Below are 71,262 nucleotides of genomic sequence, written 5' to 3' on the forward strand. Positions count from 1 at the left end.
ATTGCTATAACAAAGGTATGGCAGTCCATGTCCTGAAATAGTACAAAAGATTATTAAATATTTTAACATAATGATAATATAAATTAAAGTCACAATATGTGACAGTTAATAAAAGGAAGATATTTAAGTATTTTATTTAATTACAATTATATATAAAAGTAAAGCAGTTGATTTCTGCCAGGAAAAAAAAAGATTAAAGATTAAAAAAAAATGTTTGTGTCAATTTTTTAATTTAGTAAATTTTTGAAATAATAGTAAAATATGATGAAATATTTAATCAGAATTATGATATTATGCAATTGAAAAGTCAGTTTTTTTGTAATGTAGAAAATTCTGTATTTTAATTGAAGTATTGTTTATTTATCTATTTATTCTTTTACAGTTTTTCTAAGTTTTGCTTATAATTTCATAATTTTTACTTACCGTGAGCATTTTTGCTTTAAAATCATGAATAGCTTTTCCTCAATTATTTTTCTTTTCTTTTTATTTTTTCTGGTTGAAATGAACTGCCAAAAGTGACAGTAGATGGCTGGCATCCACAAAGTTGTCAAAAGACACAGGAATCTATCAACTGTCAATTTGTCTACATTAACAAACTAGATGGGATGTAGACCTTTTCAGTGTCTAAAATGTTTCACATCACAGTATTATTTATCTACCACGTCTTCATTCCCCATTAATGTCAGAGGACTTCAGCAGAGGGCAGAAACCCTGCAGCCTCCTTCCACCACTCAGAGTTAATGGAAGTTAACAGACAATAATGGGATGACAAACCATATATTTTACTCTGGGTGGCAGTCGGGGCTTTAAGGGAACACCAATACAATTGAATTTTCGTTCTCACATGTGATCTATTTCTCGCCGGCCCTTTACTGCTGTTATTTCCTGAACAAAATTCACAATTCTTTCTCTGTGCTAGAAGTGACAGGAGTGTTTGTGTTGCTGCCAAAAAAGGTTTGGGAGGGGGGAGTATGCCTGTTTACTGTATGTGAGGGATGAAAGAAGCAAAAAAAAAAATGTTGATGTGTGTGATCAACTTGCATAGTGGCTGAGGCCAAGTTATCTAAATATAACAGCAAAAATTAACTGAGCCATTAATAAGGAAAGATAAGGATGGGTTTATTATTATTATTATTAATTATTTAGTCTGCCTGTTTATTATATTATTTATAAATTGCCTCTGTGCCTATTATTTGATTTAATACCCAAATTAATTAAATGCTACATGCACAAAATATAAAAATGAATCTTGAATGCACAAGTGAAATGTACAATAACATTTTTTGGGGAAAAAATGAGCTGCAAACAGGAGCTTTATTTCCATTCTAACAAGACAGAAATATATTGTTCACTTCTTTAACATTTCATTAACCCACAGTGGCATTGCTATCATAAAGCAACACATTAGGAATCTCTCACTTCAAAGTAATTATGTTTTGACTATGTTTAGGGGAGTCCTGTGGCGGTGAGTCTAGTGGAAGCTGTTTCTTGCAATAAAGCAGTCATATAAAAGATGTAAAAGTGGGGAGAGTTTATCTCTCCTCAGACTACAGTACAACACACAGATAGAGTAGCTCCCGGAGCAAATAAAATGCACATCCTCATTTTTCAGCCCCCACTGGGAGAAGAAAATAAAACCCTCACCAGCCATTTTAGCAAACACTACTGGCCGAGCTGCCACAGACCTCATGTATCCAGAAAAGCTGAGGCCCTTTGAAGTAGGATTTTGTGTTTACTCGGACAAACTGCATTTTGACTAACAGTGCTGACAGCCTGAGCGAGAGACTTTTTCTATTTACAGCGTTTAACAGGAAAATAACTGAGCCACGAGAGAAAAGTACCACTAAAAGCTTTCAGTCAACTCTCGTCGCCGAGCAGATGTATAACCCCGTTGCTCTTCCATCATATATTGCCTTTATTAACACAAACAGTTTTTCACTCCAGGATGAAAGTGGTCTCCTACTGAACGGTGACACACATAAAGGAGCGCTTGGGTTTAAAGGGACATGAACAGAAGAATAAACTGAGCAATATCGCATCAGTATCAGATTAAGGCTGTGAAACCCAGGAGGTTATCCAGTGGAAATAGGCTGAGGCAGCAGATAGATACAAAACCTGAGAATCTGAGCGAGTAGACACACACACAGCTCAGCAGAGAGACAGCAAGCCAGCAACGGTGGAGCTCTCAGTCAGTACAGGTGAAATGTGCAGAGTATACATAATGAACTGTCTTTTTGTCATTACACTTGACACGATGCACAATTAATATGTTGACTTTTTTCTTTATTAGTAATTGTCCCGATTTAGGGATGGGATTTTAATCCACATCTGCAGCATTTCAGCCAAGCAGAGTTCTCTGAGTGTCTAAAAGAGCTGCTAAATCTCCATCCAGCTGAACTTTGGACATGTTTTGGGTAAACTCACGATACCTCTTCACATCCACCAGGGGGCTCAACCTCATCTTGCTCCTCTCCACATCCCGCTGAAACACGTCCCTGCACCTCTGGAGCCCCTCTGCAGACCCTGGCTCAGGGGTTTCCTCATGTCCAATTATCTTCCTCTCCTCCACTTCCTCCTCTCCTTCACAAAGTAGCGATGACACACATCCTCTGAGAGACACGACCTCTTTCTCCAGAGCCAAAGAAAATATTTGTGCTGCACGCTGTCCGTGCGTACCTTTGACAGGCTGGATGGAGCAGGATACAGGGAGGTAGGCCAAGAGAGAGTCCAGGAATTGTAGCATCTGTAACTGGCTGCAACAACAGAGCCACAATTTGCATGTTTTTATTTTTTTTTTTATATATTTTGTAATACACGAAAACATGTCATGTTGAAGTTTCTTCATGCCTCTTAGAAAAAAAACCCTCTGTTGTCCATCATCTGCTTCCCACCCACCTACCTGTTCCGAGTTTATTTGCAGAATTTGTACTTTTAAGCGCTCTGCTCACCAGAGAATCCTAATCACTTTGATATTCAGTGGACTATCACACTGACGTGCCTCCTAGTAAACTTCAAAGCCTTGTCAACTTTGAATCCATTAATATAAATTGAGCAGTGCCCACTTCTACCACCTTTCTTACTTCTTTTAAATAAAACTGAATAATTCAACAGAGTCCCTAGTTGCAGTGTTTGAACAAGCACACAGAGCGGCGATATCATATTTTGCAAATGAAAAGAAAATCTCTCTATTGGACAAAGTATTCTGTGTTTTTCCCACTTTGAGTAACAAGTCACGAATTAAATTAGCAGCATGTAACATTTCAAATTATGCCAAAGAAAGTTCCTTGTGAAAAACAAAAAATAAGAAAACGGCATTCAGACAACAGAATTTAAATGTCAAATCAAGACTTATTAAAAAGGTACTCTGTGGAGTTTTTGACCTCTACAGAATATATGTATTTTTTAAGTGGGTGCCTCATTGTTTGTTCTCGTGCACAAGGACGCACATGTGTGTGAGTGATTCAAAACATACTTCTGATGATGGCTCTACAATTCAGTCCCTTTACAATACTCTACAGGTGGCTTTATTCCACTCAGATTTACATGCAGTTCATTCTGGTCTTTGTCATTACTCATACTAAACTGTTTACATGGCGAATGGCATTGAATATTCCACAAATATTCCTGTTTGCTTTCAGCCGTGCATACTCCGATGAACGGGCCCTGACATGTTTATCACATCAAAACGTGAAAACTGAGTTTGCCATCACTTCTGCCTCCACTGCTTCTTTGTGAAATTTTTTCAAAGTTTTCCATCAATGCGGCTGACTCTGCGAGCCTCCCTCTTTCCTCCCTCATAAACAAGCAAGAGGTCGTGTGTCACAGACTGTGGTAAAAAAAAAAGCTTCAATCTGAAAAGGGCTAATCTGTAATATTTAAGGTGAAATATGCCTTTTACATGACCCCTATTAAATTCTGAATATTGTCATATTCTTAATAATATTGGAATATTAGAGTGTATGTAAACATAGTCAATGCTGGTTTTAGAAAATTCCAACAGGTTTACAATTATTTTCTAAGAAAATAAATGGATTTAATATCTTGTGATAGACATTAAGGACACACACATTTTGGTGAGTAACACTGTACAAGAAACTCCACAGGGCACCTTTAAATTAAAGATAAAAAATACATCCTTTCACTTCATGAACTGATCAGAACTCAAAACAAGCCAAACCATCAACACCTCTAACTCTGAGGTCAGTAATTAAGCCATCTTTCTGCTATCTGTAAATAAAAATGATTTACCTGGAGTGGACAGACAGCTCCCCCTGGAAAGGGGTTATCTGCTGCCAGTGCAGCAGCATGAGAGCAGATGGTCCTGAAGATTTTAGGAGTAGATACTGAGGCATCACTTCTATCCTCTTACAACCCACTCTTCTCTGAATCCAGCCTTCTATATCACCTAAGCTGTGATCCGGAGAGTCTATGTGGATCACCCAGTGATCCATCACCGCCATCAGACTCAGCAAGTCCTCCATGACCTCATCTGGGCACAAAAAGAAGACAATAATGAACATCCATGTGTCAGGATTTAAATCTCAAGTCGTATGGATTTCAGTTTTTACCTGTTTTGATTTCGGGATTTTTTAACAGTTGGGTCTGGAAATCACTGTGGATGTCTAAAGGAACTTGACCACAATGCAAGACAGCCGGTGTTGGGTTGCTCATGAGGGCAAGTGCGTCTTGTCTCTGGACGTAATGGAGCACGACACGGCACTTGACACTGCCAGAGTTCAACAGAGGTGTCAGCCTGGTCACAGCAGTCACAGCCAGTCTGCATGTGTTGAGATCATTGCGTCTGCCGACATTGTGCTGCTTGCTTCTTTTGGCTGCGGGCTCTGAGAACGTGGCGGCAGAGGAGGATGATGAGGAGCAGGGCGCAGGGAGCCAGAACACTTGGCTCTGGGTCTGGATGACTGCAGGCGTTGAGCTCTGACCCGTCTCTGTCAGGATGGATAAGCTCACACCGGCCACTGGTCTGGAGCAAAAAATAACACATCACTAACAATCGGATATCACATAGACAGTAGACAATCAGGTTAAAAAAACAAAAACAAAATGTGTGTGAATGACTGCCTGTGAGCTGATAAACAGCACCGATATCTCCAGGTGGCGAAATGACATCAGCCACACAAGTGCACCAATCAAACCAGCAATATATGGGCTCTTGAGGCAATCATGCCAGAAGTGGTTTTCTTCCACATGTTCTCAAATTAAAAAAAAAAAACAAGAACAGGTGGATGGAGGAAAGTGATAACATCTTGCTCCTACAAAAGGAGCTTGGAGAGTTATTAAATATTTGTTGCCATGGTGACCACCCAGCCTCTCTGCATCTGCCTTAAAAAATCATATAAAATTAGGGGCAACTAAAGAGTCAAAAACCCCAATCTTCATTAGAGCAATTTGTTTACAGAAATTGAGAGATGGAGATTGATTTGAGTCTGCAGAAATACTTTAAAGGGATAGTTCAGATATTTGCAATGAGGTTGTATGAGGTGCATATCTATAGATATTGTATTGCATACAGTACATGTCAGTCAGTATGGCCTCAATTTAAAGAAGCAGACAGGATTACTGACAGAGAAGCTAAGCAATCTACTGTTTTGGATGGGGTGTGCACCAAAATGTATTTTTAGTCTCCTAAAATAAAAATCAATATCAGCCTAAGTGTACAATATATTTTTCCCTCGCCGCCTGACAGAGATTTTTTTAACTGGAAGCTGAAGCTGGTATATTTCTCTCTTCAAAGCCAGACTCCTTTGAGAAAAACAGTGATTTAACATCGCTGAACACAGGAGCCGCTGGTCTACCACAGTCTCTAGTAGTTGCTTTGTCAGAGTAATTGTGTGACTTTGGCGTGTAAATGTTGAGTTTGGATTCACACAATATCACAAACTACGAAACGTCAAAAAGGACTGTCTGCAATAAAGATAAAAAGGTGAAATTATTCTCAATATAGCGTACAATTCAAATGATTCTTTTTTAAGGTGGGGATTTTTTAGGGGTTAAAACATGTTTTTCAATTTGCCCCCATCCACAGCAGTACATACTCCTGCCTGCTTCTCCAAACTGGGATCATATTGACTGACTTCTACTGTATGTAACACACTGACTATGGATTAGCACCTCATACAAGCCCACTTCAAAAGATCAGAACTATCCCTTTAAGGTATTTTAAGCAGAAACTGTACTTCCCAGATGTGATTTAGTCGATGTGATCTGACCACCTAAACAAATGGCCCCATAATCTTTTAGTTCTGATGACTCTAATCAGGCAGCAATGATTCGGTCTGACAGCTGGACAGTAGTACATCTCACTTGACTTGAACACAGAGTGCCATATTAACATTCCCCCGAATCTTTATCTGTACCATACACACATGGATCCACTCAACCAGATGAGCTCATTATGCCCAACAAGACCATCAAGTGGATGAGCATTTTCGGAGAATCACTCTCAAGTGTTTAGATAATGTCATGTTCAATGGGCCATATTTACGAAGGCTGATGCCTCGCTCCATAAAGCTTGCGCATCCCTCACACAGACAAACATATACGATCAGCTTCAATTAGGAAACAAATCATGTTTACACTGAGCTGTCAGTAGTTAGTATCACTCCCACAACCATTCGCTCCGCAGCGAAGCGATGCCACAGCTTGTCAACGTGAGGTTTTGAAGACACTGCTGGCATGTCTTCCATCTTGTCATCATCCAAGGCCTCGTCCTTTGACTCATCCTCATCAAAGTCCCACAGAGCAATAAGGCCTTCCTGGACAGAAAGTGCAAAGACTATAATCAGCGATGACAAGTGTGACAGCACTGATAGCAACAGCACTTTCTGTCAAACATTTCAATTTGCCTATTAGATACACATGTAGTGGACTTTTAAAATACTATTTAAAAAACGTAACGGTGATACTTTCTGTAAAAACATACAAAATATTGCTAGAATTTGAAGTTTCCTTTTCAAAAAAGTTTGTTTGGGGCCACATACACCATTTGTTGTTGATGTTTGTTGCATCAGAAAGGCCACCAGTCAGATGGGCTGAGGCTTTGAAAGAAAGTCTTGTGACCACAGCACAGGGAAACTGTAGCAGCTGCAACAAAGACTATAAAAACATGAAACGCCATCTAGGGTTACAAAGTAGAAGACAACAAAACCTTTGTGGCATTTGTTTTCATTGCTTGCATTTGCTTCCTCGATGCCTGTGGCAGCATTAGGAACGCTGGCTGCGTCAGCCTCATGTGAGATGCCATTTCAAATATGACAACTTATCAACATGAGTGACAAGCGCTGGAGCGAAACCTTAGAAGCTGAGGGGGAGGAGGGCGGGACCATCAGTAATAAACCTGGCTGTTTTAACTTAATATACTGTTTAAACTTACATTACATTACATTAAAGATATAGTACAATATATAATTTTGAAGTTGTAAACTGAGTTTGAATGCATGTCAGTGTTACAGACATTTTTGAAAAGTAAAACAGCTAATATCAGAGTGCTGTCAATATCATGTCAAAAGACCTCATGTTATCCTGTCTCAGTGCCAGAGCGAAAGTATCATCTCTGGTACTAGAATTGGAAGAGTTACTGGTATGATTCCTGTTACCGCTACTTCCAAGGCCTCTGAAAAATTGGGTTAATACTGTGCAGAAAGTCAAAGTTTATATTTCTGTGCATGTGCTGTACCTGCTCATGCTTTGTAAGAATAGTCTCTCTTTCTGAGACCGCATCTGTGAGGGCTTGGACCGACTGCTGCAGAACTCTGTCCTTCACTCTCACCTCTTGTTGAAGCTCCTGAAGCACAGTCAATCCTCTCTACATAACAGATTCAAGTTAATGATATTAAATATCACAATTTCATGTGCAGCATGTAAAATAGTTTAACTGATGTGCAATTAAATAGAAAAAAAAGTTCATATAACAAAACAATAACATATAATTTTGTCAGTTTTTGCTTGGATTTTTAATATTATCTTGGATTTCTAATTAATATTTTGTAAAATAATAATAGCATGTGATAATCAGGATACCGCTGATTATGTTAACACTGGTATACTGCAGAGCCAAAGTGCTGCCGATCCAGAAATAGTTGACAAAAGCTCACCTGTAGTCTAGACTCTAAAGCTCGAAGAGTGAGGAGATTGTTCTCTGGCGGAGGAGGTAGTGTGTTTGGTGTTTCACTGTCCTGACCATGCTGAAATGTATTTTTTAAATGAGCCATGTCAATCACCTTCATATGTTTACTTAAGCAAGGGAAATTCATGTAGTATTGTACATGTGAAGTAAAATGTATGCCTTACAGAATGTGAAATGCCACAAAGGTCAGTGAGGAGGAATTTTTCCAAAGGCTTTCCTGTTTTGCCTTCGTGCTTAAAAACCAACAGTATCTGGTCTGTTCCACATCCCAGGAAGTCATCCACATGAACAGAGCTGACACCTGACCAGCAGGAGGCTACCTGGGGAAGAGAGTTTAACAGACTCAAAAAAAATCTGCAAACTGAAAGTAGGGCTGTGCAATACAATGAAATATATCGATGATAAAAAAAAAAGTCATTTCATATCATGTTATATCATTTATTTCGTTTGCATCATCTGATAACACTTTGCACTTTGATTTATTTAATTATAACAAAACTTAACTTTCTCTAACAGTATTATTTATTTTATACTTTACTTTATTTAACATTATAACAGTATTTTTTTAAACTTTATTTTAAAAAGTAGTAGAAACTTATTTTATGGCAGTAATTACTTTATTTGTAACTGTAGTTAATTTAATAATTAAGTATTTTAGTGATTTAAAGGAGATCTCAAAATATCGTTTATCATTACAGCCAAGAAATATTGTGATATTATTTTAAAGCCATATCGCTCAGCCCTAACTGAAAATAAAGCTATAAAAACAGATATTGAATCATCACTTTACCTGAAATGTTTCCTTCCACACAGCACATACATGCCCCTGGTGAAAGGACACGACAAACAGGCAGCCATTTCTTCCTGTGTCGACCACCTGAATATTTTCAGGCTGTTCAAAAGGGAGCTGACACACATCTTTCACAATGCCATTCTCAAAATAAACCAGCTGCTGATTAGAAGTTGCTGAAACCAAAACAGATCTCAGCATGTTATCCACTTTTTCTGCTGACAGCACCAGGATGCACCTTGTGATGCAAATGTAGGGATTGGGAAGAATCAAAGTGCCATCAAACACATGTCCACTCTCGACAAAATATCCCAGGGTTTGGCTTGTGGACTGAGTATCCGAGCACTGTTCTGTTTTCAGTCCAAGGACAAAAACTTGCTCTTTGTGGAAGGGAAGCTCTCCAATAACAATGTTGGACAAGTGAATGGGTACCTTTCTCACCTCTCCTGCTTGCAGAGATGCATAGAAGACATTACCAGCATGGCTCCACAACACTGTGGGGCCATGCAGGATGGACACACTCTCCCTCATTTGATATGGGAGCTTAAACTCAATGCATGGCTCCAATCTGTTTAAGCTGCTCAGTGTGAGGAGACTATACTGAAAGCTTTCTCCTGTCTCACTCTTCTTTGTCACCAAAACACACGCGGCGGTGACTCTCCTCTGAACATTTATGGCACATTTACATTTCACAATATCCACATGCGCTGATGTTTTCCTGCCGATGACAGCTGCTCCGTCAGCTGCCTTCACAAACGTGCTGCCCTCCCGTTCAAATGAGAGGCTGCGGAATATTAACTCACTTCTTTCGCTGTCACTCGTGGCTGAAGCTCGTTTGCAGTTAAATAAGATTATCTTTCCACACAGGGAAAGCCGATGGGGATTTAGATACAAATCTTCAGACAGCAATCTCTCCATTATGCAACAGCTTCGTGTGCCTACCAGGTCCGATCCCAGCTTCTCTTCACGTTAGTTTTCGTGACAAAAGTCTCACAAAAGTGTACAAATGCACGACTTGTTGCTAAATTTACCAGTAAGAGAGACATTTATCGGCGTTCAACGTCTGGTCTCATAGCAACCGCTCGTAAACGCGCGCCAACTGAGATTGAACGCTTCCTGTCAGCCCAAGTGCATTCTGGGAAGGGGTTTGTAAACAGTAGCGATACAAGCTAAAAGCGTTTCGCTCACTCGCTTTATTTGAACGAATCAACCATGTAAACGATTAGATAAACGCTTTACTTGTGATCTCGAATATAGTTGAACACCCCCTCTGTCCTTTCGGTTCAAACTAACAGCGTAAAGAAGAGGAGTGGCCACGGCCGGAGCCAAAATGGCAACGACAGTGCGTCAGTTGCACACTTCGCACTGATTCACCAAACTATACGTTAGCTGCACTTTAGCTAGCTCAACAAGGAACTACCACAGAGACGGAAACCCGGGGACCATTGAATATGGCTGAAATTGAACAACACGAAGGAGAGCAGGTATAGTCAACTACAATTAGAGCACTTTTTTTAGCTGTTTGAAGAGTCAGTGTGTTGAAGGCGAAGACGTGTCTAACATGAAGGAACTCTGTTTTGACAGGACATTGAGAAGAAAATTGAGGAGACGAGACAGAGATTCAAGAATGAGCTCCTCCAAGGTAACACTGTTAGTTACGAAGAAGCTGACATTAACCTTGGTCACTACACGAATTTAGGGCTTCCGGCAGCTTCATAAACTCGGATATTGTAGGTTAACTTCCCACAAGTAAGCTTTTACCCCACTTTGTCATGTTGATAACATCATGACCTAAATGCTCAGAGCCCAGATAAGCTCCAACAAATAACTAACTACGCTAACATTAGCTCTGTATTGCCACATGTAGTTTGTTGTTTTGACAAATAAAGTCTGTGCTTGTAAGAATATGACCTGAGTTTAAAGCACAGTTTATAATTTAAGACTTTATCCGGGAATCAGTGAGGTTGAGAGTAAAACCTTGAGCTTGACTTCTTAAAATTTGGATCAAAATGTGACTGAGCCTTTGTGTTGTGTTTACAGATTCAACAGACAAATATGACTCCAGAGATGTTGAAAGGCTTGAAAAAGATGATGCTCTGGTGGAGGGCTACCTGACGTGGAGACTTTATGTTGTTGATGATGCCTTGAAAATGATTGATGAAAGTCTCCAGTGGAGAAAAGAATATGGTGTGAATGGTAAGATATCACACAGAACAGTTTGACATATGATATGAGCAATTTTTTACCTGATAGTAGGGCTGCGCATTATTTCAGAAACTAGTGTCAGTGATTCCTTAATTTTTAAATCAATAAAAAAAAGTCCCCTTTCTTACAATATAAAATGCAATATATTTTTATTTACAAAATCCTCTTTTCGTTTGACAAAAGACACTAAAGTTCTCAAATGTTAAAACAGAAGCAGTTGGACAAGAATGTTACTAACTAAAGTTGTCTAAAGTTTGCAAATTGTTTATTTTAAATCTGGAACCACGTGATCAGATTAAACAATATTTTGAATCAAATATCTTTTGGTAAATGACTGCTCTCAATAGCTGGTGCTGCAGGCAGAGTGAGGTCATTACCAAAAAAAGTATTGAAGTTCGATATCCAGTCCCATCTAAAACTAGAAATATTGACATTGCCTTATTTAGATGTTTACAAGCTTGCAACACATCAGTGGTTGTCTCTGTGCTTGCCCTGGGATGAATCCAGACAGAGTGCCATTGTGTGTTAAACACCCATAAAGCCATGCATAGGCTACCCCCGAGAACAATCCCCACTCTTTCTGTTTGCTGTGGAATTTCTCAGAGTTGTTATTTGTTGGCCTTTAATCCAGCAAATTCAATTTGTCAAGCAGCTGTTTCTGGGAAATTTGATTTATTCATGCCATTAGTATCAAGGGGCATCATGGGCTATATCAATAAGGAGAGACATTTTCAGTTCTTTTCGGAATCTGTTGAAAAGGGATGATAACAAGTATGTTATTTTTTTGTCAAATCAAGCAGTTACAGTTTATAGGGAAGCTGAGATCTTAAACAGGTTCTGTAAAACTATTTAAACTCCCACTCTGGTTCACCTACATAAATGTTTTATACAATTTCACATAGATTTGAGAACCAATTTTAGTTAGAGTTTGTGCTTGTGATGAATGATCTTTAGAAATACAACAAGATGGCTTTGTTGTGTATTGCCTGGACATGATCACAATGATAAAATTGTGAAAGGAAAAAAAATCTAATTAAAACATTTTGTGCCTTTTAAAGTGGTTAAGTTAAGGATTCAAATAGTCTGTAAAATCTGTAAGAAGACTACGAGCCACCTTTGCGTACAATTAAACTCTTACACCAGCTGACAGTAAAACTTGCCTGTGTGTTTCAGATCTCAGTGAAAGCACCATACCCAAATGGATGTTCGAGACTGGTGCTGTCTACCTCCATGGCTATGACAAAGAGGGCAACAAGCTTTGTATGTATATGTTCTATTACAGACCTTCTTACAGTTAACACTTACCTAGCCCTTATTTAAGACAAGATATATCTGTTCTGATGAAAAGTGTGCTCCCATTATTGATATTGCAGACAACTGCAAATCTACCAAAATACTAGTAAAAATATAAAACCTTAACTCATGATATATATTTTTATTTCTGTTTACTGTGTTAAGTCTGGTTCAAAGTAAAACTACATGTCAAGGATGCAAAAACACTCATGGACAAGAAGAAGTACGTTGCCTTCTGGCTGGAGCGCTATGCGAAGAAAGAACCTGGGATGCCACTCACTGTTGTGTTTGACATGACAGAGTCTGGCCTCAGCAACATAGTAAGTCGATGATGATGTTATTTTATTTTGAGGTTTTTGTAATAATATCAGCACCTTCTTTTTTTTTCTTTGTCATACTGTTTCATTTTGCTTTTTTCTAGTAGTAATATCCACATTTCCAAGGTGAAATATTTATTGCATTTTCACTCCCTCTCTATTAAATGAGATTCTTTTCTGTGACTGTCATTGAAATGCTGTAGACTATCCTCATTTTTCTTGCTGTTTGAGCTGTGGTCTTGCAGGGACTGATGCTCTTTAATGGTTTTACACTTCGGAGATTAAAGTAACCTTTAAATCCCGTTGGTCAATTCGAGTGGACTGTCTAATCCGTTGACTCACTGTGTCGCAGGCGTGAGCTCCTTGATGGAGCTCTCTGTCAGCGGGCATATTTCATTGGCTAGGCTCTCTTGTGGAGAGATGGCTCAATTAAATACCAATAAACCAGGAAGGATAAATAGCTATGCAACCCAAATATGAAATGAGTAGATTAGAAGATCAGTTTGGAAAGCAGCCTTATTCAGTGTTGTTGAACCACAGTAGGTGCTGGAGCAAGGGTAGCCAGTTTGATCTCATTAAGGCTCGGGAGTGAGTCTCCTGCATAGCAATGAGGCTTCTAGCCAATTATGGAGCCCAGCCAGATAAAGGCTGTATATATTGACATATTGGTTGTTTGCCTGATGATCGGCATAAAATAGTGACATGAACATTTATCATGTTCACTTAAAGAATGATTTAAAATGTGGCAGAACCTTTCATCTGGATGTATTTGTTGCATTTAAATTGTTAGCCGTGATTAGATTTTCTAGCACTATCCAAAGCATAGGTAAGATTATCTGTTTGAATCAGAAGCCCGTTATTGTGAAAGTGCAGGGAATACGTTTAAGTCAAAGCCATGTACCTTGAACTCTTATCTCTTTACTCGTTTTTAGGAAGACTGTCTTCTTGAAATAATCAAAGTTGTTAGGTCTAGGTAATACAATCAGATGGTGGCAAAACAGTATGTAACAGCAAGTTATATAGTTTGCAAATGTTTAATCATGAAGTTAAAGTTAAATATAATTATAAAACCTTAATGTAACATCTTTAAGTCTTATGCATAGCATTGGAGAGGAATTGAGCAGGTCATCAGAGGAGCTTAATTCATTTTCTCATAAGTGGGCCACTATAGATCTAGAGGCAGTTAAGAGCGAAAAGTTCTCTCTATCGAAAAAACATAAAGCATCTTTTGTAGTTGAAGCCCTGTATGTGGTTATGCTTTTTAAATGCTTGTTCTTTTCCACTTTGTGTTTCAGGACATGGAGTTCGTGAAGTACATTATTAATTGCTTCAAAGTGTACTATCCAAAGTTTTTATGTAAGTGACAAAAGTTGTTATAAAAGCACAACAAATGTTTACATTCACCAATATACAGGAAATTACAGCTATGTTCAGGTCAAAGCATGTTCATAATGGTCAAGCTTTGTCTATCATTTCAGCCAAAATGATCATCGTGGATATGCCTTGGATCATGAATGGTGAGCCTCATTCTCTTGTACAAAAACTCGTTATTTTTGTGTCCGTCATGATTATCAAAATAATAATCTGATGATATCTTGAGCATAAACATGTCACTTTTCAGCTGCCTGGAAGATTGTGAAGTCGTGGTTGGGTCCCGAGGCAATCAGCAAGCTCAAGTTTGCATCCAAATCTGAGATCCACGGATTCATAGACTTAGAGTACCTGCCATCTCACATGGGTGGAACGGTATGTTAATTAGGACTTTCTCTATGTGTTAAATTCAACATTTCCATTTAGGTTAGGCAATAAATTAACATAAGAATATCATATCATGAGACTAGCTATTTTGTGAAATTTTGAATATTCTAAGTGTTGTCTTTTCCTGTTTTTAAAGGCTGCGTTACAGTGAAGTGATGTAATTTTCTGAAATTATCAGACTGTTTTGGTATTTTCCTTTACCCATTTAGTCATTATATCCACATGATTAAATAACAAAAACTCATTGTGGAAATATTTTTTGAAAGCACCAATAGTCAGGTAATGTCAATGGCGATATCAGGCTATCTGGTTAAACATATTGTGATGTTTGATTTTTTTTCCCCCCCACATCACCCAGCTGTGCCTTACATTGTGCATTCTTAATGTGAAACAGTTACAAAAGATGTAGTAGTTACTAGAGCTGATCTGAAATATTAGCTATCTTTCAGTGGTATAATATTGTGATGATGCTGTGATGCTAAAGCTTGTTTTGTAAGCTTTAGTCATATTAAACAAATTCTATATAGAAACATTTTTGATAAATACTTTGTTACATTGAATAGTGTTTGTGCGACACTGAAATCTTGTATATTTTTATTAGTAATGTACATTTTTGTAGTTGTAGACACTCTCCTTACTGTGAAAGATTGTTAAGGAGGTTTTTCAGGTCACAACTGTTGACAGTGAAATCTTACTTAAGTGAATAATAATCTTTCGGTCATGAACAGAATTTCCCTTCCAGAATTCCCACTCATTCATATGCAAGTCATGGGACTTTCTGAACTTATAAAGGACATTCAGCATGACTACATTCATTGAAATTGACAGTGTAAACACTTTGATTGCCATGCATGTAGTGATATAAAATATCTGGCTACATTCCAGGACCCCTTCAAGTACAGCTACCCGCCTCTCCCTGATGACGACTTCCAAACGCCCATCTGTGAAAACGGACCAATTGTTAGTGAGGACGAGACAGAGAGCAAAGAGGGTGAAATGGAGGGCAAAGATACCCTTGAGTCCAGCTTCAACTCTGAGGTTGCGGTCAAGCCGAAAAAGGTACATATTCTTTTAAGTTTTAATCAGAATGCAGGAGTGTTTAAAAAAAACTTAAATTAAAAGATATCCTCAACCTTGTTCGCCATTTAATTTCACTACAAAATGAGGCAAGACTGCTCCTTGAGTGTTGCGTAAGTCTCCACTTTGGCAGGACACACTTAAGTCAGTGGGCACTGTTTAATTGATCTCATTGTCAGAATGGGGATGATTAAGTGTTACATAGCTGATACAGTTGGTAAATGAATGTTGAAACTAATATACCAGGGTCAGTGTTTCTGTTGTTATCAGTGTAGCTGCTCTCATGTGTGATTGAGTCATGACAAATTTGGATTCTGGCATTTCAGGCAGTAGTGTCCATCTCCTTATAAGTGTGACATCCTGCTTCTAGTCAGATTAGATGCCCTATGTTCAGAGTATCCTCCTGTTTCTTTTACTCACTTCCTATAATTTGAGCCCAAGATTACAGCATGTAATCAGACCGCTCTGTGGAGACAGCTGTGAATTAAGTGGCAAGTAATGCCCTGATTTGGAAGACGTTAAGCTCTTGCTCATTGTCTGCGTGAAGGTGACTCCTAATGTCTCTGGCTGCAATTAAATCCTGCCAACAAAGCCCATGAATCACAGCCAGCGCTCTGCTTCTCTCGTCCTCTCCGCCCCTCGTATGGTCCACAGAGGATGTCAAGTCAGCTACTTAAGCTCTTCCCCTGCCGCTGCTAGATTCCTATTCTTGCCCAACAGCAGCATGCAGCCTCAGCGTGTCCCACCGTCACTGTAACACCCCACAGGCTTTATCTTGAATATGTCTGCAGCCACTGTCAACCTCCCTCTCACTCTAGTGTCACCAAATTTCATCCACTTACAGTCGAGGCTGCAGCTTATGTTACATGTTCTTCTCACTCCCTACAGGACAATCCAGCCCTCATAATCTATTTAGCTTCCTTTTTGGGTATGCAAAAAAAAGCTTGCATGGAAATAGATGGAGGGCATTAAGGGGGTCAACTCAGGAAATGTTCGGCCTCATGAAATGCCCATTGAAGACTTGTAGAAGGGTGTACATTTACAATATGTTTGTGCATGTTGTTTTCTAACATATTCTTTTTGCTTTGTTGTTATGCAGTGTTGCAGCTGTTGTTTACAGATATTTTTGCTGTTTTGCTGTCACAGTCAGGGAGCAACAGATTTGGGGTTAACCCACATTTGATGTGAGAAGTAGGAAGTAACTGTGCTGTAATTTATAGCAGCTGTTTAGGGTTTTTGTTGCCGGTTGCCTATAGGACACAAACTGTATCTGCTGGAGAGGTACCGCGTCACCCAGTGCTACTCCCATGAGCCTCCTAAGCCCCAACAAACAAACAGTTCTCCCATTGTTGATAAAAACCACATTGGTCATGCACAACAGATTTAGATTTACAGAGCAGCAATATGCAAATCAGTCTACTGTTGGCTTCAACAATAATCTACAGGCACAAGTTTAAAGTTTGTTAATAAACACATGGAATTACCTCACACTCTGGCATGTCTGTGGTGCAAGCGGCATGATCATACTCTGCATAATCCCAGAGAAAAGGAGCACAGCTCCCTGTTAGCGTTTTGTCTTAATTTAATCTTCAAATACAAAACCCTATAACAGTTTTAACAAGCACTACAGTCATGTGAAGTAAAAGGCAAGAAATGAAAACATTTGAGTCAGCTCTATAGGAAAGGGGAAGATATTTCTCAGGTTAGCCTGAGAAACGAGTTACACAACCACTCTGCAGTGACAATGCACAGACAGTGAGTATGTTATAATATAAGTAAATGTTTGAATACGCCTGACTGCAGTCAAATGGTGTCGAGGGGTCGATGAGGAGAATCCATTTGTTAATGATAGGTGAGAGAACTGTAGTTTTATAGCCTAGTTTCCTTTGAAGGGTGAATTGTAGCAATTAAATTTAACATGGATGGTTACTCATGTCATTCATGAATATACATACAAGTTCTACCATGAGCACTGGCTGAAGGTTACATAATATATGTTGTAAAAGAAGCCTGGAAACTGAAATAACCTCAACCTTTGGCCAGAGGCTCACTCATTCAAGGCATTTGTGATTTTTAGTTAATAACACCCACTGTACATACCTTATAAACCCATAGCATTGTATGAAAATTTGTCATTGTTGCATGTTTACCACAAATGAATCAGTATTTTAATCACACTCGATATACAGAGAAAGGCAAGGTTAGGTACTTGAAGTGACATGAAAGGAAAGGGTTGATGAGAAATTAATATGAGAGCTTAGGATACATTTGTGATTGTTAAAACAGGTTAATTAGCAATGTCTGCCGTCTTCTCAGCTGGCACAGGGTCGTTTTATCAGGCATTATGAATTCGACTTTATTTCTGGTGGCCTTTGCTTCGACTACACCTGTAGCACTGTGTTTATATACTCGCCTGTTGGCTCTTCAAGCCCGTCTGAATGCATTCCACAGAACTGTCTCTGATCCATCTTGTCTAAACAAGCAAGAAACTCTCCCACTCAACTTTCACCACCCATCAAGAAACTCTCCCACTCAACTTTCACCACCCATCCCAATCTGAATTCTTCTGGGTTCCAGGCAGCACTGCGCTGATGACTTGAACGGCATCAGAAAGCTAATTGTCCCTCTCTCTGTTTTGAAACAAGGGCTGGAGGTGGTAAGGCAGTGTAGGATCACACCCACACAAGAAGCTCAGAGTCCGGACGATTTCAACCGACTGGAAAGGCAGGTGTACTCACGTGACTCGTATTATTGTGAGTGCACCTCCCTCACAGTCGACCGATGTCATCTCAACTCCCCCCTGGACATGTCCACCCCTTGACCCATCTCGGACCTCACATTTTGATCTGACCCCCTAAATTGTATTGCACTGTTTGGAAAAACACAAAATTTCTGACTTTGTTATGAAGGGATGTAGGCTATATGATGGGTAGTCTACCTTTTGCAACCAAGCAAAACACTCATATTTTTTACTGTGTAATCGGCTGAAAGGGAATGAAAAGCACAGTCACTACTTCCCATTAACAACATGCCTTAATCTCAGGAGATAACTACTAAGATAATTACTGCTATATTAATGTAGACCAAATTATTAACACTCAGCACTAAATATTTAACCATGCTTGCCTTTGAGGCAACTTTTTAGCCAAAGCCGTGTGTGCCTTGTCCTCTAACATTATCCTTTAACAGGTCTGAGACTCTGGAGAGTGCTAATCATCTTTTTTTTTTTCCTTAACATGTACTGTATAACCAGTAGACTCACTCCTCATTCAGAGCATTTCACTAATCTTTCATTTTAGCATAATGTCTTTGCATTTCGTATCTTACACACAATGTGTAGAAATCATGAATTTCTCTAATTTTAGATGTCTTTTAATATGGTCAATTTTATGTCTTTGTACGGGATTATTATAGAATAAGTGTTTGATTTTTTTTAATTAATTTGTTTCTCAAAATAAATTGCCATTTATTTTGTTCTTTGTTAATCTGTAATGGAATGGTGTTTCCATGAGCCTTACGGATATGGTCAAAGCTGCGCCAAAACACTGTTATTTAAACGCTAATATATGTAAGAAACACTCTGCTATTTAAATGTTTCATTTTTAATTAAAAATTGTAGCATGTTTTGGGTTTTTATTCTAGCTGCATTATTATCTAATTGTGTTAAGCTTGCTCTTTAAATGACGAATAAATAGAGACATTTCATCAGCAGCTGATTATCTCCTGATGTCTTCATTGTGGCAGTTGCATGACAGTCAGCCATTAAATTAAGATGACATGTTGTGTTGCTTATCACAGCAAATAACACACTTCCCCTCTGAGTCACAAATGTTCCCATCACATGCAGAGTCCGCTCACCTTTGCCCCCCCCCCATAATACGCTCCCTCTCCCATCTGTTTTGCACAATATTCGGTGCCAACAACACTGTGAAAGCATCTATTTCCCCAACCCACTTATTTAATCTATAGTGCTTATGCAAACGTTTCACATTTTCTATCCTGTCAGCTGTTTTATGGTCTCATGGTCTGTCTGTGGATGATTTGGGTCAAAGTTTAGGGATGTTTTGCTGAAGTGAAAGTCTAAATGAATGAGTGATATTATGACATCTGGTGTGGTTGAAATATTTTTGGTCACGGTCTTTATTTTGTCAAAACAAGTCACGAGTTTATGAGTCTACCAGGAACAAGGGTCAGGATTAATCATGGGGGCTTCTCAGTGAAAGAGACTATATGTTGATAACCCAACATTTCACCTCATTTCACAAGAACCTTTTATAAATCATTGCAGATGACTGTCAGGTGCTTCATTAACTGATAGCTTTCTATGCTTGAAGGGCAAGGGTCAAACATTTTATTTTCAGGGAAGCGACCAGATAAGGGTCACACGATTACATTATCAGTATCCTGAGTCTCTTCTCTAATTAAGTGCTCTTTGTTGTTTCAGGTGAATTTCCTGGAAGACAGTTTGAGGGTAGAGGACAATGATAAAGGAGACACAAGCACCAGGACTAAAGGGGCCAGGAAGCCACAGACCACCTTCAAAGGCCCTCTGCTAGATGTTAGGTAGGCCGTCCTGCTCACACACTTCCCCATCTTGTCATTAACCTGCAATTCGCTGACAGCTCATGGTCGCTTTGCAGTTTGAAAATAAGGTGTTGTCTACACACTTACTTACTTTGCCAGTTTTCAACCAGCCTTGTGTCATAACAGTGCGGGTAGCACTGAATGAACTGTGGTAAACTCCATCTTACCAGTGCCCAGATCTCACTGCTCATCTCCCAGCTCAAACTACAGATTTTGCTTTTGCATTTTCACGTGCCTGTCACCGCAGACACTAAGAATAAAGACACTGAGCGAGAGAGAGTGCAGCCCCTCTGTATCTCGCTCTTTCAAACTCAGACCAAACTCTGATCAAGCTATAAAACTAGGCAGTGCTGATTACATACAAATCAATATTCTGTTACTGATTTGCCTAGTTATTGCCTAAAGTGTCTAAAGAAACATACTGTGAACAGGAAATGGGCGCCATATAGTTTCTTACATTGTAAAAATGAAGGCTGAAACAACTGAGATCAAACTGTAAAACTAAGCAGTACTGATTAACATGAACTGAGACTTTGTTACTACTTCCTTTTCAAGTGTCCTTGATGTGGCTGTTTAGTCCGCATCAATGGGACAATATGAAAATTTAATGTCACAGTTATCCTTGCCAAAATAATTCACAATGTTGTCATTAAAATCACTGAAATATGCTTAATTAGAATAATTAAAATTGCACTAAACCCTACTGGAATCCCTTTACCTTACATTTGTTAAGAAACATATTTTTATTGCATCAGAGAAAGAACATGCATCTTTACTGAACATAATGTTTAGACAAAAAACAATCTTCAAAAGTCAGGGTTTTCAGCTATTTGAAATTGCATTATATCTTTTGATACAAAATATGTCATGCTTGGTTGAGATCTCTTGTGTTATTTCAGGTTTGTGCATATACAGCATATTTTGGCAATGTCTCTTTTGTTGTTGGTTGTCCAGCATCTCTTTGCGTGACACAATATTCAAAATCTTCCTGATAATGATAATTCATCAGGATCGTAATAAAAACAATTATTGTCTCATCCCTACACCAGAGCTTGATTGACAGCTTTTACAGCAGCGTAAACAAACAGCACTGACCTAACTTTGTTTAAACAGAAACAAACAGTTTAGGTGTGAAAGTATCGAGTCTTGCTGTCCTGGCTGCACCTGTACCCATCTGGGGTTGTATGTGCACAAGAGCAGCTTCTCCGCACTGCACTTATAACCCACAAGTCCATCTTCTTTTCCCAAAATTTCTGCCAGTCCCCTTTGAGCAAGCTATCCCAAAACTTGTTCAGGTGTTGCACTGTGGCCAATACGGTCCTCTGTCTAAATAGATGTACACACAGATGCCAATTTATTAGTAACACCTAGATAAAACAAACAAAACTGAACAGCATAATAAGCGGTCTTTATTTATTGCCAACCTGTTGTATTATACTGCATTAATTTAAGCAAGGTGTTAACCAGCAGCTGAGTGTACATGTATTGAGGAGCCATATGCAAATAGACAAATTTTAATTGCCTGCTACATATTGACAAAAATGTTCTCTTCACGTATTGCCTTGAAATCTGAAGTCATTATTGATGTGTTTGTACCTTTATAGCCTGATTGATCTGCGCAGGAATTAAGGATGCTACCAATCAATTGTTCACACTGAGACACTGGCCAATGATCAATTAACCTTTGAGAGGGGAGCACACGTCAGCCCTTGCACATGATGTTAAACACATCATATGTTTTAATGAGCATTCATTGAATTGCAAAAGGGGTGTCAGCTTCAAAAGCGGTGTATTGCAAAGGAGTAAAGCAATCACACAATGATGTGGTTGGTCCTTGGGTAAATACTCAGCAGTGCATTCACACACTGCACGATATTGCTCCTCGTTTTCATGAATAATGTCCGATGAATACTGTTTTTACAGAGTAATGGCTTTGATGTGAGGATTTTGACAGCTCTGGGCTGTGAATTATAGTGATAAACAGATTTAAATGAGCCTTAAATGCAATTATGTTTCTGAGCTGTGTTAGCCTTAATTCGAGGCTGGGGGCTTTAGAAGAGAGTAGGGGGCTTTGATCTTGTGTTTGCCAAAGGTTTCCAGAGCCTGAAGACTCACTCTGAGCACAAGTAAGCGCCAGACTCTACAGCTGTTTTACTGAGGAAAAGAACACACGAAGACTTGAAAAGGAAAAATATACCTTTGTTCTTAGCAGTTTAAGTCCATGAAATGTAGCCAAGCTGCATCAGTGAGAGGCTTTGTACATTTGAGGCAGATATTATAATCCATTTGCTAGTTTCTTCTTGGCAAAGTTAAAGTCCCAAATGCAAAAAGTGTTCACTGAGGCTGAATCCATCAAATCGCATACTATTTATAGCCAAGCTACACTGTTGCAAACTTGCTTAGAAGAAACATTGAGTGCCAGCGACTAACAAGGGGCGTCAGAAAACATGGCAAAGTGCCTCATCCCCAGATTTTAGGCTACAGATTTGCTTTGGCTCTAAATTTCACAGCTTTGATGCATGATCAGAGCTCTACTCTGCTTAAAAGTGCTGAAATTATATTGCATGTGTCCGCTACAGTATACACAATCTGCTCTATGTCCTGTGTTCACCTTTGAGCTGACATCAAAAACCGAAAGGGAGACATTATGTATCTTATGGTTTCTTGATGGTGCCCCCCATTCTTTGCATTGATTTGTCGTAATACTATTAATTATCTGTCTATATAGATGTCTCCATGCAGCCATGTTTTCCCTAGAATTTTTTCAGGCCCGGTGGTACACACCGAAAAGACCTTTAACAAACACGATGCCTGAGATGACTTATTGGCATGGTTGGCTTCAGTCTGAGGGCACAAAGGATCAACATTTTCATTATTTGCGTTTAAATTTTTGTTCACTCTGCATATAAGAAACTTAAAACAAAGTGAACACAACAAGCAGAGGATGTCTGAGCAAGCTTTATATATTTGCAAAATAGTAATACATCCTGAGCAAAGTGTGCATAATTCACTGCTGCACTTAATCCTTCTTGGCTTTGAGAAAAATTTAACCACAACATAATTTCCCATTTACTCCCTTGCTCAGTTTAAAAAAAAAAAAAGGGAATATTGCGTGTTACAGTTTTTCCTTTTTGGATGGTGGTACTATGGTAATTTAGTTAACCTATGACCTTCTTTTCCCTGCTGCAGTAATTAAAACCTGCAATCCCCTATTCTGGCAGTAAGAGTAAAAACAACACCACTGTCGACACGTCCATACGTCATAGCTCACTGTAGTTAATTTAGAAAAGTGAAATGATCTGCACAGGGTGTTTTTTTATTTTGAAAATTGACAGAATTCACTTGCCTGTGAATTGCTTTGCAGCTTGAAGCAGCTAGCCTCTCCCTTGCAGTGGTTTCAGTCTATGAGTACTGTGCTAAAACGGTGGATGAATTGTTTTGAGTGTCACACAACGGATGCAAAATGACTCAATTCACTATTGGAGTTTAATCCATGCACTTTGGAAAGTCTAGAGAAGCCTCACAAGTATATTATTTTATCCACAGTTAAATTAGCAGAGCCCTAACAGGGAGGCAATCTCAGGATGGCAGAGGCATGACCCTCCCTTCTCTGTGTCTGATTGGCTTGCCTGAACCTAGCCAATTGTTACCATTCCTACTTCAGCTAGTTTATTTATCCAGATGTGGCTTTTCAAGCCAACTGAAAGCCTAAGAGATCCATATAGGTCAAGAATAATCAGCATGTCAGAGGCTTTGAGAAAGATTTAAAGAAATGAAGTCAGGAGCTTCTGTAAGCTGCAAAACACAGCATGTTATCTCTGCTGAGGCCAAGGCTGGATTATCAACTGGACAAACAGGTTGATCTCCCACTTGTATCAATGGTGTGTCAGTTGGTTTGTGGTAAAACTGTTATATGCAAATATGTGTGGGAGTATGCAGTGCAAAAGCACATTAAAAACTGAATGGAAAAGGCTGTTAAAGCGGGTCCTGCATTATACTTACCTGTCTTGTAAAGGGTTGCTTTGTCAAAACATTGGTAGAAATTTAAAATGTACCACAAAAAGTGGTTTGGATTAATGTAAACATGCTTGACAGAAACCCTGTGTTTTTAAATATCTTTTTAAGCTGCAAAATATTGCCACTATATCATCCTTCAGGACAGACTCGCTGAGGCAGATCGTCAAAGTGATGCGCAGCAGGAAAAGCTACAAGTCCTCGGATAATCATACCACACAGACAAGAAGGCACAAAGATTGTAGCAACCCAATCTGAATTAATAAGATACCTAAGAAAGAAACAACAAAGCATTTTGTGAAGCAAATGGGAACACCTGTCTGCATGTAGCAGTTGTATGTCTACTGAAGTGCACAAATAGACACTTTATAGTCTCTGCTTTCTTCCCTAATGTAGCTCCTGTCTCACAAAGTGTGTTTTTTCTCTCCCTCCAGCCCCGCGGAGGAGCTCAGCTTTGGTTCAGGAGAGACAGAGAAAAAAAGCCTCATTATTCTGAGCAATGTAACCAAAAATCAAGTGGCCTTCAAGGTGAGAGTAAAGGCTCAATGCTAAGTTGTGTGCGCAAGATTGTGAGCACAGCATGAGTTGACAGAATAACTGCTTCACACTGCTACATGAAATTGATGCTAAAAAAAAACATTAGGCTAGATTAATAAATAGGTTTGGTATTAAACAGAAAATTGACATTTTGACAAGTCATCAGTAGTTTAAGTCATTTGTTAAGCAAAATTGCCAAAAATTAAAAGATTCCTTCCTTAATTTGCTGCTTTTCCCATGATATGTAATGGTAAATTAAACCTATTTTGTTTTAGACTGTAAGTCAGATAAAAGAGGCATTTTGAAGATCAACATGAGCTGCGGGAATTTTCTATTTTCTGACATTTCACAGATTGGCAATACATTTCATTAAAGCTGTGGCAGGCAGTTTTTTGGAAAAGGCAAAAAAAAAACAAACTAGAATTTGAAAACATCCTGCAGCTCTTTCAAACGTTCTTATTGACTATCTTTCTGAAAAGCCTGCTTTCCCTTTTTGGGTGGCTTTGCAGTGCAGGCAGTTGTTGCCAATTCTGGGACAGCAACTTTCTCTACACGATTCTCTGTCCTCAAATCAGGCTTTGACCTTGTGGGAAGTGCACACACAACCGCATGTGTGTCTTTCTGAAATGACCTGTGATTGGCAAAATTGTCTCATCGTGGCCTAGACTTGAAAACAAAGCCAAGAAAAGGTGCAGTCTGCAAGTCTAGTTTTCTCTTAGTCCACTTGTCCAACAAAAGGCTATTTTTTAAAGGTGCTTCTGGTGTCTCCACAGGTACGGACCACAGCACCCGAGAAGTACAGAGTGAAGCCTAGCAGCAGCAGCTGTGAACCAGGAGCTTCAGTAGATATAGTGGTGTCATTACATGGAGGTACTGCACTTAAACCCTGCACTCTACTCCACTCACAACAGATGTTCTGAACTTCAGAATAATCAAATGGTCTGGTCTTTTACCCAAAGTGCCAGCAGCCACTTTTCTTTTCCTGACATACATATTTCAAAAGTGATAAAAGAATCATCCTTCCAAAACAAACCGTCAGACAACTGACAGCGCTGTGCGAGGTAAAACATTTTATGGCCTTCAAGCACTGAAATGTCAGCTGTAGGTTACGTGCCGCAAATAACTCGGAAGAATCAGCGCTACCTATTTCAGGCTTGTGTTTTTTTCTAGCTTTTATGCAGTGGTGTGTCTGTTTTTTTGTTTTTTCAGTACCGTCTTTTCAGCACTGAATTTTAATGTAGTGCCTCTGTTTCTATTTCTGGACCAAGTCAGTCAGCTATCTTGGTTTGGTTATTGATTTAAGCAGCAATTTAATAATTTTTCCTTCACATTATTGTTTTGGTTTAATGTTGCCCTGAATTTGTCTGTGCAGGTTCTCAAGCCTCTCCACAGGATAGATTTTTGGTCATGGCTGCCGAGATGGACAATGCTGGATCACAAGAACTTGCACAGTTCTGGAAAGAAGTACCGAAAAACAAGGTCATGGAACACAGGTGCGCATCTGTACTCCCATTATAGCCTTGACAGTAAATATATGAAAGAATTTGTACACTTTTGGTGATGGGCTGTTGCCACACAGTCCTCATTAGAGCAGACTTGTAGGCTGCATATCAACCTGATGGCCTCCGCTCATTAGATTGTGACTTTCCCACAGATTGCGCTGTCATGTTCTGGAGAGCATTAAACCAACAGTGAATTCTCTCAGAGACAGCCCTGCGGAGACAGGGACCAGCGGGCAGCAGGAATTAAACACAGCGGTAAGTTCTGGGAACAGGAGCCTTGTCCCTGTACAATACTCATTATCTTTAAGTTACAATGTATTGTTCATTCAGATACTTTTGACCATTATCGATTTCGAACACTGCCATTCCTGTTTTTAATACATTATAGTTCAATATTACTTTATGACTTAGCTCTTTAAAATCTGACCTCCAGTAAATGATTGTTGTTTGCACGATCCTTTTTAAATATATCTAAAATTAGAGCCATCAGAGCATTCTTCCTTTTTGCAGCAAAAAAGTAAGACTTCTGTGTTCCGTTTCATCGCGCTGTAAATTCATACTGATAATGTTACTGTACCTGCAATGCAAAAACTCACAGTGTCGCCAGAGGTTTGAATAACAAATCCATCACAATGCCTTTGCACTCTGCTCATAAAAATGAATATATCTTAAAAACCTATCTAGTGTTAAGAAATATTTTGTTACATTTCAAAGCTCTTGTTACAGTATTTTTTTCTTTGGTAAATCTAATGAAAAAATGTGCCCAACTTTTGTGTAATTTTTTTAATGACACAAATGTTGATTCTCATGAACATGGCATCTCAAAGGGAATGTCCTCCAATTTGGCACAAATGTCTACCTGGACTCAAGGATGAACTAAATAGAATTTGGTCGTCAAAGGTCACTGTGACTTCACAAAAAAACATTTTTGGCCATAACTCAAGATTTTATACGTTTATGATGACAAAATTTCACACAAATGCCTAATAGGATAAAACAATGAGTAGTATTGGCTACTGTCATGGCTACATGTGAGTAATGACAGACATGAATGTAAACTATAACTGCAGCTTAACTGGTTGGTGGAGGCATGCAACCACAAGGTGGTAATTCTAGTTTTGTATTTGTATAGCATACTCCAAAAACATTCCACACCCAGGCCCTGGATAATAACCTAAATTTTACATCAGTTAGTAGGTCATGTAGGTCGATGGTGGTTTATTTGATTGTACTTCTTTAAATTTCCAGTGTAACGGTAATTTCCTTGTTAATTGCAGTCTTAGGCAAGGCAAGGTAACTCAGCTTTGATTGTATAGCACATTTCATACAGGCCAATTCAAGATGCTTTACAGAGCAATAAAATAACATAATAAAGGATACAGATTTACAATAAAGAATCAAAGAGAAAAGATATAAATGGAAAAATTAATTACTGAATGATTTACAATTTAAAAAAAACACCATTAAAAATAGCAAAAGTGCAAACGAGGTGCAAAGATATAAGAGATTACTTAAAATAATTTAAAATCCAGTTTAAAAATAAGGAAGCAGTCATGACCAGGTGAAGTAGGCAGTGTAAAAAAAAAGGTTTTTAGCTTTGACTTAAAAGTGGTCAGAGTTGGGGTTGCTAACATCATCTGGATGATAACAAAACGCTGCGTCACCATGTTTTCTTCTAACTCTTGGGACGGTCAGTAGCCCATCCTCAGACGTCCTGAGGATCCTAAAACGTTCATATGTCACAAGCATTTCAGAAATATATGTAGAGTTGTATCCTCTTATAGGTGTAGTTCAACATTTTGGGAATTATTTGCTTTCTTGCATTGAGTTATATGAGAAAATCAATACCACTATCATGTCTGTGTGTTAACTATTGAGCTGGAATTTGGAGGTAGCTACTCTGGCTTTAGCATAAAGACTGGAAACAATGGGAAACAGTCAGCCAGGCTCTGTCGGCGTTTAAAATAATGCTTTCCAGGGCCCCCGATAGGGTGCTGTTTAACCAGGAACCAGTTAAACCAGACTCTTCCCAAAAACACAAACATTTCTGTTCATGTATAATTTAAACAAACTGAATACAACATATTTAAATGTTTCAGAGGTGCTTGGAGGTGTGTTTTTTGAGTTTGGAGATAGCCAGACTTTTTGTTTTCCCTACAAAGATAACCTTGAACCTTGAGCCTCCAGTCTTTATATTCAGCTAATTGCTTCCCTGCTCCTGCTCCATACTTATCACACAAATATAAGATAGGTATCAACCTTCTCATCTAACTCTTGGCAAGAAACCGAATAAGCACATTTCACACTATTCCTTTAATTTACTACACATCTCCAGCCTGATTTGTTTCCATGACTTTCATTACAAGGATGTTACATTGATAAACCAGGTCAGTGAACCTGTTTTTATCTCACCAGCTCATGCGAGTGATGACCTGCAACGCACGGCTTGAGCAGAAGCTGAATACATGTCTGTGGGTGCAGAAGGTTCTCATTGTGTTGGTGCTGGTCCTTGTGGTGCTGAACCTTCTGTGTCTCTACCTGCTGGGTACTTCCCAGCAGCCTTCCTGACCTGCCACGGCGTTCTCTGCCTGCATCTGTCGACCACAGGCGCACAGATGGTTCCAGCGGGGCCACAGTTGACTGCCTGGGTGACGGTCGTCCTGAGCTCTCTCCTCCCCACGGGCTGCTGCCATGGAGGAGAGGAGGGCTCACTTTAGGGACATGTGAGTTATTGTGGGGTTACTGTATGAAGAGATTGTACTCGACTGTTTTCAAGCACTTGAGTTAAAACAACAGAGACACTTTTAATAATGCGACTTTCGATCATTAATGTATTTTTTAAGACCGATCATGAAAAAATAAATGTGTATTTATTGCAAAAGACACAATATGTAGGAAGAATTAGTTATTTTTGTGATCATAATGGGCAATTTTTTATATCATATAAATCTACAGAATATAAAATAAACATTTTTTTTCTCAAATTATCTCATTTTGTTAAGCTTTTTAACAATTTTCTCCTCAGAGCATCTAAAGAGAGCATCCACACATTCGCCTTTATCCTGAGATATAGATGTTTCGATCACTTACCAGTCCTGTTTTGCATAAGTATTCACACTCTCTAATAAACCCTCATTAGTACAGAGGTGTCTAATTGAAAACATTGCCATGTATGACCTTACTAAACCTCTCCACACTCAGACCAAGGAGCCACAGGAGATCTCTGTCTGTACTATCTCCTCTGTTTGTTTTAATTACCCTGACACTAGCAAACCTAAAAATACCAAAGCAATTACTGGCGAGTACAAGGACATGGCACAACCCACTTGTAGCTTAGTGGGAAGCGCTGATATCTATAACAAGATCCAGCTCCGAGCAATCAGGACGTGAGCCACCGCACTAGGAATGATCACAATTGGGTTATTAGATATGAGCGCAGAAGAGTTGTCTGGCGTCAACATTTGCAGCTTGTTCGCAGCAGGTGGTGGCTGCTTGCATGCGAGGGATGATTAGAATGACTCAAGCAATAACGGGTAAACTAATCCTACGTTGATTATAAACACTGGGCTGTTTTGCGCGCTGCAAAATGTTTATTCCCTTTAGATTGCGCTGTTTGTACTGTAACTCTTTCTATTTTACTGGCAATCCTTCATACAGCTCTTCTTTTAAAGCCTTTCCATTAATAGTTGTTTGGTTTTAAGCGAGCGAACTCTTGCTAAAAAATGCACTTTGCGCTATTTGGGTAGTAAGTGCCTATGTACTAAAAAGAAGGATGGGGGTTAATGGAGTGTTTGTCTCTGGAGAGTCAAAGTAAAAGCTTTGGTATCACACATAGGTGGGCTGATTTTAAGTGCATCTGAGTGCCACACGGTTCCCGACTGAACCCATGAAGTCAATCAGATACACTGCGCTGCACAGAACCAAAAACAACACTACCATCAGTGATGCCACGATGACTGAAGTGGAAAATTATTTGAGCGGTCATGTGACACTGATTCCCAGATAGACTGGTCTCACCTCATTGCCTATTTCTCAGTAATTACTTACAGTGAACACTGTACGTCTAACCAGGCAGCTCTCAGAAGTCCGAAGCTCCTCCACAGTATTGATTTAACATTAAACTCCAGTTAAATCGAAACCCGGTTCAATGTGTGGACGGCCCCGGGTGCTCATGCAATGTCTGAGGAGTGCGATGATTAAGTTCAAGTGGCAAATTGGTACAGAGGGGTTGGTGGAAAGTCGATGAGTGCTGCATTTAACAAGAAGGGTGTGGGCGTTGAGCATCTGTTGCTTTTGTCACCATGGAGAAGATGTTGCTGAGCTGCGGTACCAAACACTACCCTTTTCATCATCTCTGTAAATGACCTGTGGAAATCAATGTTTATAATACAGTGGTGGTAAATATTACTCAGCTCCCATAACTGTGTGGTAAAAATGATACAGTCCATAACAAGTATATTGAAATGGTTTATTCTCCATCCTCACCATTTTCCTTGCCTTTCCCATTTATGCTAAATCTGTTTCCCTCCTTGCAGGCTCTGTCAGCCCCACTGATTGACTCTGTGCACAGACAAACACACAGGTCAGAGGTCAGTGAGCCCTTGAAGAGTTTTGGGTAAGGATGGTGACAGCTGACAGCTGCTAGGCACTCTGGAAACATCACCAATGACGTTACGCTCACACTCAATATATTTATTCGACTTATGTGGACAAAACTTATGAGAGAATCATGAAAAAAAGGTACTTTGCATTACATGTTCCCACCTCAGGCGGTGGATAAACAAACAATTACCATAAAATACGCCAGCACATCTCAAATACTACATTTGGGCGATGGAGAGAAGTGGAGACCTAAATAAGACAATGTATTCTTTGGTTTCTATCATCTGAACTCATAGGAATAAGAAATTGTATCGCTCACTGATTTGTCTTTGTTGCAGTGCCCTCTCTCCTCCACAGGTTATAGTATGTAATAGAGTACCGCAAGGAATTCGTCATTTAAATGCTCTTTCTTGAGTCCGTTGGCGAAATTGAGCTCTGCAGATGTTTATTTTGTTGATATAGGACTTTTCTCTGATAAACTGCTTGAGGGACATATGTGTGTAATATATGTGTAAGTGGGTTATAACATATTCATTTATACAGGGAATACTACGTGCATGTTATGCATTCAGTGTTCACATTATGATTTTTTAAAAACTTTATCCTTGGGTACCAGACCTGTCTTATTTTTTAAATATGCTGTTTGGACACTTTGGGGAACTTATTTTGCATTATATCCTAACACATCCTGTGTTTGTGTCGCAACCATAAACCCATAAAAGTAGATTTTTTTGTTTTTAAACTGAGTTGAAAACGTATGTTTCTTTACGATTTAAATGCATATGTATTATATTTTTGTAAACATAATTTGGAAGCCAATTATATGCAGCTCATATTTCAAAAAGTGGTACACTGTATGTACAACTGGATAGTAATCATTTTATATGAGTATCTGATATTGATTTATTAGTGGTTTACAATCAAAAGCAGTGCTGGATCTAGCCAAGCTTTCCCTGCCCCCTCCCACAAAATTATATATATATATATATATATATACATAGACATACTGTGTATATATATATATATAGATATATAGATATATAGATATATATATATTCATGCCGAGAAGCAGTAAAAAGTCTTAAATCTAACTTTCCAAAGGCTGTAGGAACCATGTGAGAGTAAATTTAATCCTCTGTAGGTCTAAAGTGAAATAAAATTCAATACAGCAGCATCACAAAACAAAAAATGAATTATCAAAAACTACATACTTGGCTGAATGTAGAGGCTTGTGTAATCTAATTGAATATTGTTTCAGTACCTTATTTAGCCTTAATTATGCAACAGTTATTACACTCACTTTAAGGATGTTTATGAATATTTATTGTAAAAACTTGCTCCAAGCTTTCACACTACAGTCCAGACTGATCTTGAGAATCAAGTTTTATTATGCAACTACACCCCCTACTGACAAACAAGTTAAATGCTCAGAGTTCTTCAGTGCATTAGATTAGGTCGTAGATCTCCCCCCCAGGTCTGATTGGTAGAGAAGATACTTTTTCACTTCTGTGGGAAGGTTGAGGTCGTGAATGCCACCCAGTCTCTGCTTGCCCATAGTTGTCCTGATGCACAGCCGGCACAGCTGCATTAGAGGAGATGCTCCTGGGCAGGTGTCAAGGGAGAGAGGCAGGAGCCGTGACAGAGAGATGTTTTGATTATTAGCTAAACTGCCAATATCAAAAATAAATAAATTAATTAATATGCCCAATATTTTCCCTTTCCATTTTATTTACCAATTTATTCATTTTTTATATGTTTTATATATTATTTTTCCACTTTGTGTATAAATGCCCCTAATAATTTTATTTTTTTCATATATTTATTAATTAATTTTTAAATATAATTATTCATTCATTTATTTGTGTAATTATGTATGTATTATTTTCTCTTTTTGACTCCTCCTCCATTTATTTCCTCCAACATATTTACCTCTCTTTTTCCTTTCCACCTACATTTCCACATGCATTTCCACCTTATTAAGCAAATGAGGAGGGCTGGCCTATGTGCCATGCGGGTGTTAACTTCTCGCCTATTGAGGTGGAAATGCATATGGAAATGTAGGTGGAAAAGGAAAAAGAGAGATAAATATGTTGAAGGAAATAAATGGGGGAGGCTAAAAGAGAAAATAATACATAAATAAATGCATAAATAATTACACAAAATAATGAATAAATAAATAAATTTAAAAATTAATAAACAAATATGTAAAATAAACAGGGAAATTAAATAAATAGGGGCATTTATACAAAGTGTAAAATGATACATAAATAAATAAGCAAATAAATAGAAAAATGAATAAATTGGTAAATAAAATGGAAAATGAAATGAGCATTTTGGGCATATTCATTTATTTATTGTAACATGTATTTATTTATTTTTGATTTTGGCAATTGCAGTCCTCCATACACCAGCCCAATATAAAGGCCAGTGAGTTGTTTAGTTTGGATTGATACCTCCTGCTTGTCTCAACAGCCTCTCCACCAGGCTGTTGGGAGGTGCAAGGTCCAGCGGCTGTTTGCCCTCCGAGTTCCTCAGGGATCGATCGGCCCCATGGTCAAGCAGGACTGACACCATCTCAGGACTGGACAGACGGGCAGCGATGTGCAGCGGCGAGTCACCAGACGCACTGCTGTTCACACTGGCACCTGAAGGAGAGCAGAGACTAATGAGGTATGATGTCCTCACATTACATAACTGTTGGGAGAGAAGTCATGACAGTTCAGTTCAAGCTTTTCTTCTCCTTTAGCAGAGCACAGAACACTATTATCCTCTTTATTGCTTACATAAAAGACTTTGGGACATTTCCTCACAAGACTCAGATTATGAATATTTAAATAAGTAAGCACCAAAAATTATGTATTCCACGTTAAGTAAAATACAGAATGAATTTTGCACAGGCAGAACACTATGTGATAGAGCAAGTGGTGGAAAGTAACTAAGCACATGTACAAAAGAAAACATGTACTCTAATATATTCAGAAGCTAATTTGAACTTTTTACTCAACTACATTTATCTGACAGATTAAAGGGACAGTTCATCCTAAAAATTAAAAAATGCTTATTTTCCATCTTACCTGAAGTGAAACTTTAACAGCAATGTCTTTTTCCAGAATTCATGATCCGGTTACTCAAAATAATCCAGACAGACCTTGTGAGTAGTTACATGTAGGAACTATTTTCTTTCTACTGAACTACACGCGTCAATCAAATCACCATGCAGAAGGAAGCCTGCATGTACTGCTTAACTCACCAAGCACCACTGAGCTAATTAACATTGCAGCTCAGCTCAAGAGGATGCCATTAATATTTACATTATGCACCGTCATGAGCACAGGTCTCTCATCTATGAGTAGATGCACACGCCCTTGCTCAAAACTGGGCCTGTAAATTATCTGGAGTACCCAGGTCAGGATTTCTGGAAAGAGACATTGTTGTTGAGGTTTCACATACTTTTTTTTAATGCTTTGAGCACCACATGCCATGTGCCATATGGTTCCATTGTACTGGAGAGAAAACTGACATCTCTACAGCCTATATCTCCAACACTCAACATCCCACACCAAAACAAATCTAGACTGATAAATAGCACAACAGGTAAGAGGGAAAATGTCTATTTTTGATTTTGGGGCAATCTGTACCTTTAAGGTTTTGCATATAAAACTAATGATTAGCTATTAGATGTGAGGCTTCTGCAGAGGTGGAGGAGGTACTCTGATACTTTCTGAGTGAAAGTAGCAACACTGCAATATAAAACATATCCCAATTCTATATGTAAAAGTCCTGCATTTAAAATGTCTATTAAGTAAAAGTTTATGACTATTATCAGTACAAAAGTATTGCAAGTTACAGTATTCATCATGCAGAAGAAAGGCCACTGTGAGTGTTATTAAAACAATATAATTTACTTCTGGTGCTTTAAGTACATTTTGCTGATTTTTTACTTGAATTTACATGTAAAAGAGTATTTTTACTCTGTGGTTTTATAACTTTTACATAATGAGCTGAGTACTTCCACCACTGGAAACAAGTTGTCATGGTTTTGAGTAAAAATATTATTTAGCCCTTGTGTTACCATTGGCTTTTCTTGCTCATTATTTAGAGTTTTGCAGACTCCATTGCTGAATGTGTAATGATATTTATAATAATTGCCAAATTAACCAAATGTTTTCCTTTAAATGCTGTTTTGCTTTTCTTCTGACTCATTAAAACCCAATATGTAGAGATATATTAAACAGGTAGCCCTTTCTTTTACCAAAAGCATTGTGTCATGTTGTATATGTTTTATGGGCTGTGCATGAATAAATAATTTCATTTGTTTTGTTTTCCATTAACATCAGAAAGGTCAGTCAGGCCCCAGAGATGTATCCACCTGTTCGAGCTGTTACGAGAAAAAACTTTTGTAAAAGTCTGATATTAATGCAATTGTCAGCCCCGCCTTCAACCTATCAGACTAACATATTCACTGGAGAGGTTAAAAGTTTAAGCTGTAGGCATTCTTACCGAGTTGAAGCATTTTCCTCACAGTACTCAGATGTTGATTGGAGCAGGCAACGTGCAGAGGGAACCCTGATTGGTCGATATACTGATCCACATCGGCACCGTGCTGAACAAGAGACTCGATGCACTCTGGATGACCTAGACACAGTTACCAGAATCATCATAAAGAGAAGTGATGCACTTGAAAGGGTTTGCTTTGAAATCTGCTTGCTCTCAGCATCCTGAGGAAGAGTATGCAATAGTTTGACTGTACAGCTTAAAACAACACAGTTTTGTTTTGGTTTTTTTTAAATACATTATACTCAGAGATTTTCTGATGTTTTGGCACTCTTTGTGCATTTTGTAGTGACTGACAAAACTGGATAAGCATAGATTATCACATGCAGTGGAATGTGACCAATAACCTTTGGCTGCAGCCCTGTGGATTGGAGAGCTGGTCTGGCTGGTCCCCACGGGCGTCGCTCCATGTTGAAGGAGCAGCGACACGCAGGTCATGTGGCCCCGTGAACAAGCTTCTGACAAGGGAGTCTGTCCATCCACTGTTGAGCTGTTAACCTGATGTGGGTGAGTATGTTTTTGAGACAAAAATCATTCAATTAAAAGTCAGAATAAAAAACAAATCAGGCAAAAGAGATCAGATTTTTATGGTGATCTATTCATTTAAGCACGATTCAGTTAAGTCATAATAATTGTTAAAAAAAAAAAAAAAGAGAAGCGATAATGAGATATTATATTGATTATATAATATTTACTGTGGATGTGGTTTGACAAAGTGGTTTCTGTTTGTTAATGTGTTATTGTGCATGCATGGATGTGCCTGAAGGCTCATGTGTCTGTGTGTTGGGTTAATCTCTTACTAATATGCACAAAAACAATGTTAAACCCAGCAATTATTGATATGGTTGCCTCCTAGCTAGATGAGACCAGAGCAGGGTTTAGGATTTTTTTTCCATAAGAAGACACAAAACATACTTCATTTTGGATCATCTTGAATTTAGTTATATTGACAAAGAAAGCATAAACACACAATGATTTCTCACTGACAATTGCTCCATTTTCCACCAAAAGCTTGGCACAGGCCACATGGCCTTGTAAACATGCTCCATGGAGGGGAGAAACCTGGTCCAGGGTGTTCAGATTCACACTTGTACCCTGTGAAAAATACACAGCACAAAGATTCACTTGAATAATGCAGATGCACATTAGGAGTGTTGCTCCAAAATAACCAATTCACAACAAAATGACACACAGAAATCATGATCAATCAAAACATTTTCAGGCGGCAAATTTTCTTCTAAATGGATGTAGTGCATGTTATAATGATCTCTTTATGCAGAAAGATACAATGTCCCATTAAACTTTACCTGAGTAATGAGTCTCTGCAGAGCAAGGACACGTCCATTAAAGGCAGCATCGTGAATTGGGGACCAGTCTGATTCAAAGTCTAGAAGTAGACATTAAAAAATCACCCACAGCTCACTCAGTGTCCTACTTTCAAATAACATAAACATGCGTTAAAATGACGTGGTGAGGCATGAAAAGCAGAGAACACCAGTTGCAGCGTCAGCATATGCTCACTGCAGCTACTCACCACTCATCAAGGAGTTGGAGAAAAAAACAGCAGTTCCACTTTTACATGTACTGTCTCCCTGAGCCTCTTTGTGTCCAGCAGACATACTTCACAGTGCCGCACCAAAAGCTGTTGTTTTAAGGCCGGATTGTCTTGCCTCATAGGTTTTGTGTAACAAAGGCTGAACTGTGTGCTTCTCTGAGTCAAAAGACATCTGAAAGACGTTTAGTCCTCATCTGTTTTCAGTGTTTTTGTGGCAGGTCTTGGTGCTGTGATGTCATTTCCTCTTTGACAAAGTATGTGCCTGCAGGAAACAGGCTGGTTGAATACAGCAGTTTGGTTTCAACCAATGAAGGTGCAGAGGGAGTGGGCAAGGGGCCTGTTGAGCAGGTCTGTAATTTCAGTGTAATGTGACACTGTACAGCCACACCCATCCTCTCCAGCAGGAGATGGGCGGTGTCGAGTTGGTTGATGAGTAAAATGAAAGCAAATGAATCAATCTGCGTGTGTAAAGTTGTTCTCCACTCTGAAGTTATTATGTTTTATCGGTTTGAAAAATGCAGCAGGCCATCATGAGCTCCGGCATTTAAAGATATAGTATCCATCTCTTTATATATTTTCGCATTGTTCCTGTTTTAGGATGACACAGCAGAAGTTTTTGTACTGTTAAACATTTTTCAAGTAATTCTTCAACTTCATGTCCTTGGCTAGATTTTTATGGGAAAAAAAGTTAACGCAGTTGTTATACTTTAAATAGTTACATAAAAGCAGCTGTATTTTTTTATGTGCACCAACACAGCTGCCACTGCACAGTTGTCACAATTTATTTCTCGACATATAAAGTCCCCCACAGGTCAAAAAAGCGTTTTCCTTATTGCTTGAATGTTTGACCTTCACTGTGCAGAATGATGTTTGTGCAGTTTGACACCAGATGGCTGTTTTCACATTTGTCTGTTCAAGGGGGAAATTTCTCTGTGCTCAACTTAAAATCTGTTGTTTGATGATAGTTTGAAGACGTTTGATGATATTGTGATAGTCAGTGAAGTAGCAGGCATTGTGTCTGGAGTCTAGCTGTAAAACTTTTGAAATTTTAAGAATTCTTTAGTACTTTAGTATTTTATCAAACATATCTGACAAATTATTATTCAAGGCAAAGTATTTTGATGTGTCTCAGAACGTGTCTGGAGGGGATCTTTGAGTGATTTTAACATTAAAGTACTTATTGGTACTTTGTGTCTCTCTCTTTTATATCAGCCCAGTTGCCAGGAAAGAAATTTTTGTATTGTACCTTTCTGCAAGCCTCAGATACATTACAGTTGTTAGATCACGCGTCATACATTTCTGAATATATGTATCTCAGCTGTGTTTGAGATCTGGAGATAGATGGCGTGACATCTAGTTGAGACTCTGACTCTGACTCTGGTACCAAAATCTGCAGTTTTTAGCAAGACATCAGTGGCATTTCCAGCTGTGATTGTGGCATCAAAACAGGTTGTTCACAGTGATATTTACAGCATTTCTAGACAAAATTGTGGCAACAACAAACAAAGGGTAAGTTAACCCAAAACTTGATCTTTTTCAAACCATAACCAAGTGTTGTTGTGCCTAAACATAACCACACATTGTTTCAACAAAGTTTCAACATGTCCGCCACATAATAACGTACAAATGTAACATATCTGTGGATTGCAAAAATGTACAATACACACATTTATTCTAGCAACTAGGTGAATTATATAATTTTAAATAAACATAGTTTTATTTTCATGTGTAATTGTAATAGGGGCTTGGGGCTTACTTTGTAAAACAAAACAGGAAATCCACTTTTTTGGAGTGTGGATGGTTGGCCTGATAATCAGACAGACCCTCCCTAAAACACCAAATCCCGAGCACCTCCGGTGATAAATGGACCTGATCTCTGACTTCCCTTACGTTCAATTAAGTTCCCACACAACATCTGTGTCTTTATAGTAAAATAAATCCACTTCTGACAGCTGTGTTATTGTACCCCTGCATTTAGGCAAGTGCTTCTTGTCTGCTATAAATACAATACAATAATATGTAATAGTAGAAGCTCTATCTTTCCACACACAGCTATTCCCAAATGTACAGCATTAGCAATATCTCCTGCGTTTTGGGAGCTACAATCACACTGTATGCAGACCAGCAGAGGGCAGCAACAGAGAGCAGACGTTTAAACAGCAAGTCGATACCAACTGTATTCCTCGGGGAGTTGTTAATCCCTGGCAGCAGTCTACAAGCTTGCCATACAATTGACTTTGTGCCTTGTCAGAGAAGGTGCATATGGATTAGAATGCCATTGTACAAACTCAATGAATGCCCTCTCTGTAGTCCTGAATAATGAAAGCCCTTGATGCTTTGTTTCCCAAATAAATCTGCTTCAAATGTCCACCCGTTCTCTCAGATCTCCGTCCAAGCAAGCGGCTCCAGCAGCTGCCATGACCTCTCCTGTATCTGGACGGGGCGGACGTCTGCAGCATACATATTGGGAAGCAAATTATATCAAGTATTGGCTCTTAATCCTGGTGCAAGACTGAGTTAACATATGCATGCACCAGATGTCATCCTTCTTATCATAAATCTGAAGATGCATAGGACAAGTTTATTATTAGGCTTCCTATCTGTTTGTGCACAAAGAATTTACCTTTAACTCTTTGTTGCTCAGATCTGACCTTTTCATGATTGCCTTAAAGTGATATCTTGGGATTTTTGAAATCGAGCTGTATGAGATATTTATATAAAGTTAAATATATATATATTGAATACAGCATCTGGTGGTCGGCATGCTCCCTGTTTGCTCGCACCCCAAAGCTCAGCATTACTCTGCTGTATAGAGGGGTTGATATCAAAACATGTTTTAGCTCCTTTAATAAAGGCCTACCTAAAAAAAATCAATATCACTTTAAGTGGATTCTGTTTTGAGTGTTTTCATAGCTTTATCTCGCTGTCACACTGCCTTTTCCTTTGGCACTACATTTTCTCAATCGAATAACTTCCTATGCAGAAGCCCAACTGAGCTGTAAACTGTATCAAGCCGCGGGTCAGCTGTTTGAGTCAAACTCTCAGCGGTTTATGGATGAGACAACAAACACAAGAGTGATTATAACAGTGACGACAAAATGGTGTTCACCATGGGATACCGGGGTAAAGAGAATAAGAACTTTTGTGGAGGGGAAAGGAACGGGCAAGGGGGATTTCGGTAGAAGTTGTGTGTGGAAGCAGAAGGACACTGTTTACTGTTTGCAAAGCCATGAGCAATCTTTCTTTATCAAAATTAGATTTTGTGTTCATGTGCAAATCAATCGTTTTATCAACACACTCTGCATTCTGTCTGGATTCAAGTTTAGTCAAACACACATCACACATCTGCTTGTGCACATTTATTGATGCATAACAAAGGGTGCGTTATGCTGTATTTCATGTCCAATTCTGTTTTCACAAAAACATGCGCCACAAATTGCACATGTGGTAGATTTAGAGGTCATCACAGGTCACCACATCTTAGTGACATGGTTATCAATTGGTTCTTCCACTGATGTTATGAGATTACAAGCACACGCAGAGAGGCTAATGACATGATGGCTTCACTCATCGGCTGAGAAACTGAACTGTGACGGTGGTAACCTTTAGTGATGGAAGACTCTTCAGGCTTCCAGCTCTAAAAGATATGTATCATGGTGCTTCTGAGCTGCTTTTTTGTTGTTGGCTGTGTGCTTCTGTCCTTTGTCATGTGTGGCATCTGCTTTTCATGTGTTCTGTATTGTTGCGTCAGTCTGTTAAGTGTAGGACTAAAGATGGAAATTGGTGTCTCGCTAAATCTGGTAAGACCATGTTTTCATTTCTTGTAAATGATCAATGTCATTGCACGCTGTGTTTTCAATGACTGGACTTGACTTAAGTAACTTTACTGTTTCTCCCATGATATGACTATGGTTAGACTCCCAGTCTTACCAACAGGTAAAATCTCTGTTGTCACTCAGAATCCAAATCTCAAATAATTTATGATTTTTAGTGCTAACTTGAATCATTCTTCGCTTCTTAGCAGCCGTGCTAACTTTGTGGCAGCTGTTATTGTTTTCATAATGGACGCAGTTTGTGTGGCACCATCCTGGTTTTTTGGAGGCAGAAGTGATCATATTTGGACGAGACGTTTGAACTGTGAGGTGTGGTTCTGACTGAAAAGTAGAGGACAATATCAACAGACAGATTGTCAGTAAAGCAGCCCACCCATAACGGTGTGTAACTTTTAGCCTTAATAAAATGTAAACTATTGAGTTATTTGGAAGTTCACCACCTGTAAAGTTGTCATGAATGTAGAAATAAGCTACAGAGACATGTTTATTTAATATGTTTATTTCTGCTATAAAGTTGGGCATTTTAACAGTGGGGTCTTTGGGGACTGACTTGCCTCTGGAGTCTCAGTGGCCGTTCAAAGAACTGCAGTTTTTGGTACTTTACTGTTAGCGTCATTTTTCAGCTCCGGAGTTTGTTGCTCAATGTGACTATGGCGAAATGGGTCCTTGAGACTCCTACTGTAGCAGGAACTACCACGCAAGCTGTTTTGAGTATTTTTCGATGTGTTTATATATGTCTGTCTGTCGGTGGACAGATTTGGCAACACAATAGCTTTGCAAGTGTCCAAGATGCAGTATGAAACTTTATAGGTTGGTAGTTGAGTTTTAAGTATTGGATCGCTGTATTGTATTGTAATCCCATCAAAAGATGGTCTCTATTTTAGTCATTTAGTATGATACATGTTTTTGTCTTTTAAGTGTTTTTATTTCTTCTGCACATCACATTCCCTTGAATTAATTAACTGATTGATTGATGCCATTTCTTTAATGAAACATTAGATAGAGTATACTCTTACAAGGATATATATTAACCCTTTGAAACCTGGATGGACATCAGGGGTGCGTTCTGGCGCCTTTCACAAGTATTTAAACCTTTGAAACCTCAGCAATTTGGTGATTTCTTTCAAAAACATAGGGAAAAAAGGCAATTTGCAACTGGGTAAAAAATGTCCTGCAAATTGCAAGAAATTGGTAGATTGGTAGATAGAAAAAATCAAGAGTTATTATCATAATTATATCATTAAAATTATTTTTTGCAGAATAATGGTAATTTTTTAGGTCATTTCCCTCATTTAAAGAAAGTGTTTTGTTTTATTTAACTTTCCAGTTTGTTTATTTTTTTTCTGTACTTCGTACCATCTTCTTATTTATGGCTCATTCTGTCTTAAATTGCTCATTGTTTTTTAAATAAATTAGATCACTTTGCCCAGGTTCCAAAGAGTTAATTGAATATTAAAGTTGTTCCATTTACTTTCATTATGTAGCTTTATCAGCAGTGCTTTTAATTTTCCCCTCAGGGTATGTGAAATCAAAATTTTCTATTGTAATTTTTTTAGTGTATTTTCATCAGCTATGCTTACCAGACCAAATACAGCAACATGCTGTGTATGAATGAACTAATTCAGACACACAGCAGCTCAGTGAACTCACCTAACTGCAGACCTGAATAACACAACAGTCTTTTGTCGGTCTCTCGTATTGTGGCACAGTTAAGCTACAACTGCGGGGATTAAATGAAAGCACATGATGATTCAACCCCGTGATTTTTCACAGAGTCGGCTCATGTACCCAATCACTTCCTCTCCCTTTCTTGTCTTTTTCTGCTTTCTCCTGACACCGTAGCCTACTTCTTGCTCTCTCCTCCTCTCCTCTCCCTCTCCCAGGCCCGGTCAGTCATGGCATCCCCGCGGCTGGAGACCTTTTGCTGCCCGAACAGAGACGCAGCGACTGAGTTTGTAGTCACCTTCCAGCCCGTGTTGTTCGGGGCTTTAGGTCTGGGCAGCGCCGCCCTCAGTCTCTTCTTTGCTGTTTTACAAATTTTGCCGAAACGCAAAGGATACAGGAGACTCGGACAGTATCCGCTGCCGAGGCCCGCGTCCTCCTCACGGATATTGTTCATCATCAGCATATGTGACATACTGGGATGTGCAGGTAAACAGCTGAGTTGTACAAACATACTTTTTTTTTTAATCACAGCAGAAAGAGAGCGCGCGCACTGTACACAGCGTGGTGCTGCATCCAATTACGCACGCTAAGATGTTGTTTTTAACTCTTTCGTTGCATCTGATCTGCCTCATGCAAACACATCTACTACTAATATAACTTTTGTACAGCTATGAAAACTGTGATTTACCTGCTTGTGCACAGACGACATATTCAGTTCCTTTACTCTGTTAAAAATACAAGTCCTGCATTGAAAATGTTACTTAACTAAACGTAAGTATAATTAGGAAAATGTACTTAAAATATGAAAGGCAAAAGTGTGTCTGTGTGTGTGTGTGTGTGTGTGTGTGTGTGTATACTTACAATTCTTGGTGCAATTTTAAATGTTAAATGAAGTTGGAAAGTGTTGCTTTTTCAACTTGATTACAAACTAAAAACGCAATTCTCAGCTCTGACCTTGATAAAGTTTGTGAATTACATGTATTTAAGATGTTAAGTTCTGAGGGAGCTTATTGTATAAGAAAAGAATGAATCATGATCCACTCATGTGAGTCATGAATGACTCCTAACCACTGCAAACTCCTTTTTTTTCCTGATTTGAATTCGGCATTGTTCTTGAAGCAACCAATGCTTGCACATTTAATAGCACACCAAAGACTGCAGATTATTTTCAGATTGTTGCTCTACATCAGAACGCTTGTGACACTAAAGATGTTCATTCATCACTTTGCCTCTGCGCTTGGTGAAAAGGGGGAAGGCAGATGAAGTCATGCATGTCTGTGTACTTAGTGCCCGGCAAGATTCCCCTAACACTGCAAACTAACAGCTCAAAGCACCCCCATGACACAATTGAAAAAAAAATGCACAACAGCATGTAGTCTGCATCACATTAAGATTGTGGGAGAGCTCCCGTTTTCCCTCTCCACAGTGAAGAGTCTCATGCAGGAAGTGGAAACACCCTCATAAAACACACCTGGAGGTAGTTCATATTTCCATGACATAAAGCTGCTATTAAAAGGACTCCCATGACTGAAACTAATTAATTAATTCTCTTAATAATACTGAATAAAATGATGTTTTAAATGTTAATTAAATCCAGAACAATTCCACTGCCTTCGTTCATTTTTTTGTGTTTGTATTTTTTTTCCTCTTCCTGAAGTAGGATTTGTCCAATTTGCTCAATAATTACAGATCACGTGTTGTTTTCCTCCTGCAGGTATTATTGTCAGATCATCTGTGTGGCTGGGCCTGCCAAACATCATCGACCAAATCTCAGTTACCAACAGCACTAATGCCTGGCCTGAGGTCTTCTGTGTTGGCAGCGCAGTATGTATGATGCTCTTTCACAAAGCTGCACCTCCTTCAATAGTCAAAGTTCAGTTCAGTTAAGCCATTATGCACGCTAAACACACCATATACTCTATATTGTGAAAGTGTGGCTATATACTTCAGAGATGACGGGAAGAGGACTACAGCAGAAAAAAACAAACAAGATAATTCTGCTAATTTTATGCCGTGTGATCCAGGAACAGTCTGGATTTCATGCATGCTCAACAAGCATGTGCAGAGCTGACTCTTAAGATGACACTGAGTCTTTTTAAACTGTGAAGTCACAGATTGACCTCAAGAGCAGCACAATGACTCGTGCCTGTTTTTTTCTGAGTAAACAGCAGAGGAGGGTCCAAGTCATTGTTTTGCAAGTCACAAGTGGGTCTTAAGTGTTTGCACTCAGGTCCCAAGTCAAGACTGACAAGTTCTGAACTTTGTGTTTTGAGTACTAAATAAGGCATGGTGCACTCATAACCAAACAGAGTGACAATAGATTAAATTTTTGGAAGTTAGCGCTGCCCTGTTTCCCTGGTCAAAAAGCCTATGGGATTTTTCCATTGTATTTTGTATTATGGCAGAAAATAAACTCTGCAGTAAACAAATGTTTATGATACTTACATGTTTCGTTCAGCAAGATAATCTTCACAAATGAACACCACTTTAATGATTTTTGAAGCCTGAATTCAATCGGCAGAAGTAAAAAGCTATTGCTAGGCTTAAACAAACTATTACGGCCGTGTTGCCTCCGCTACGAGGCTGTAAAGCTGTGTTCAATGCAGTTAAGCATGATGATATTCTGTAGTCTCATTTAGCCACTTGTTAGTAACCGCCTTTTTAAAGACAAATAAAGGCTTTGGTTTGTGATTGAGGTATTTTATGTCGTAGTCAAACAAAATGTAAAAAAATCTCTTCAGATATTTCAAACTTCTAACCAAAAACCCATTCAAAAAAAACTTCAAGATAAGGGACTCAGATGAGCTGAAATGCTAACAGATTTCTGGATTTTAGGACTCATTACTGGGATTCTCTGTGCAATGCCATTTTAACAACAGATTAATAGTGTATCAAATTTACCAACATTATAAATGCTTTTTCAAAATTTGTATTATTTTTTAAAAACAGGTTAGTTAAAACAAGTGCAACAGAGCTTAATAATAAAAAAAAGTGCTGACATTTCACTTCAATAGCAAATAGCACTATAAATCAGTACCACGGAATGATGAATTGTGTATGTTTCTGCAAAAACGTTACCAAAGCACGCATATCCAGATGATAAACACTAGGTGCTGGACAAGAGATCATTCAAGAGATGAGAAACTATGGTGGCAATTCAATTAAATATTTATGGGAGCATAGTCTAGTATGTGGACTCTTGTGTATGTTTCTGTTGTGTCTTATTTAACTTGTTGGAAAATTATCCATAATGTGCTCTTCCCAAACCTGAAAGACACTTTCTGTAAGATTATTCTTCCCTTAAGTTTTATTGTTTATGCTTTATGTCTAAATAAAGCAAAAAAGATTCATGTTAACCTAAATTTATCCAGGAAATGTGAGACACTCTATAAATTATATACCTTTTAATTTTTGGGTTTGGGGCAAGTAGCAAGTATTTTCAAGTCAAAAGACTCAAGTCTTAGGGAGGTCGCGTGTCACTGATACTAAAGTTCAAGTCAAGTTGCAAGTCTTTATTGATTTTGTCAAATCAAGTCTGAAGTCGGTAAATTTGTGACTTGTCAAAGTCATGTGACTCAAGTCCATACTTCTAATGAGCAGAATTATTACCTTTGTATTAGTAATTTCCAATTTCTGTGTTACAGATGTGGATCCAGTTGTTTTTCAGTGCTTCTTTTTGGTGGACCTTTTGTTACGCGGTTGACGTCTTTCTGGTGGTGAAAACATCTGCAGGCATCAGGTACTCTAAGCCTCACCTTCCATCTTTTCATTATCACCTCAACATCTCCAACTATAGAAGCAGGATGTGGCACAAAGCTTTAAACTGAGCTGAGAACATTTCACGAGCAGAGTGTGTCTAAAACAGCCTCCTCTCACTTATTTTCACTTTGTACTATGCATTTAATTATTCTTTTCTCGTGACTCTTTTTTAAACACCGTTCTTTTGTTTCAGTTAGCTAACAATATGTTTCCTAACCCATGGTGTGTGGTACATTTGTTGTTGGCATTAAAAAAAAAATCATCCTCCAGAGTCAGAGCTGCAGCATGTGTTGTGATCTCAGTCTCATGACCTGGTTCTTTCCCTATCAGCACCATTATCCTCTACCACATGATTACTTGGGGTCTGGCTGTGCTGTTATGTGTTGAAGGAGCGGCCATGCTCTACTATCCATCCATCTCAGAGTAAGACTGTTGTTCCTTTACATGCACTGTCAAGCACTTTTTAGCATTTTTGTTGTTATCTGCAAGAGTCTGAGTCTATGAATACAGACCTTCAATGACGATAGCACCTCTATCGGGTCTATATAAGTGTGATTCTGAATGCTGATTTCATTATTTTATTGCATTTTTGTGCAGTTGTGAGCAAGGCCTTCAGCACGCCATCCCGCACTATGTCACCACATACGCACCAATGCTGCTCGTCCTCGTAGCCAACCCTGTCTTCTTTACTCGGACCATCTCTGCAGGTCAGCTCCTTTCTTGATCTGAAATCTCTCGATATAAAACTCTTTTCTGACGCATGCACATGGGCTTAAATATCCACCTCTCTCATCCCTCCAATCTAGTGACATCTTTGCTAAAAGGACGACAAGGAATCTACACAGAAAATGAGAGGCGGCTGGCCAATGAGATTAAAATACGCTTCTTTAAAATCATGCTGGTGTTCTTTATATGGTATGTTACAATTATTTATCAAAGCGATTAACTTAAAGGAGTAGTTTGACATTTTGTGTAGTTAGATGAGAAGAATGTAGCTTTCTAGTTGTATTACAGACATGAGACGTAGCAGCTGGTTAGCTTAGCTTAGCAGAAAGACTGAACCAGTTAGAGGTAATCAGATCCACCTAGCAGCACTTCTAAAGCTCACTTATTAACACGTCATATTTTGTTTACAAAAACCAAAGGGTAAAAGCAACATGTTGTGGTTTTACAGAGGCCAGACCATCCCTTGGCCAGGAACAGTAAATTCCTGGAGTCTTAGTTTGCTGGTTGCTTGGCGACCTTACGAAGAAAACAGGAAGTTACCGTGCCAGGCCAAGAAATAATTGGGGCACCCCATGAAACCACAACATCTTCTTTTGTTTTGTTTTTTTTTACACTTTTTTAATAAGATTATTTCCCAAAATGTAGCACTGCTTCTTGAGAGAACCACATTAATGTGTTTGTGTTATATTCTCAGCTAAAAATCATGTCTTATTCTTCTCTTTATTTTGGGTGCATATCAGTGACTGTGAATGTATGCAGTTACAGTGCATACATTAATTGATCATCTATTAAGTGTGAACTAATCAGATAAAGTGACTTAATACATTCGTTAATGGTGAGCAACAGAAATTCTTGATGCATTCTGCATTCATTATCATGAGTTATGCGTTAGTTATGCATCTCATTAGTGTATGATTTGAACCTTTATTTTATACAGTGTTACAGAGATAATTGGAGTGATCTTGCTGTGGTGTAGCTCTCTCTTTAACAAGGCAAACTCATAAAGACGTATTTGTGTCAACAAAATAGCATTTTCATGCTTCTCATAACCAGCAAATCACATGAAATTTGACTTTTTGACATTTAGAGACAACTCATTTTTTTAGAAAGTTGAGTACAGAAGAAGATTATGGTTTAGTTCTCTAATTAAACTTGTGAAGTCTTTATAAGAGAGGAAAGGGCTGGTGTCATCTGTATTTTTTGTTGAAAATTATAATGAAATTTACAGCTGTAGGTTTCATGGGAGATTTAAATAAGTTGAATATTATTCAGATAGGCTTAATGTGACAAATTGTTTCCCTCTGATGTTTTAGCTGGGTGCCCAACATCATCAACGAGAGCCTCCTCTTCTACCTGGAGATGCAGACAGACATCAATAACACCGGTTTCAGGAATATCAGAAACGCAGCCCTCATCACGTGGTTTATCATGGTGGGTTATAAGACATCAGCACACTGAATAAGGAACACTGGTCTTCTCCAGCACTGATATTCTTCCACGTGTCGACTCTTTCAGGGTATCCTGAACCCGATGCAAGCTTTCCTGAACACTCTGGCCTTTCACGGCTGGACGGGCTTCGACGTTGACTTCAGGCTGCAGCAGAGGAGAGAGCAGGCCTGGGACTCTGTTTCTACTTCAGCACCTAATACTGCAGGCCATAATCCCATGGTGGGAACTACTCTGCTTTACCAGAGTCATGTCCAGGATGCCAAGAAGAACCTGATGGGCAACGGACAGCACCACTCCGACGCCATCAGTGTCCTATCAGAAGGTAATTGGGCTTTAAGTGGCAATAACAGCAACAGCTCACCTGTATATCAGGGCTGGTGAAGCTCTAAAGCATCCCGTATGGTGCACGGTGTCGTCTGATTGCTGGGCGGCCTATATACTGTTTATATCATCCACTACCATAACTATCTGAACAGAGGATTTTTTTTTTGAATCACAACAAAAGAATTAACTTAAGTGGCACAGCTTTGGAGACACTGACCCGGACAAAGTTAAAGCTCTCTGTGATGAATTTAGTAAAATACTTTTTTTTTTTTTCAACTCCTACTGGATGTGGTACTGAAGCATGCAGTGTTAGGGAGCACCATGTAGAATAGTCTGTTATGACCTATGGTAGACTGATTAGTACAGTGGCATAAATGACACTGCTCAGGAAGTTACACATTTTTTGTTAACTGTGAACTGATGAAAACAGTGTAGCTGCCCTCTGCATTTTTTCTTGTTTATCCACTGCCATCCACCTTCATAATGACCTTCTGTTAAAGGGCTAGTTCAGATTTTTTGAAGAAGGGTTTTATGGGGTACTTAGTCATAGAGAGTGTAATACAAACACTAGATGTTATTTAGAGTACCCCCAGTTTGGAGAAACAGGCTGGAATACCACAAGAAAGATAAGCAATCTACTTCTCTGAATGGGTCAGCATCGAAATGTGTTTTAGCTACCTAAAGAAATGTCTCACCTAAAAAAAAAAAAAAAAAGAGCATATAAGCAAATAAAGTAACCAGTAAGACGTTACTTAAAAGTCATAGGTTTTACTAAAAATGAATGTTTAAGTACCTCGGCCTGCTTCTCCAAATGGGGGCAAGCAGACTTATATCTACTGTAGATAATACACTGACTGTGAACAAGTACAAAAAATCTAAACTATCCCTTTTAGGGTGTCAAGTTAACACATAAAGCTTTAAGTGATTATTGAAATGCAGAGAGCAATGGCAAAGCTGTTAAATATATAGATGAAGCTGATATTTTACACTGAGTTGCCAGTTTATAAGATACACATGGCTAAAATTAATAAAGTCTGATATACAACAGCCCTGTGATAAATCTTCATAAAGGTTATTGCATTCAGTGTTTGTTGAAACATGGAAATCAACTTTAAAGTAACTGGAGGCTTAAGGTTTTTGTGCAGTTGTATTGTATATACTGTTTCTGATATTGAGTTTACAGTCATTAATATAACTGTGGGGAACACTTAACATGATAAACTCCAATGTAGGATTTATTGCAGGACTGTTGTACACTTTAGGTTGAGTTAGGTGTAACTAATGAACTTGCGGCTGAGTGTAGATTGAACACTGATGTGCATTTACTGAAAAAAAGTTAATATTTATACTCGCATTCTAGTAACACTGAGTGATGACATGTGCCTTTTTCTCACAGTATACTTAGACATGTCACAGTAGGAAAAGGTGTAAATAATAAAAGCTATGATGGCTGAATTCCATTTAGCTGCTTCATTTTCAGAGCCCTGGTAGCTGCATTCTGGCTCACAGGGACAGCTGAATACAGACCGTATGCATGATATTAGTAACACCTGTGCTTTTCTTCTATGACATGTCAAAATGTCTGCTGTGACAAAAAAAAAGCCTGTTAGAGAATATTAAATGTATTTTGGGATGGTTTTGTGAAGCATTTTATACTATTTTATATTATTTTGTTTGTGCACAATGTAGATCATGTACAAGGGCTATTCAGTGTTTTGTGTCACCATTCAGTGTCTCTGAAATGAAAAATCTTTAGAAATAAAATTAATGTGTGAAAGGATTAATGTTTTCCCATTCATTTATATAGCCCTCAGTCTGTTTTCAGTTAAAAGCAGGAATAGATTAATTCTGCAATACAGTAAATGTTTTTACACTAAAGGGACAGTTCACCCCAAAATCAAAAAGAAATATTTTTCCTCCCATATTGTGCTGTTTATCAATCTAGATTGTACTTGTGTGAGTTGCTGAGTGTTGGAGATATCAGCTGTAGAGATGTCTGACTTTTCTCCAATATAATAGAACAAGATGACACTTGACTTATGGTGCTCAAAGCACACAAAAAAAAATTCAACAGCAATGTTCCTTTCCAGAAACCGTGACCTGGTTACCCATGATAATCACAGACCTTGTTGTGAATAGTTTCATGTAGGTACTATTTCTTTCTACCAACTACAACCGCCAACTGTATCACCATGCACAAGTAAAGAAACATTGCTGTTTTGGAGTTTTTATTATATATTTTTTGGCGCTTTGAGGACCACAAGCCGAGTGCCATCTAGTTATATTGCAGAGAAGGCAGAAATCTCTACTGTCGATATCTGCAACACTTAGCAACTCACTCCAAAACAATCTAAACGAATAAACAGTAAAACAGGTTAGAGGAGAATTATGTATTTTTGTTTTTAGGTTTGTCCCTTTTAAAAGCTGCTTTTGCAATAAATATATTGAAATTCCCAAAATACATTTGTGAATCAATGCACATATGTGATGGAGGGAGGTATAAATACAAGATCGATGTGTCACTGGATGAGCAGTCTGATGAGCTGTGAAGGTGTCATGTGCAGTAACACCCAATAATCTACCCCTATTTTGTCTTGCTAGGTTCAGAGTCTAGTACAGTTGAAATCCACATTTCCAGCGAGCTACGAGACTATGAGGATGTAGACGCTGACGGAGAATCCTTGGAGAACTCTGTGAGGCACTAGCTGGGGTGATCAACAACCCGCCTCCCTCTACTATTTCTGTGTGACATTGTTCTTTTAGTTACTTTTGTTTTTAGATTGTCTTTTCTTATCCCATTGAGATATTAAGTGGTCATGAGATTTCGTTAATTGGTACAACAGAATGAGTTTAATTCTTAACTCTAAGCCTTTTATTCCTTCTTAAGCTTTTCTTTTTAAATCTGCTTGCAGTAACACCGTCATGAACGACGACAGACCTATCAACTGTACACCAGCCAAACAGTCCCAAAGCTACTGCACCGCCTCTTGTAGCAGTCAGTCAACAGAATAGGTTTTTTGTAGTAGTTTTTTTATATTAATAACTCACAGGCACCTTTAAAAGTATGTTAAGTATTTGAGGAAACATTTTCCTGGCAAATTGGCTGAATTAGATGCACGCTGGTTTTGTGATGTTCATAGAGTGAAATAAGCTAATTAGTGTTCTTTTTAAAAAAAAAATGTATTTCCAATTTTCCATCTTGTATTTTTGCACACATCTATTTTATACTATATTAAATTTCCAAATTATTTGTAAAGTTTTTGTTGGTGACACTTTCTTAATGTCTTTTGAGCATGAATGGCATTTACCTGCAAAATGTCACTCGAATTAACGAGTACTTAAGAAGAAGAGACTCAAAATGAGATGCAAATGAACTGCAAAGAGATGCAAAATGACTACAGAAGGGGTAAAATATGACAAAGACCAATATGTGGAAAACAACCACAGAGACATAAACATATACATATAACACAAATAAAATGATTACAAAAATGGGTTAATGAACCACAGAGACAAATAAACAACTAAAAACTGGGTTAAAAAGTCATAATGTAGCATGACGAAAAACTGAAAAAGAAAGCCATAGTATACTTTTTTAGAAAAAAATAAAAACCATTATAGTGTGGTATCAAAAAAAATGGACAAGTCATACTAAAGCATGTTGAAAGAAACTGCAAAAAAAAACAACAACAAAAAACTCATGGTTAGGATAAAGAGTTCAATCGTGGGTCTTTTGACAGCCATTTCCTCAAGTAAAATGTTCAAAAAACTAAACATGGTTAGGAAAACCCTACTGCCACCATAATCAAGAGTACAGTTGTGAGGATGGTTGAGTCCTATAAGTACTAAGGGAAAGCGATTAATAAAAACTTGATCTATAACCTTAATACATCCAAAATCTGCAAAAAGGGCCTGCAGAGATTGTATTTCCTGCAGAGACTAAATTCTTTTAATGTGGTCATTCATAAAGCTTTATAAAAAATAATCATAACTCATTATGATGCCAGTGTCTATAATGAATTAACATACTTATAATGTGTTAATGCTATGCTATAATCATCTTCGTCATGTTATACTATGACGTTGTTTTGACATTTGGAATAATGTTTTTGCCACCATTTTTTCCTACATATAGTATGGCGTTTTTCAACATACTATAGTATGACTTTTTCAGCATGTGAAATGTTGCATTTTGACTGTTTTGTCCACATGCTATGATATAATCCTCTTCCTCATGCTGTACTATGACTTTTTTTTTTTTTTTTTTTGACGTTTGGAACAATGACTTTTTTTGACAATTTTTTTCCACATGCTATAGTGTGGCATCATCAACATACTATGCTATGACTTTTCAATATTTGAATTGTTGACATTTTGGGGCTTTTTATTTGTCACACTGTGCTATAATAATCTTCTTATCTTGGGGCAGTGACTTTTTGACTGTTTGTTCCACATGCTATATATATATTTATATGTGTGTGTGTGTGTGTGTGTGTGTGTGTGTGGTGTGGCACGCAGTGTTTTTTTTAAATTTTATTTTATCAATGTGGGGTAACCTTATTACTTTTACCTGCCGAGTTACCTGCTGCCAGGCTGCTCTGTTTTGCCTAATAAGGGAAACGCCCCTCTCCTTGCCAATTGGCGGAACATCCGGACTATAGTCAACAGCGCCGCGGATGTACAATAAACTTCCTCTGCAGAGCGCCAGAGTCGTCGCCTTCATCATGATATAAGGTCGGAGATAACTGGGCATCCGCGTGCTGTGACTTGAGTGGTATTTCCCCTGTAGAGGTGAGGAAGAGAGCGGACTGATGCCTGATTATTAGAGGGTGGCCTGCTACCGTTTTAGTAGCTTTTGTTTTTAGTTTATCTGATTTTATCTTACTCTTTTTTTCTCTCCGTTTTTAGTGCTTGTGAGATAGAACCACTGCATTACCAGAGATTTTATCCCTGTGCTGTCTCTGGGCTTTTCTTTTAGTTTTTTAGATTATAAGAGGCAGCACCATGTGCTGAGTCGGCCCATGGTGTGGTGTTTTGTCACTTCAGGGTGAGTGTTTTGTGTTGTGTCACGTATTTGACATGAGTTTAAGCTTTTTGTGTCTTTTTTTCCAGCTCCTCTCAGTCTGCTTGCATGTGCGCACCTTTTTTTTTTTTTTACATTTTATAATGTTCATATTTGAATCTTAATTATTCAATATTGTTTTTTTTAATATATATTTTGTACGTTGTTTTAATAAAGTTTTTGTTCACGTTTTAATCCCGTTTTTAGCAGTTATTTAAAACCAAAAACGATAAATAAATACAATAAATACTAATATTTGTACTGGAAGCCACATCTCTGTTGTTTTTACAAATAAACCTGTATTTTATAAAATGTAAAGTAATCTAGGTAGACTTTGAGTCCCACCTACGTTCCCTCTAGTCACACAGATATATATACAGTACATACGTATTTATATGTGTACACATGCTATAGTATGGGGTTTTTTTTTTTGACATACTATACTGTGATTTTTTTCAACATTTGAAATGTTCGGTTTTTGGAGTGTTTATTTGTCATGCTATGCTATGATCATCTTCCTCATGGTATACTATGATCTTTTTTAACATTTGGAACAATATTAGCATGAGGAAGATGATTATTGCATAGCATGTGGAGAAAACAGTCCAAACAGTAAAGAAACAGCATGGCATGACAAAAATCCAATCCAAAAGTCAACATTTTAAAAGTGAAAAAGTCATACTATAGTATGTTGAAAAAGGCCATATTATAGCATATATTATGATGTTTTGGGCCGGTTTTCCAACATTCTTTGCTATGGCGTGTCTCAGCACGCTATTTTATGCAGTTTTTCACAGTTTTCAACTGTTTTTGGGACATTGTTTTTTTCTGACATTTTCGCCTTACTATAGCCTTGCTTTTTGGGTCATTTTTTCCACACGATGTTTTGTGGTGTTTTCAGCCATTTTGCAACATTCTTTGCTATGGCGTGTCTCAGCACGCTATTTTATGCAGTTTTCAGCTGTTTCAAGCTGTTTTTAGGACATGGACTTTTTTGGCATTTTCGCCTTACTATAGCCTTGCTTTTTGGGTCATTTTTTTCCACATGCCGTTTTATGTTTTTTTTTTGGCTCTTTTTGTAACTTTCTTTGCTATGGCGTGTCTCGGCAGGCTATTTTATGCAGTTTTCAGCTGTTTTAAGCTGCTTTCGGGACATGTCATTTTTTGACATTTTTGCCTTACTATAGCCTTGCTTTTTGGGTCATTTTTTCCACATGCCGTTTTATGTTTTCTTTGGCTGTTTTTGCAACATTTTATGCTATGGCGTGTCTCAGCACACTATTTTATGCAGTTTTCAACTGTTTTAAGCTGCTTTTGGGACATGTCATTTTTTGGCATTTTCGCCTTACTATAGCCTTGCTTTTTGGGTCATTTTTTCCACACGATGTTTTGTGGTGTTTTCAGCCATTTTTGCAACGTTGTTTGCTATGGTGTGTCTCAGCACGCTATTTTATGCAGTTTTCAGCTGTTTAGAGCTGTTTTTAGGACATGGACTTTTTTGACATTTTTGCCTTACTATAGCCTTGCTTTTTGGGTCATTTTTTCCACATGCCATTTTATGGTTTTTTTGGCCCTTTTTTGCAACATTGTTTGCTATAGCGTGTCTAAACACACTATTTTATGCAGTTTTCAGCTGTTTGAAATTGTTTTTAGGACATGGACTTTTTTGGTATTTTCGCCTTACTATAGCCTTGCTTTTTGGGTCATTTTTTCCACATGCCGTTTTATGGTGTTTTTGGCAGTTTTTACGACGTTGTTTGCTATGGCGTGTCTCAGCACGCTATTTTATGCAGTTTTCAGCTGTTTTAATCTGTTTTTGGGACATGTCATTTTTTGGCATTTTCGCCTTACTATAGCCTTGCTTTTTGGGTCATTTTTTCCACACAATGTTTTGTGGTGTTTTCAGCCATTTTTGCAACGTTGTTTGCTATGGTGTGTCTCAGCACGCTATTTTATGCAGTTTTCAGCTGTTTAGATCTGTTTTTAGGACATGGACTTTTTTGACATTTTTGCCTTGCTTTTTGGGTCATTTTTTCCACATGCCGTTTTTATGGTGTTTTGGGCAGTTTTTTCTATGTTGTTTGCTATGGCGTGTCTCAGCAAACTATTTCATACAGTTTTTCACAGTTTTGAACTGTTTTTGGGACATGTCATTTTTTGGCATTTTCGCCTTACTATAGCCTTGCTTTTTGGGTCACTTTTCCAAAGGACGTTTTATGGTGTTTTTGGCTATTTTTGCAACATTCTTTGCTATGGTGTGTCTCTGCACACTATTTTATGCAGTTTTCAGCTGTTTGAAATTGTTTTTAAGACATGGACTTTTTTGATATTTTTGCCTTACTATAGCCTTGCTTTTTGGGTCATTTTTTCCACATGCCGTTTTATGTTTTCTTTGGCTGTTTTTTGCAACATTTTATGCTATGGCGTGTCTCAGCACACTATTTTATGCAGTTTTCAACTGTTTTAAGCTGCTTTTGGGACAAGTCATTTTTTGGCATTTTCGCCTTACTATAGCCTTGCTTTTTGGGTCACTTTTTCCAAAGGACATTTTATGGTGTTTTTTGCTATTTTTTGCAACATTCTTTGCTATGGCGTGTCTCAGCACGCTATTTTATGCAGTTTTCAGCTGTTTTAATCTGTTTTTGGGACATGTCATTTTTTGGCATTTTCGCCTTACTATAGCCTTGCTTTTTGGGTCATTTTTTCCACACGATGTTTTTGTGGTGTTTTCAGCCATTTTTGCAACGTTGTTTGCTATGGTGTGTCTCAGCACGCTATTTTATGCAGTTTTCAGCTGTTTAGATCTGTTTTTAGGACATGGACTTTTTTGACATTTTTGCCTTACTATAGCCTTGCTTTTTGGGTCATTTTTTCCACATGCCGTTTTATGGTGTTTTGGGCATTTTTTGCTATGTTGTTTGCTATGGCGTGTCTCAGCAAACTATTTCATACAGTTTTTCACAGTTTTGAACTGTTTTTGGGACATGTCATTTTTTGGCATTTTTTCGCCTTACTATAGCCTTGCTTTTTGGGTCACTTTTTCCAAAGGACGTTTTATGGTGTGTTTTTGGCTATTTTTGCAACATTCTTTGCTATGGTGTGTCTCTGCACACTATTTTATGCAGTTTTCAGCTGTTTGAAATTGTTTTTAAGACATGGACTTTTTTGATATTTTGCCTTACTATAGCCTTGCTTTTTGGGTCATTTTTTCCACATGCCGTTTTTGTTTTTTTTGGCTGTTTTTTTTGCAACATTTTATGCTATGGCGTGTCTCAGCACACTATTTTATGCAGTTTTCAACTGTTTTAAGCTGCTTTTGGGACAAGTCATTTTTTGGCATTTTCGCCTTACTATAGCCTTGCTTTTTGGGTCACTTTTTCCAAAGGACATTTTATGGTGTTTTTTGCTATTTTTGCAACATTCTTTGCTATGGCGTGTCTCAGCACGCTATTTTATGCAGTTTTCAGCTGTTTTAATCTGTTTTTGGGACATGTCATTTTTTGGCATTTTCGCCTTACTATAGCCTTGCTTTTTGGGTCATTTTTTTCCACACGATGTTTTGTGGTGTTTTCAGCCATTTTTGCAACGTTGTTTGCTATGGTGTGTCTCAGCACGCTATTTTATGCAGTTTTTCAGCTGTTTAGAGCTGTTTTTAGGACATGGACTTTTTTGGTATTTTCGCCTTACTATAGCCTTGCTTTTTGGGTCATTTTTTCCACATGCCGTTTTATGGTGTTTTTTGGCAGTTTTTACGACGTTGTTTGCTATGGCGTGTCTCAGCACGCTATTTTATGCAGTTTTCAGCTGTTTTAATCTGTTTTTGGGACATGTCATTTTTTGGCATTTTCGCCTTACTATAGCCTTGCTTTTTGGGTCATTTTTTCCACACAATGTTTTGTGGTGTTTTCAGCATTTTTGCAACGTTGTTTGCTATGGTGTGTCTCAGCACGCTATTTTATGCAGTTTTCAGCTGTTTAGATCTGTTTTTTAGGACATGGACTTTTTTGACATTTTTGCCTTACTTTTATGCAGTTTTCAGCTGTTTAGATCTGTTTTTAGGACATGGACTTTTTTTTTTGACATTTTTGCCTTGCTTTTTGGGTCATTTTTTCCACATGCCGTTTTATGGTGTTTTGGGCAGTTTTTGCTATGTTGTTTGCTATGGCGTGTCTCAGCAAACTATTTCATACAGTTTTCACAGTTTTGAACTGTTTTTGGGACATGTCATTTTTTGGCATTTTCGCCTTACTATAGCCTTGCTTTTTGGGTCACTTTTCCAAAGGACGTTTTATGGTGTTTTTGGCTATTTTTGCAACATTCTTTGCTATGGTGTGTCTCTGCACACTATTTTATGCAGTTTTCAGCTGTTTGAAATTGTTTTTTAAGACATGGACTTTTTTGATATTTTTGCCTTACTATAGCCTTGCTTTTTGGGTCATTTTTTCCACACGATGTTTTGTGGTGTTTTCAGCCATTTTTGCAACGTTGTTTGCTATGGTGTGTCTCAGCACGCTATTTTATGCAGTTTTCAGCTGTTTAGATCTGTTTTTAGGACATGGACTTTTTTGACATTTTTGCCTTACTATAGCCTTGCTTTTTGGGTCATTTTTTCCACATGCCGTTTTATGGTGTTTTGGGCAGTTTTTGCTATGTTGTTTGCTATGGCGTGTCTCAGCAAACTATTTCATACAGTTTTTCACAGTTTTGAACTGTTTTTGGGACATGTCATTTTTTGGCATTTTCGCCTTACTATAGCCTTGCTTTTTGGGTCACTTTTCCAAAGGACGTTTTATGGTGTTTTTGGCTATTTTTGCAACATTCTTTGCTATGGTGTGTCTCTGCACACTATTTTATGCAGTTTTCAGCTGTTTGAAATTGTTTTTAAGACATGGACTTTTTTGATATTTTTGCCTTACTATAGCCTTGCTTTTTGGGTCATTTTTTCCACATGCCGTTTTATGTTTTCTTTGGCTGTTTTTGCAACATTTTATGCTATGGCGTGTCTCAGCACACTATTTTATGCAGTTTTCAACTGTTTTAAGCTGCTTTTGGGACAAGTCATTTTTTGGCATTTTCGCCTTACTATAGCCTTGCTTTTTGGGTCACTTTTTCCAAAAGACATTTTATGGTGTTTTTTTGCTATTTTTGCAACATTCTTTGCTATGGCGTGTCTCAGCACGCTATTTTATGCAGTTTTCAGCTGTTTCAAGCTGTTTTTAGGACATGGACTTTTTTGGCATTTTCGCCTTACTATAGCCTTGCTTTTTGGGTCATTTTTTCCACACGATGTTTTGTGGTGTTTTCAGCCATTTTTGCAACGTTGTTTGCTATGGTGTGTCTCAGCACGCTATTTTTATGCAGTTTTCAACTGTTTTAGGCTGCTTTTGGGACAAGTCATTTTTTGGCATTTTCGCCTTACTATAGCCTTGCTTTTTGGGTCACTTTTTCCAAAGGACATTTTATGGTGTTTTTTGCTATTTTTGCAACATTCTTTGCTATGGCGTGTCTCAGCACGCTATTTTATGCAGTTTTCAGCTGTTTTAATCTGTTTTTGGGACATGTCATTTTTTGGCATTTTCGCCTTACTATAGCCTTGCTTTTTGGGTCATTTTTTCCACACGATGTTTTCCAACATGTTGTGGTTTGTGGTGTTTTCAGCCATTTTTTTGCAACGTTGTTTTGCTATGGTGTGTCTCAGCACGCTATTTTATGCAGTTTTCAGCTGTTTAGATCTGTCTGTTTTTAGGACATGGACTTTTTTGACATTTTTGCCTTACTATAGCCTTGCTTTTTGGGTCATTTTTTCCACATGCCGTTTTATGGTGTTTTGGGCAGTTTTTGCTATGTTGTTTGCTATGGCGTGTCTCAGCAAACTATTTCATACAGTTTTTCACAGTTTTGAACTGTTTTTGGGACGTGTCATTTTTTGGCATTTTCGCCTTACTATAGCCTTGCTTTTTGGGTCACTTTTCCAAAGGACGTTTTATGGTGTTTTTGGCTATTTTTGCAACATTCTTTGCTATGGCGTGTCTCGGCACGCTATTTTATGCTGTTTTCAGCTGTTTAGAGCTGCTTTTGGGACATGTCATTTTTTGACATTTTTCGCCTTACTATAGCCTTGCTTTTTGGGTCATTTTTTTCCACATGCCATTTTATGGTGTTTTGGGAGGTTTTTTGCAACTTTTGTTGCTATGGCGTGTCTCAGCACGCTATTTTATGCAGATTTCAGCTGTTTCAAGCTGTTTTTGGGACATGGCATTTTTTGACATTTTCGCCTTACTATAGCCTTGCTTTTTGGGACATTTTATCCACATGTCTATCGTAAGACAAGAATGTCAAAAATACCATATCCCCAACAGCTTAAAACAGCTGAAAACTGCATAAAATAGCGTGCTGAGACACGCCATAACAAAGAATTTTACAAAAACAGCCAAAAACACCATAAAACGTCATGTGGAAAAAATGACCCAAAAAGCAAGGCTATAGTAAGGCGAAAATGTCAAAAAATGACATGTCCCAAAAACAATTTCAAACAGCTCAAAACTGCATGAAATAGCGTGCTCAGACATGCCCTAGCAATAAAAGTTGCAAAAAACGGCCAAAAACACCATAAAACGGCATGTGGAAAAAAATGACCCAAAAAGCAAGGCTATAGTAAGGCAAAAATGTCAAAAAATGACATGTCCAAAAAACAGCTTAAAACAGCTGAAAACTGCATAAAATAGTGTTTTTAGACACGCTATAGCAAAGAATGTTGCAAAAAACATCCCAAAACACCATAAAACGGCATGTGGAAAAAATGACCCAAAAAGCAAGGCTATAGTAAGGCAAAAATGTCAAAAAATGCCATGTCCCAAAAACAGCTTGAAACAGCTGAAAACTGCATAAAATAGCGTACTGAGACACGCCCTAGCAACAAAAGTTGCAAAAAACGTCCCAAAACACCATAAAACGGCATGTGGAAAAAATGACCCAAAAAGCAGGCTATAGTAAGGCAAAAATGTCAAAAAATGCCATGTCCCAAAAACAGCTTGAAACAGCTGAAAACTGCATAAAATAGCGTGCTGAAACACGCCATAGAACAGAATGTCTCAAAAACAGCCAAAAACACCATAAAACGGCATGTGGAAAAAATGACCCAAAAAGCAAGGCTATAGTAAGGCAAAAATGTCAAAAAATGCCATGTCCCAAAAACAGCTTGAAACAGCTGAAAACTGCATAAAAATAGCGTGCTGAAACACGCCCTAGCAACAAAAGTTGCAAAAAACGTCCCAAAACACCATAAAACGGCATGTGGAAAAAATGACCCAAAAAGCAAGGCGAAAATGTCAAAAAATGCCATGTCCCAAAAACAGCTTGAAACAGCTGAAAACTGCATAAAATAGCGTACTGAGACACGCCCTAGCAACAAAAGTTGCAAAAACGTCCCAAAACACCATAAAACGGCATGTGGAAAAAAATGACCCAAAAAGCAAGGCTATAGTAAGGCAAAAATGTCAAAAAATGCCATGTCCCAAAAACAGCTTGAAACAGCTGAAAAACTGCATGAAATAGCGTACTGAGACACGCCCTAGCAACAAAAGTTGCAAAAAACATCCCAAAACACCATAAAACGGCATGTGGAAACAATGACCCAAAAAGCAAGGCTATAGTAAGGCGAAAATGTCAAAAAATGCCATGTCCCAAAAACAGCTTTTTTGAAACAGCTGAAAACTGCATAAAATAGCGTGCTGAGACACGCCATAGCAACAAAAGTTGCAAAAAAACGTCCCAAAACACCATAAAACGGCATGTGGAAAAAAATGACCCAAAAAGCAAGGCCATAGTAAGGCGAAAATGTCAAAAAATGCCATGTCCCAAAAACAGCTTGAAACAGCTGAAAACTGCATAAAATAGCGTGCTGAGACACGCCATAGCAACAAAAGTTGCAAAAAACATCCCAAAACACCATAAAACGGCATGTGGAAAAAATGACCCAAAAAGCAAGGCTATAGTAAGGCGAAAATGTCAAAAAATGCCATGTCCCAAAAACAGCTTGAAACAGCTGAAAACTGCATAAAATAGCGTACTGAGACACGCCATAGCAACAAAAGTTGCAAAAAACGTCCCAAAACACCATAAAACGGCATGTGGAAAAAAAATGACCCAAAAAGCAAGGCTATAGTAAGGCAAAAATGTCAAAAAATGCCATGTCCCAAAAACAGCTTGAAACAGCTGAAAACTGCATAAAATAGCGTACTGAGACACGCCCTAGCAACAAAAGTTGCAAAAAACATCCCAAAACACCATAAAACGGCATGTGGAAAAAATGACCCAAAAAGCAAGGCTATAGTAAGGCGAAAATGTCAAAAAATGCCATGTCCCAAAAACAGCTTGAAACAGCTGAAAACTGCATAAAATAGCGTACTGAGACACGCCCTAGCAACAAAAGTTGCAAAAAACGTCCCAAAACACCATAAAACGGCATGTGGAAAAAAAATGACCCAAAAAGCAAGGCTATAGTAAGGCAAAAATGTCAAAAAATGCCATGTCCCAAAAACAGCTTGAAACAGCTGAAAACTGCATGAAATAGCGTACTGAGACACGCCCTAGCAACAAAAGTTGCAAAAAACATCCCAAAACACCATAAAACGGCATGTGGAAACAATGACCCAAAAAGCAAGGCTATAGTAAGGCGAAAATGTCAAAAAATGCCATGTCCCAAAAACAGCTTGAAACAGCTGAAAACTGCATAAAATAGCGTGCTGAGACACGCCATAGCAACAAAAGTTGCAAAAAACGTCCCAAAACACCATAAAACGGCATGTGGAAAAAATGACCCAAAAAGCAAGGCTATAGTAAGGCAAAAATGTCAAAAAATGCCATGTCCCAAAAAAAGCTTGAAACAGCTGAAAACTGCATAAAATAGCGTACTGAGACACGCCCTAGCAACAAAAGTTGCAAAAAACATCCCAAAACACCATAAAACGGCATGTGGAAAAAATGACCCAAAAAGCAAGGCTATAGTAAGGCGAAAATGTCAAAAAATGCCATGTCCTAAAAACAGCTTGAAACAGCTGAAAACTGCATAAAATAGCGTACTGAGACACACGCCCTAGCAACAAAAGTTGCAAAAAACGTCCCAAAACACCATAAAACGGCATGTGGAAAAAATGACCCAAAAAGCAAGGCTATAGTAAGGCAAAAATGTCAAAAAATGCCATGTCCCAAAAACAGCTTGAAACAGCTGAAAACTGCATAAAAAATAGCGTGCTGAAACACGCCCTAGCAACAAAAGTTGCAAAAAACGTCCCAAAACACCATAAAACGGCATGTGGAAAAAAAATGACCCAAAAAGCAAGGCTATAGTAAGGCGAAAATGTCAAAAAATGCCATGTCCCAAAAACAGCTTGAAACAGCTGAAAATTGCATAAAATAGCGTGCTGAGACACGCCATAGCAACAAAAGTTGCAAAAAACCTCCCAAAACACCATAAAACGGCATGTGGAAAAAATGACCCAAAAAGCAAGGCTATAGTAAGCAAAAATGTCAAAAAATGCCATGTCCCAAAAACAGCTTGAAACAGCTGAAAACTGCATAAAATAGCGTACTGAGACACGCCCTAGCAACAAAAGTTGCAAAAAACGTCCCAAAACACCATAAAACGGCATGTGGAAAAAAATGACCCAAAAAGCAAGGCTATAGTAAGGCAAAAATGTCAAAAAATGCCATGTCCCAAAAACAGCTTGAAACAGCTGAAAACTGCATAAAATAGCGTACTGAGACACGCCCTAGCAACAAAAGTTGCAAAAAAAACATCCCAAAACACCATAAAACGGCATGTGGAAAAAATGACCCAAAAAGCAAGGCTATAGTAAGGCGAAAATGTCAAAAAATGCCATGTCCCAAAAACAGCTTGAAACAGCTGAAAACTGCATAAAATAGCGTACTGAGACACGCCCTAGCAACAAAAGTTGCAAAAAAAACGTCCCAAAACACCATAAAACGGCATGTGGAAAAAATGACCCAAAAAGCAAGGCTATAGTAAGGCGAAAATGTCAAAAAATGCCATGTCCCAAAAACAGCTTGAAACAGCTGAAAACTGCATAAAATAGCGTGCTGAAACACGCCATAGCAACAAAAGTTGCAAAAAACGTCCCAAAACACCATAAAACGGCATGTGGAAAAAAATGACCCAAAAAGCAAGGCTATAGTAAGGCAAAAATGTCAAAAAATGCCATGTCCCAAAAACAGCTTGAAACAGCTGAAAACTGCATAAAATAGCGTACTGAGACACGCCCTAGCAACAAAAGTTGCAAAAAACGTCCCAAAAACACCATAAAACGGCATGTGGAAAAAAATGACCCAAAAAGCAAGGCTATAGTAAGGCAAAAATGTCAAAAAATGCCATGTCCCAAAAACAGCTTGAAACAGCTGAAAACTGCATAAAATAGCGTACTGAGACACGCCCTAGCAACAAAAGTTGCAAAAAACATCCCAAAAACACCATAAAACGGCATGTGGAAAAATGACCCAAAAAGCAAGGCTATAGTAAGGCGAAAATGTCAAAAAATGCCATGTCCCAAAAACAGCTTGAAACAGCTGAAAACTGCATAAAATAGCGTGCTGAGACACGCCATAGCAACAAAAGTTGCAAAAAACGTCCCAAAACACCATAAAACGGCATGTGGAAAAAATGACCCAAAAAGCAAGGCTATAGTAAGGCAAAAATGTCAAAAAATGCCATGTCCCAAAAAAAGCTTGAAACAGCTGAAAACTGCATAAAATAGCGTACTGAGACACGCCCTAGCAACAAAAGTTGCAAAAAACGTCCCAAAAACACCATAAAACGGCATGTGGAAAAAAATGACCCAAAAAGCAAGGCTATAGTAAGGCAAAAATGTCAAAAAATGCCATGTCCCAAAAACAGCTTGAAACAGCTGAAAACTGCATAAAATAGCGTACTGAGACACGCCCTAGCAACAAAAGTTGCAAAAAACGTCCCAAAACACCATAAAACGGCATGTGGAAAAAATGACCCAAAAAGCAAGGCTATAGTAAGGCAAAAATGTCAAAAAATGCCATGTCCCAAAAACAGCTTGAAACAGCTGAAAACTGCATAAAATAGCGTGCTGAAACACGCCCTAGCAACAAAAGTTGCAAAAAACGTCCCAAAACACCATAAAACGGCATGTGGAAAAAATGACCCAAAAAGCAAGGCTATAGTAAGGCAAAAATGTCAAAAAATGCCATGTCCCAAAAACAGCTTGAAACAGCTGAAAATTGCATAAAATAGCGTGCTGAGACACGCCATAGCACACAAAGTTGCAAAAAAACTCCCAAAACACCATAAAACGGCATGTGAAAAAAAATGACCCAAAAAGCAAGGCTATAGTAAGGCAAAAATGTCAAAAAATGCCATGTCCCAAAAAACAGCTTGAAACAGCTGAAAACTGCATAAAATAGCGTACTGAGACACGCCCTAGCAACAAAAGTTGCAAAAAAAACGTCCCAAAACACCATAAAACGGCATGTGGAAAAAATGACCCAAAAAGCAAGGCTATAGTAAGGCAAAAATGTCAAAAAATGCCATGTCCCAAAAACAGCTTGAAACAGCTGAAAACTGCATAAAATAGCGTGCTGAGACACGCCATAGCAACAAAAGTTGCAAAAAACGTCCCAAAACACCATAAAACGGCATGTGGAAAAAAATGACCCAAAAAGCAAGGCTATAGTAAGGCAAAAATGTCAAAAAATGCCATGTCCCAAAAACAGCTTGAAACAGCTGAAAACTGCATAAAAATAGCGTACTGAGACACGCCCCTAGCAACAAAGTTGCAAAAAACGTCCCAAAACACCATAAAACGGCATGTGGAAAAAAATGACCCAAAAAGCAAGGCTATAGTAAGTAAGGCAAAAATGTCAAAAAATGCCATGTCCCAAAAACAGCTTGAAACAGCTGAAAACTGCATAAAATAGCGTACTGAGACACGCCCTAGCAACAAAAGTTGCAAAAAACATCCCAAAACACCATAAAACGGCATGTGGAAAAAATGACCCAAAAAGCAAGGCTATAGTAAGGCAAAAATGTCAAAAAATGCCATGTCCCAAAAACAGCTTGAAACAGCTGAAAACTGCATAAAATAGCGTACTGAGACACGCCCTAGCAACAAAAGTTGCAAAAAACGTCCCAAAACACCATAAAACGGCATGTGGAAAAAATGACCCAAAAAGCAAGGCTATAGTAAGGCAAAAATGTCAAAAAATGCCATGTCCCAAAAACAGCTTGAAACAGCTGAAAACTGCATAAAATAGCGTGCTGAGACACGCCATAGCAACAAAAGTTGCAAAAAACGTCCCAAAACACCATAAAACGGCATGTGGAAAAAATGACCCAAAAAGCAAGGCTATAGTAAGGCAAAAATGTCAAAAAATGCCATGTCCCAAAAACAGCTTGAAACAGCTGAAAACTGCATAAAATAGCGTACTGAGACACGCCCTAGCAACAAAAGTTGCAAAAAACGTCCCAAAACACCATAAAACGGCATGTGGAAAAAAATGACCCAAAAAGCAAGGCTATAGTAAGGCAAAAATGTCAAAAAATGCCATGTCCCAAAAACAGCTTGAAAACAGCTGAAAACTGCATAAAATAGCGTACTGAGACACGCCCTAGCAACAAAAGTTGCAAAAAAATCCCAAAACACCATAAAACGGCATGTGGAAAAAATGACCCAAAAAGCAAGGCTATAGTAAGGCGAAAATGTCAAAAAATGCCATGTCCCAAAAACAGCTTGAAACAGCTGAAAACTGCATAAAATAGCGTACTGAGACACGCCCTAGCAACAAAAGTTGCAAAAAAACGTCCCAAAACACCATAAAACGGCATGTGGAAAAAATGACCCAAAAAGCAAGGCTATAGTAAGGCGAAAATGTCAAAAAATGCCATGTCCCAAAAACAGCTTGAAACAGCTGAAAACTGCATAAAATAGCGTGCTGAAACACGCCATAGCAAGAAAAAAGTTGCAAAAAACGTCCCAAAAACACCATAAAACGGCATGTGGAAAAAATGACCCAAAAAGCAAGGCTATAGTAAGGCAAAAATGTCAAAAAATGCCATGTCCCAAAAACAGCTTGAAACAGCTGAAAACTGCATAAAATAGCGTACTGAGACACGCCCTAGCAACAAAAGTTGCAAAAAAACGTCCCAAAACACCATAAAACGGCATGTGGAAAAAAAATGACCCAAAAAGCAAGGCTATAGTAAGGCAAAAATGTCAAAAAATGCCATGTCCCAAAAACAGCTTGAAACAGCTGAAAACTGCATAAAATAGCGTACTGAGACACGCCCTAGCAACAAAAGTTGCAAAAAACATCCCAAAACACCATAAAACGGCATGTGGAAAAAATGACCCAAAAAGCAAGGCTATAGTAAGGAAATGTCGAAAAAAAAAATGCCATGTCCCAAAAACAGCTTGAAACAGCTGAAAACTGCATAAAATAGCGTGCTGAGACACGCCATAGCAACAAAAGTTGCAAAAAACGTCCCAAAACACCATAAAACGGCATGTGGAAAAAATGACCCAAAAAGCAAGGCTATAGTAAGGCAAAAATGTCAAAAAATGCCATGTCCCAAAAACAGCTTGAAACAGCTGAAAACTGCATAAAATAGCGTACTGAGACACGCCTAGCAACAAAAGTTGCAAAAAACGTCCCAAAACACCATAAAACGGCATGTGGAAAAAAATGACCCAAAAAGCAAGGCTATAGTAAGGCAAAAATGTCAAAAAATGCCATGTCCCAAAAACAGCTTGAAACAGCTGAAAACTGCATAAAATAGCGTGCTGAAACACGCCCTAGCAACAAAAGTTGCAAAAAACGTCCCAAAACACCATAAAACGGCATGTGGAAAAAATGACCCAAAAAAAAAAGGCTATAGTAAGGCGAAAATGTCAAAAAATGCCATGTCCCAAAAACAGCTTGAAACAGCTGAAAACTGCATAAAATAGCGTACTGAGACACGCCCTAGCAACAAAAGTTGCAAAAAACGTCCCAAAACACCATAAAACGGCATGTGGAAAAAATGACCCAAAAAGCAAGGCTATAGTAAGGCAAAATGTCAAAAAATGCCATGTCCCAAAAACAGCTTGAAACAGCTGAAAACTGCATAAAATAGCGTGCTGAAACACGCCCTAGCAACAAAAGTTTGCAAAAAACGTCCCAAAACACCATAAAACGGCATGTGGAAAAAATGACCCAAAAAGCAAGGCTATAGTAAGGCAAAAATGTCAAAAAATGCCATGTCCCAAAAACAGCTTGAAACAGCTGAAAACTGCATAAAATAGCGTGCTGAGACACGCCATAGCAACAAAAGTTGCAAAAAACTCCCAAAACACCATAAAACGGCATGTGGAAAAAATGACCCAAAAAGCAAGGCTATAGTAAGGCAAAAATGTCAAAAATGCCATGTCCCAAAAACAGCTTGAAACAGCTGAAAACTGCATAAAATAGCGTACTGAGACACGCCCTAGCAACAAAAGTTGCAAAAAAACGTCCCAAAAACACCATAAAACGGCATGTGGAAAAAAATGACCCAAAAAGCAAGGCTATAGTAAGGCAAAAATGTCAAAAAATGCCATGTCCCAAAAACAGCTTGAAAAACAGCTGAAAACTGCATAAAATAGCGTGCTGAGACACGCCCTAGCAACAAAAGTTGCAAAAAACGTCCCAAAACACCATAAAACGGCATGTGGAAAAAATGACCCAAAAAGCAAGGCTATAGTAAGGCAAAAATGTCAAAAAATGCCATGTCCAAAAAACAGCTTGAAACAGCTGAAAACTGCATAAAATAGCGTGCTGAGACACGCCCTAGCAACAAAAGTTGCAAAAAACGTCCCAAAACACCATAAAACGGCATGTGGAAAAAAATGACCCAAAAAGCAAGGCTATAGTAAGGCAAAAATGTCAAAAAATGCCATGTCCCAAAAACAGCTTGAAACAGCTGAAAACTGCATAAAAAATAGCGTACTGAGACACGCCCTAGCAACAAAAGTTGCAAAAAACATCCCAAAACACCATAAAACGGCATGTGGAAAAAATGACCCAAAAAGCAAGGCTATAGTAAGGCAAAAATGTCAAAAAATGCCATGTCCCAAAAACAGCTTGAAACAGCTGAAAACTGCATAAAATAGCGTACTGAGACACGCCATAGCAACAAAAGTTGCAAAAAACGTCCCAAAACACCATAAAACGGCATGTGGAAAAAATGACCCAAAAAGCAAGGCTATAGTAAGGCAAAAATGTCAAAAAATGCCATGTCCCAAAAACAGCTTGAAACAGCTGAAAACTGCATAAAATAGCGTGCTGAAACACGCCATAGCAACAAAATTGCAAAAAACGTCCCAAAACACCATAAAACGGCATGTGGAAAAAAATGACCCAAAAAGCAAGGCTATAGTAAGGCAAAAATGTCAAAAAAATGCCATGTCCCAAAAACAGCTTGAAAAACAGCTGAAAACTGCATAAAATAGCGTACTGAGACACGCCCTAGCAACAAAAGTTGCAAAAAACGTCCCAAAACACCATAAAACGGCATGTGAAAAAAAATGACCCAAAAAGCAAGGCTATAGTAAGGCAAAAATGTCAAAAAATGCCATGTCCCAAAAACAGCTTGAAACAGCTGAAAACTGCATAAAATAGCGTACTGAGACACGCCCTAGCAACAAAAGTTGCAAAAAACATCCCAAAACACCATAAAACGGCATGTGGAAAAAATGACCCAAAAAGCAAGGCTATAGTAAGGCAAAAATGTCAAAAAATGCCATGTCCCAAAAACAGCTTGAAACAGCTGAAAACTGCATAAAATAGCGTGCTGAAACACGCCCTAGCAACAAAAGTTGCAAAAAACATCCCAAAACACCATAAAACGGCATGTGAAAAAAATGACCCAAAAAGCAAGGCTATAGTAAGGCAAAAATGTCAAAAAATGCCATGTCCCAAAAACAGCTTGAAACAGCTGAAAACTGCATAAAATAGCGTGCTGAGACACGCCATAGCAACAAAAGTTGCAAAAAACCTCCCAAAACACCATAAAACGGCATGTGGAAAAAATGACCCAAAAAGCAAGGCTATAGTAAGGCAAAAATGTCAAAAAATGCCATGTCCCAAAAACAGCTTGAAAAAACAGCTGAAAACTGCATAAAATAGCGTACTGAGACACGCCCTAGCAACAAAAGTTGCAAAAAACGTCCCAAAACACCATAAAACGGCATGTGGAAAAAATGACCCAAAAAGCAAGGCTATAGTAAGGCAAAAATGTCAAAAAATGCCATGTCCCAAAAACAGCTTGAAACAGCTGAAAACTGCATAAAATAGCGTGCTGAAACACGCCCTAGCAACAAAAGTTGCAAAAAACGTCCCAAAACACCATAAAACGGCATGTGGAAAAAATGACCCAAAAAGCAAGGCTATAGTAAGGCGAAAATGTCAAAAAATGCCATGTCCCAAAAACAGCTTGAAACAGCTGAAAACTGCATAAAATAGCGTGCTGAAACACGCCCTAGCAACAAAAGTTGCAAAAAACGTCCCAAAACACCATAAAACGGCATGTGGAAAAAATGACCCAAAAAGCAAGGCTATAGTAAGGCGAAAATGTCAAAAAATGCCATGTCCCAAAAACAGCTTGAAACAGCTGAAAACTGCATAAAATAGCGTGCTGAGACACGCCATAGCAACAAAAGTTGCAAAAAACGTCCCAAAACACCATAAAACGGCATGTGGAAAAAATGACCCAAAAAGCAAGGCTATAGTAAGGCGAAAAATGTCAAAAAATGCCATGTCCTAAAAACAGCTTGAAACAGCTGAAAACTGCATAAAATAGCGTACTGAGACACGCCCTAGCAACAAAAGTTGCAAAAAACATCCCAAAACACCATAAAACGGCATGTGGAAAAAATGACCCAAAAAGCAAGGCTATAGTAAGGCAAAAATGTCAAAAAATGCCATGTCCCAAAAACAGCTTGAAACAGCTGAAAACTGCATAAAATAGCGTGCTGAAACACGCCCCTAGCAACAAAAGTTGCAAAAAACGTCCCAAAACACCATAAAACGGCATGTGGGAAAAAATGACCCAAAAAGCAAGGCTATAGTAAGGCGAAAATGTCAAAAAATGCCATGTCCCCAAAACAGCTTGAAACAGCTGAAAACTGCATAAAATAGCGTACTGAGACACGCCCTAGCAACAAAAGTTGCAAAAAACATCCCAAAACACCATAAAACGGCATGTGGAAAAAAATGACCCAAAAAGCAAGGCTATAGTAAGGCAAAAATGTCAAAAAATGCCATGTCCCAAAAACAGCTTGAAACAGCTGAAAACTGCATAAAATAGCGTACTGAGACACGCCCTAGCAACAAAAGTTGCAAAAAACGTCCCAAAACACCATAAAACGGCATGTGGAAAAAATGACCCAAAAAGCAAGGCTATAGTAAGGCGAAAATGTCAAAAAATGCCATGTCCCAAAAACAGCTTGAAACAGCTG

General features: G+C 38.3%; 4 protein-coding genes across 5 annotated transcripts; 2 read left to right on the forward strand and 2 right to left on the reverse strand.

The window, feature by feature from the left end:
- Window positions 1–1,307: 1,307 nt before the first annotated feature.
- Window positions 1,308–10,039, reverse strand: fancb (FA complementation group B). The gene is made up of 8 exons (XM_042494191.1): window positions 8,934–10,039; window positions 8,308–8,463; window positions 8,112–8,201; window positions 7,694–7,822; window positions 6,595–6,773; window positions 4,569–4,981; window positions 4,249–4,489; window positions 1,308–2,753 (listed from the first exon to the last, which is right to left on the reverse strand). The coding sequence occupies exons 1-8, from the start codon at window positions 9,849–9,851 to the stop codon at window positions 2,339–2,341; spliced, it is 2,541 nt and encodes an 846-aa protein (XP_042350125.1). The 5' UTR covers window positions 9,852–10,039; the 3' UTR covers window positions 1,308–2,338.
- A 103-nt stretch (window positions 10,040–10,142) lies between these two features.
- Window positions 10,143–29,207, forward strand: mospd2 (motile sperm domain containing 2). Its single transcript, XM_042494192.1, has 15 exons — window positions 10,143–10,417; window positions 10,518–10,575; window positions 10,974–11,129; window positions 12,312–12,398; window positions 12,597–12,751; window positions 14,044–14,104; window positions 14,227–14,265; window positions 14,370–14,494; window positions 15,392–15,565; window positions 20,028–20,146; window positions 24,616–24,709; window positions 25,492–25,588; window positions 26,091–26,211; window positions 26,373–26,475; window positions 28,636–29,207. The coding sequence occupies exons 1-15, from the start codon at window positions 10,385–10,387 to the stop codon at window positions 28,786–28,788; spliced, it is 1,575 nt and encodes a 524-aa protein (XP_042350126.1). The 5' UTR covers window positions 10,143–10,384; the 3' UTR covers window positions 28,789–29,207.
- A 2,928-nt stretch (window positions 29,208–32,135) lies between these two features.
- LOC121949380 (ankyrin repeat and SOCS box protein 9-like) lies at window positions 32,136–37,248 on the reverse strand. The gene is made up of 7 exons (XM_042495052.1): window positions 36,911–37,248; window positions 36,684–36,763; window positions 36,364–36,471; window positions 35,724–35,874; window positions 35,323–35,457; window positions 33,276–33,467; window positions 32,136–32,424 (listed from the first exon to the last, which is right to left on the reverse strand). Exons 1-7 carry the CDS (start codon window positions 36,993–36,995, stop codon window positions 32,273–32,275), a joined length of 903 nt encoding a protein of 300 aa, XP_042350986.1. The 5' UTR covers window positions 36,996–37,248; the 3' UTR covers window positions 32,136–32,272.
- gpr143 (G protein-coupled receptor 143) lies at window positions 35,800–51,926 on the forward strand. Of its 2 annotated transcripts, XM_042495049.1 has the most exons (10): window positions 35,800–35,883; window positions 42,607–42,915; window positions 44,144–44,253; window positions 46,074–46,168; window positions 46,519–46,611; window positions 46,786–46,895; window positions 46,995–47,103; window positions 48,228–48,345; window positions 48,430–48,685; window positions 51,289–51,926. In XM_042495049.1, exons 2-10 carry the CDS (start codon window positions 42,660–42,662, stop codon window positions 51,390–51,392), a joined length of 1,251 nt encoding a protein of 416 aa, XP_042350983.1. In that variant the 5' UTR covers window positions 35,800–35,883; window positions 42,607–42,659; the 3' UTR covers window positions 51,393–51,926. The 2 variants fall into 2 exon arrangements, with proteins under 2 accessions (XP_042350983.1, XP_042350982.1); XM_042495048.1 differs by lacking the exon at window positions 35,800–35,883 and having other exon boundaries at window positions 42,545–42,915.
- The last annotated feature ends 19,336 nt before the right edge of the window (window positions 51,927–71,262 follow it).

This window comes from Plectropomus leopardus, chromosome 10 (assembly GCF_008729295.1).
Source record: "Plectropomus leopardus isolate mb chromosome 10, YSFRI_Pleo_2.0, whole genome shotgun sequence".
Lineage (NCBI taxonomy): Eukaryota > Metazoa > Chordata > Actinopteri > Perciformes > Serranidae > Plectropomus > Plectropomus leopardus.

Excerpts from the sequence above, each read along its gene's own strand:
- fancb (XM_042494191.1), bottom strand. The coding sequence starts at position 9,851 with ATGGAGAGATTGCTGTCTGAAGATTTGTATCTAAATCCCCATCGGCTT. Across the intron at positions 8,202-8,307 it reads TTTGTGGCATTTCACATTCT|CATGGTCAGGACAGTGAAAC; the intron begins GTAAGGCATACA and ends AATACATTTCAG. Across the intron at positions 6,774-7,693 it reads TTCTTACAAAGCATGAGCAG|GAAGGCCTTATTGCTCTGTG; the intron begins GTACAGCACATG and ends CTTTCTGTCCAG.
- gpr143 (XM_042495049.1), top strand. The coding sequence starts at position 42,660 with ATGGCATCCCCGCGGCTGGAGACCTTTTGCTGCCCGAACAGAGACGCA. Across the intron at positions 46,612-46,785 it reads TACTATCCATCCATCTCAGA|TTGTGAGCAAGGCCTTCAGC; the intron begins GTAAGACTGTTG and ends ATTTTTGTGCAG. Across the intron at positions 48,686-51,288 it reads CATCAGTGTCCTATCAGAAG|GTTCAGAGTCTAGTACAGTT; the intron begins GTAATTGGGCTT and ends TTGTCTTGCTAG.
- LOC121949380 (XM_042495052.1), bottom strand. The coding sequence starts at position 36,995 with ATGTCTGCTGGACACAAAGAGGCTCAGGGAGACAGTACATGTAAAAGT. Across the intron at positions 35,875-36,363 it reads TGGTGGAAAATGGAGCAATT|GTTAACAGCTCAACAGTGGA; the intron begins GTCAGTGAGAAA and ends CACCCACATCAG. Across the intron at positions 35,458-35,723 it reads CCACAGGGCTGCAGCCAAAG|GTCATCCAGAGTGCATCGAG; the intron begins GTTATTGGTCAC and ends AACTGTGTCTAG.
- mospd2 (XM_042494192.1), top strand. The coding sequence starts at position 10,385 with ATGGCTGAAATTGAACAACACGAAGGAGAGCAG. Across the intron at positions 10,418-10,517 it reads AACAACACGAAGGAGAGCAG|GACATTGAGAAGAAAATTGA; the intron begins GTATAGTCAACT and ends CTGTTTTGACAG. Across the intron at positions 12,399-12,596 it reads CAAAGAGGGCAACAAGCTTT|TCTGGTTCAAAGTAAAACTA; the intron begins GTATGTATATGT and ends TACTGTGTTAAG.